Source organism: Plectropomus leopardus, chromosome 3 (genome assembly GCF_026936395.1).
Source record: "Plectropomus leopardus strain MGB_pleo_1.0 chromosome 3, ASM2693639v1, whole genome shotgun sequence".
NCBI lineage: Eukaryota > Metazoa > Chordata > Actinopteri > Perciformes > Serranidae > Plectropomus > Plectropomus leopardus.
The window spans coordinates 5,469,604-5,534,710 of NC_142178.1; the positions used below are offsets into that span (position 1 = coordinate 5,469,604).

Here is a 65,107-nt window from a genome sequence, read left to right on the forward strand (position 1 = left end):
GAAATTCTGAAATGCAGCATCCAGGGCGTTATTGCTGGCATTTCGTATGCCAACATCCTAGGTCGTCACATGTCCCGCTTTGCACTGGACTTTCATGTCTACATATTACGCTTCTTTCTGCATCTGCTTTTTACATTTTGGGATGCCTCTACCATGATGTCTACACTAGCAGATAATGGGATTACCTGCTCATGGTTGTTTAGACAACAGAAGCACATGTCAAACCCACGCCGGAATGTCAACAAATGCACATGCTGGCACCAGTGGTTAGGATTAGGGGAAGGAGGCTCATGGTATGGTGTAGAAAAAAACATCACTCTCAGAAGCAAACACTGCACTCCTGCATGAAAGTCCAGGGTTTGTTGGACCCATCCATTATCACTCCAGCCCCCCCTATAGACGCTCCTCATGCTCCTTATATTGCGTTGTCATTGGCAGTGTTCCAACCTGAAGCCAGTCTGTGGTGTATAATGCGCACACGTCAGGCTTCATCTGGCAACGTTCTGAAGTGATGCTACCCGTCCACATATCAGGCTGACGCAGCAAGTGCCATCCGACCATCCAGCGGCGTATAATAACACTTGGGCCGATTCCGTCTAGTCGTGTTCTTGGCTGATGATGCCAACTAGGGGCATAGAAGGGAGACTCAATAGGTGTCTTTTGACATCAGGATCGTATGCAGAAGCACTGACAAAGCGGCGATATTTGGTGACTTCCGAATGAGAACAGGCTGGCCCACTGCCACCATAGACACAAAGAGTATAGAAAGGGATCAACAGAGAGAGAGAGAGACCACTTTCTTTCTCTCTCTTCCATCTGTTTTTTCATTATTGCTGTGCGTTAAAAGGGTTCATTTTCGGGAGTTTTTTTTAGGTGATGTGAGGGTTTAAGGGCAGAAGGATGTTGTATGCTGTAAAGTGTTCTGAGGCAAACCTTGTTTTGTGATAATAGGCTTAAGAAATAAAATTGACTTGACTTCGTAGACTTAGCTCAAACTGTAAAACTAGGCAGTGCTGATCAAATATAAACTAAGATTATGTTCCTGTATTGCCTATTTTTTCCCACCTAAAATGTCCACAGAAACACATTTTAGTGCACTGTTTAGCTGTAATACAAGGGTTTGTGAACAGGAAGTGGGCACCATACTGTTTTCTGTACTGTAAAAAAAAGAGGCTAAAAAATTTGAGATCAAACTGTAAAACTAAGCAGTGCTGATCAAATGTGAACCAAGATTCTGTTACTATGTTGCCTATTTCTTGCCTACAATGTTTTCAGAAACATATTTTATTTATCTTATTGTTTATCTGTAACTCCAAATGGTTCATTACCAGCCAGCATTTATATTGTTTCCTTTGTAAAAACTGCAAAGCTTGCTTTACATCACCCACCAGCGTAAGCGTTTATTGGTAGTTGCAGGTTTTCTACCTCCTGAGCAAAAGCAAATGCCACAACCCTTTTTTCACTGGTCGTGTAGCACCACTTTCAAAAGTAGTTGCATCTCTCTACTGTGTAGACCATCTAGTTTTATGAAAAAACCATCTTTCAGCAGTGAAATACTTCTTAATGATCTGATTTAACTGTCAGGTCTTAATGCCTTCACAAGTCTGCATGACTGACAAAGTTCGTTCATCCACGAAAACCTGTCTAAAAATGTAAAAAAAATTGTGTCACATTGTTGTGACTTGAAAACTTTAGTTTACCATTCTGCCTACAGTATGAACATGTTGAGAATAAAATCTTGTTCAAATTGATCCACAGGCCACTTCACACTCATACTGCTGCTCATTTTTTTTTATATATTTCTCTTTAATTCACATATAGCCAGAGGGTTTATAGAGCACAGACAGGGGAAAAAACACCGGCAAAATATTACAGTAGGCTACATGACTTATCTTTCTCATCATATATTCTGCACCCATAGACTGTTTTGTCTTTAGTTGCTTTAAAAGCCTCTCTTCTTTACGGTGTGTGACTGTGGGTCCTCTGGGACTTACAGTAATTTGACAATTAAGAGACAAACATAAAGTTTTTAGTTGTCAGTCCAGATAGACAATTTGGAGCTTTGCATACCAAAGATAGCCTGCGGCAAAATTCTGACAGCTTTCTGCCTGACTGCTGCTACAACTGAAGTCTCCAAACCACCCGGCAATGCAGAATAAATATGTCCACTTTAATTACGGTTCTCAAAGTTCATCTCATAGTATGTGGTTTGTTTTTGTTCACTTCTAAATATTCCTATCCAATTAATCATATGCCTGCAATATGTAACATAAGCTTTACTCTAACCATTAGAAAGTTTGCAAAATAGCCAAATGTGCTACTTTGGGTGCTATAGAATTGGAAGGCTGAACATTTTTAGATACCTCAAATACATGTCAACAAGTCTCTGCATTGCTATGTGAAGGTCATCGTAAAGTACATTACTCATATGGGTACATATATAGCAACAATCTATTGGGATTCCAGTCAAAGACAGAATATAACACCCCAAAAAAAATTATGAACTTTCCTTTCCTGATTACCAGCTCTCTAACCATTATATATCGCAGTCATTCAACCCTCATGTCTTGACATAGCCGAACTCATGAATGTGGTTATTTCATTCTGCCAATGAAAGGAAGCAAAGCGGAAGTACTTATACCAGCTTTTCATGTTTGTATGCATGTTTCTTTGGAGAAATCATATTGAAAAAAATCATGTGTTCCTTTCGAAAGGCAGATCCTATTTCTACTTCCCCGTGCTGCCATCACTTCACATTACAGCTCTGAGAAGCTTGAAGAACTAAGACACTGGGAATGTTTTCAACCCAGGCAGAAGAAAGTGCTGAAAGAACAAGTAATAATAATAATAATACTGCAATGGGTATTCAGAACATCTGGGGTGAAAGGGAGCTAAAGCATCTAGAAATGCACATTTTTTTAACAAAAATATCAGCTGTTCCTTCAAAACTTGTATTAGTAGATATTACATTTAAAAAATGGAATATTTTATGCTTTGACTTAAAAGTGGTCAGTTGAGGCTTGTCTAACTTGAGGTTATTCCAGGTTTGTGCTGCATGATAATAAAACGCTGCTTCACCATGTTTAGTTCTGACTCTTTGGACAGTCAGTAGGCCAGCCTCTGATGTCCTGAGGGTCCTGGAAGGTTCATGTCTAAGCCTTTCAAGCCTTTGCTTTGACATTATTCTTCTGACTCTGGCAATGTTTTTTTAAAATGTAGTGGGCAGGCGAAGTTACTAATTTGATGTGGCTGTGGAAATTTAAATCTGAGTCCGGGATAACCCCGAGGTTTCTTGCTTGAGTCTGAGTTACAAGAGGGAGGGATTCAAGGTGAGTCTTCAAGGTGTCTTTCAAAATGTCTTTCTTTCCGTGGCCCAAAGACAATGTTGTCGGTCTTATCTCTGTTCATTTGGAGAAAACTTTGATGCTTACAATTTCTGATTGGCTCAATACAGTGACATGGACATTCTCCATAATCACCTGTTGAAAGTGATTTGTGTATTTGCATGTCATCTGCATAATAATGGTAGGCTTGTTTTACATGATTTGGCCTAATGTGGCCAATGTGCAAGGAGATTTGCATGCCAGCGATGCTCGGCTTACCCAAAGCTGCTAAGACAGCCCATTCTCATTCCAAACTTGTAAAGAAGCGCTGCTTTGTCAACGCTTTTGGTGGTACTCTGGGGGTCCATAAAAGGAGATTGTACTATCCTGTTGCGGAAAAGTTCTTTTATCCAGTCAGCCTGGTCTGTCAGAGGCTTCAGAGAGTGTAATTTAATTCCAGTTCACATCAGAGAACTAAACACTTTTCACTTATATATCTTATATCTATATCTATATCTCATATATCGTAACCAGTTAAAACTAAAACTTTTAAGCCGCATGCCCTATTTCTTTGTTTTTTTGTTTTGTTGTATTTTAGGCAGCCTTGTGTAACACTTTGGCCAAGGGACTACTGATGAAAAATATTTAATACCTTGTGTATTCATGAGTTTGCACTGTCCCTTCTTAAATAAACTAAACCTAAACCTAAGAGTGCAAAGCTAAAAGACACCTTTTGCATACTCATGAAACACAGCTAGACGGTGTCAGTTGAGAACACTGTCGGACAGAAACCCTCGTGCTGCCATTTTACGCCCGTGGACAGCTGAATGGCACCTGCCATGCACATGGGTGGTGTCACTTGACAACGTGGCAGGATGGAACTTGTTGCATGTGCATAAAATGCGGCAGGATGGCGTCAGGGTGACACGCTGCCAGTAATGACGTAATATAAGGAGTGTGAGGGCGTCCTTTGGGTGGGTGGGACGAACAAACCCAGACTTTGATGCAGGAGTCCAATGTTTGCTTCCTGTTTGAATGTGATGTTTTCTGTCTACACCTTACCATGGGCCTCCTTTCTCTCATCTTAACCATCTGTGACTTTGTCACCCAAACCTAACCGCCAGCATTTGCATCTGTTGATGTCCCAGCTTAGGTTGCCATTTGCTCTTGTTGCCTAAACTTAACCACATGCCACGTCATCCCACAATGTGCATTTGTTGACATTATGTGTATTGTGCCATACCGTAAAGAGCAGAAGTATGACTTACACGCAATATTTAGATACAGATGTCCACTGCTAAAAGCTGCATTATGTGATGGCTTAGGGTGAGAACATGTTGGCTGAAAAAAATTTTAAGAATCCACAAACATCAGTCAGTTCTGAGTAGTGTAAGGGCCCATTACTACTCCATACTTTTTAGTTGTTTGTGCATTTGAATGGACGGATGGTAAAAGAACAGCCTAAAAAAGGAGCTCCAGTGTTTTGAACCTGGTCCCTATTTACCCATGTTTTTGAGTCCAGGTGACTAATGGAAACATTGAATACTGCTATTGCATGCAACCCATTTATTGTAGCCAAACATCATTAAGATAATAAAAGGTGGGTTCTTTAAATGTTAAACACATATTTTGTGCTACAGTGTCATGGTCACATGAAAAGCACAGATTAAAATAAAAAATGTATGGTTAATAAATGTGTGTATTATATTTCTAGCTTTGAAGGGTCTGACATTAGAACACTGTAAAATGAAAAGTAACGGGAGACTTCTGTCTCCTGCCCAACACAACACAAACACATTCATGCAGCAAGAAGCACGAACTGCAGGAAAAGATGCTGGAAATATGTTGTTGAGTGTTCAGTGTTTGTTGTGAGAAAAATGTATTCTGTGTGTAAGAAAGTGAGAACAGTGAACCGAGTGTACACGTGCACACTTATGTAAAAGACTAACTGCTGAAAATTGCTTGACATTTCTCTCTGCGTGATTAATGAATCCTTTGCCTTATTTTTGCGTTTGTTGGGTGGCTTATGGGATGCGGCGGAGATATCAATATGCCAAAATAAAGTCTTTGCAACTTTATGTCTCTTAATGTAGTTTTCAAGAGTTAATGCCTCGGGGAATGTTTTTGTGTTTTTCTGTGTCTCTTTGTCTCTAAACATATGTTGTTCTTATTGTTGTTACTTTGCTGTCCTTTGTGAATGATTGACACAATAAAAGTGCTATCTTCAGTGAGATAAAATATATTACTGTGAATAATAAAAAAAATAAATAAAAAGAAAGTTGGCTTTGAACATTGACTTTTATTACATTTTTTTCCTCTGGAAATATCAAAAGGTACTGAACAATAACTGCTTTGATTCTTAACATATGATGCCGAAGGAGGTGGGGCAGTGGGGGGCATTTTAACCAACAACCTTCAAAAAGAATAAAGAATGGATGCACATGCAATAAAATTAATAGATCTGATTTTATGATACTGCAGCTTGACCTGTCCCCTGATAGAAAAAGCAGAGCTGCAATCACAGTACATAGAATTGTTACTTTGGAAGAACTGCAGTGTAGGAGCTTTTCTTTCGTGACACAAGGCGTCCTCCTCTCTTTATGGTGTCACACTTTGCCTCAGAGAGCCTTACAGCACAGGACACCCTTTAGTCTTCAAGCCCTCACAAGTGGATAAGGGGGTAAAAAATGGTAAATTTTGGGATTGACAGATTGACATGATAAATTTACAGTAATGCATATGACAAAACCATACAGAGAGAGGGAAGCAACAACAAAGCAACAGCATAATAATTATAATGACAATAATAAAACAATAGAAGTAGAAATATGAATATTAGTAGTTTATACAGTATGTTACATGTATTTATCAGAAATATCAGCTGCTCTGATGTCAGCATAAAGAATTACAGTCAATCAATCAGTCAATCTATCTATCTGTCTATCTATCTATCTATCTATCTATCTATCTATCTATCAGACTTTATTTGTAAAGCACTGTTATAGCCCCCCCCACCCCCAACCCCCAACACACACACACCACACACACAAACATTCAGATACACACATGCATAAATAACGAGACTTTGTGATTAAATAAAGCGCTGAAGCATTTAAACCAAAAATCGCAGAACTGAGGAAGCGCTACCATAAAGGGCAGAATAAACCTATGAAGAAAATAAATAAAATAATATTAAATAAATAAAAATTTTAAGACAATGATAAAGTAAGATAAAATTAAATAAATAAATAAACAACAGGTAAATAAAGAATAAAGATAGATAAAATGATGATGATGATAATAATAATAAAAGATAAATAACTAAAATACTCAAGCTGTAGATAAGAGGCAAGATAACAGCACAAAGTAAAAAAAAGTTAATATGTTAAAAACAATAAAATTCTTTATGAAATATTAAAACTATGGAACAGATTGAAATGTATTAAAAAATAAATAATTCAACTATAAAATAAAATAAAGTAAAATAAAATAAAATGAAATAGAATAAAAGTTTATATATAAAACTATAAACACTATAAAACAGTGCCTTATGCTACAATGCAATGTATCAAACTAGTATGTAAGTTACAAACATAAGACCATTAATATATATATGATAGTATGTGTATGTAACAATTATAATCCAGCCCGCTCTCATTCCACCGTCGTCAAGTGCTATGAAGGTATCACTGTCAATATTCGCACCATAGTGAACCCACAGTAAGAAAAAAAAGGGATTCAAATGTGAAGAGCTAAATAAATAATGCCTTGATGGTAAGATGTGATCAGTAATGTTACAGATTTAAGAAAAAAGAAAAGAAAAGAACAGAGCCAATTTAACAGTATGCAAATACCACGGATGCATCATAGTAAATACCTATATATTTAATATAAAATAATTGCGAATTGTTGTTGTAGCGTCCTCGTTGTCCAATGAGATTGTTTATCCCGCCCGCCATGTATCTGTTAGGTTACGTTGGCGAGGTCAAAGAGCAGAGAATCAGGTTTGGTTGAATCTGAGAGGAAAATCGAAAATGTGTACCAAAGAGCACTGCTAAAACAGTAGAGGTTCCGGTAAAGTTAATATTGTGTTAATTTGTCTTTTATGTTGACAGTGTAAACCATAGTGTGGAAAAAACTCCTGTCACAGCGCGTGCACCGAGGACTGAAGCCTTTTCCGACGCGAATCTAATGTGTTTACAGGTGAGTTGAATCTGCCGCTAGCCGTGATGCTAATTTTCGCATATTTACATATGCTAAAACATTAGCCTCTAAGGTCCCGGCAGCGTCAGTGCTAAATTAGGGCCATTTTCGGTTATGCTAGAGCTGTTAGCATACATTTTAATAGGTTTAAGAAATACTGCCAGTAAGCATTATTATAGTTTTGTTGGTATAGTAAGAATACAGACATTTATTTTGTTTACATGTACATTTTTATGTGCCTCTATACCTTATATATACCGTATAGACGTTTATTTACTTCTATACTAGTTACTTTGTTTGGATACTGAAATTCTGATTTATGACAATGAGTTGAACTGCAAATGTTATACAACATAAGTTTTTCAAAATCAAGCTTTGTACATCATAAACATCAAATAGTTATTAATTTTCAGAATTTTAACCTTTAAATGCCAGGTTTTTATCATGATGCCACTATGTTTTTCGATGAAAAATTAAAAAAAAAACCAAACATACAAAAATGAATTATTTTCAATGTTCTACAGGTAAAGTAGATTTTTTTGATGATCACAGTCTGGGGTATGTTAATGATTTGCAGCAACATGGATTGTGACAGTGCACCTAATGGAAATAGTATGTATTTTCTCCGTATGCCAAATACGGTAAAGATGAGGTCATTAGGTGTAAAATAGTGAAAATGATAAATTCGAAAGCAGAAGCCCAGAATGTCACCCAAAAATAATACAATGCATATTTTAATGCTGTGATGGCTGTGGGGGTTATGAATGTAACAATTTAGTTTGACAGTGTATTTTAGATTGATTGTAGGAGCTGAGATGGAAATTCCAAGATTAAACAAAAATGCACAATCTTGCCAAAATGTATGCCATATGCATGAAAACAGCCAAAATTATGAAAAATAAAAATAAAGAATGAAAAGCTCAAAAACTACACCGGCCAGTCCCTAAGGGTTAAAGGTGTGTTGAATTTACAAAATGTATGCGGTTTGTGTTTATATTATGTACCTTGACTGCAGTTTAGTATTTACTACAAGTTTAGCTCCCTAAGGTCATTATTTTGTTGGATATGAGTGAAATTCTGATTTTTTAAACTAAGTTGAACTACAGATGTTACACAACTGAAGTTGTGAAATGGAGCACTGAGATAATTTGATTATGCTGTATTCTCTAGCTCATTTAATTACCATGAATGTGACAATCTGACCTCTTTTATAGGTCAAAATCTTTTGGGGAGTCCCTTTAAAACAGGAAATCTCAGAGCCAATGTTGTTACGGGTGGTGTTTAGAGGCTCAAGTGCAAGACAACAAGACACGGCAACAAGCGGAGTTTTACGAGTGTTTATTACAGAATAGACTTTACAAAACCAAAATCACACACGACCAGCACAAGGTAATACCTAGCTAGGAGGGTGGAAATGAAAACGAAAACTGAATTGTCGAATAAGTTCAACCAGAACACGAATAACACAATTACAAGCTTAATACTGACTGATGAAAAACTGAATGAAGCTCAGACACGACAGCGCGTCTGAATTAAGAGCCTCAACACAGGCAGAATGGTCAAAGACCAGAAACACAATTTACCTACCACTAATTCATTGCACACAGAATTACCAACTGAAGGGCTACACGCCAAAAACACACCAAATAAATGCTAGCAACGAAGCTAACCTCTTTAACAAACACTTATCTGAGTACCAGCGGAGAATAGGGAACAAAGGTAGGGGTTGGGCAGGTGGGAAACTGGTGGTGACGAGGATAGGGATCCGGCTGATCGACGTGGCGGAAAGCAACAGTGGAAGCTGATCCAAGGGATGTCCTCGGATCCAGGGAGAGCTGGTGGAAGCTGCGGTGGTGATCCTGGGGAGCCTCTTTGCTTGGCTGGAGTTTTGGCTGCTACGGCGTGTCGAGGTACGGTGGAGAATCCAAAGCTGAAGAGACAGAACACAGGTTTAGTTGCTGGAATTCAGATAAGGAGCTAGAAGTGAACAAACGAACGATGACTGACTAGAGACTGTTCACAGTCTGGCACTGAGAGAAGGTCTGGCTCTGCATAAAAAGCATGCAGGATCACTGCAGCCGCTGCTCAGTCACAGGTGTGTCTGCTCAGGCTGATTAGGATCAGCTTCACCTGTGCGCATTCCACGTCACCACCAGTGCTCACGCCCACCGAGAGAAAAGGGAGAGAAGGGAGGGGGAAGGAGAGAGGGAGCACAGCCACTACCTGGAGCCACCAGTAGCGGCCGTGACAAATGTAGAAGATTCCAGGGATTTGGAGATGATTTCGGAGAGAACTATTTAACATTACTCGATGGCCTGTTGCCGCTTTGAAGAGGCTGTTAAGTGAACACCACATCGAGCACGGTAGGACTGAACTTTACACACGTGGGTGGAAAGCAGTGGTCAAGGACAGCTCTAACAGGTTGTGCTGAGTTTTTGTTTGTGGACTGAGGCAGTATGTGACTCAATACTAGACCACTTTTAAGCAGCTGGAGAGCTTTGTATTTAACTTCTTTCAATTTGCACAGCATGACTTTTCTTTCTTTAGTTCTTTCTTTTAATTTTTTACCAATTCCACAAAACGGCTGAGGATTTTTTTCATTTTGTTCATAGAGTGCAGCATTCGTAGCCTCCCCCTTTTCTGTTTGTCACCCCACTTTTTTGCCTTTCGTGGGTAGCTTGGAGCGGGTGGAGCGCATGGCCTCCTCCTTGCTATTAGTGACAGGAGAGACATTTGAGACTACTTTTCACAGCCAGAGGATGAGGCTTCAGCAGCAGTCTGGCAGTGGTTTGGTGCTGAGCATGAGGCAACAAGGGTAGGAGGCTGAACAGATTGTCCAAGTCCCTAATGGATGGTTTTAAACCATGGCCATGTTGCTGTTATTGCCTCACTACTGTGCCAGTGCTGGTGGAGGGACTCTTCAACTCCTATTGACACCATGTATAACGCAACATTATTGACATTGTAGGAAATAGTATAATAATGGCAACTGATATATTAGAATCAGAATCAAAGAAAAGTAAGTAAATAGAGTAAGATATAAGATAAAAATGTAGAAGCAATATAAAATATAAAAATAGAATATAAAGAACAAAAAATGTATGTACAAAAGGTGCAGTGGAGGCATTGTACAGTTGTGCAGAAGTTAAAGTTGCAGTGCACATATCTTCAGTTTAAATGAACCCACACTGTGCTTTGTAACCTGAGAAAGTCAAGTCCAGTGTGCGTTAATGTAATGCATAAAAACATATTTAGCCCATAAAAAGTGATGTACAAAAACAACATAATGTCTTCAATCACACCACAGTACCCAGCCATATGATTTGCTTTATGTTGTATTTGGTTTTTAAATTGTCCCATTTTTGGGGGGCCTGTATACCAGTCACCTGCCCTCCAGCCCCATTTTTGTCATGATGATGCCAAATTGATGTGAAAAAAAATGTACAATCTTGTACAATCCTTATTTTGAGTAATAATAAATTAATTTGGTGAGCCACAGGTTGCATTCATGTGATGCTGGAAGGTCATAGTTTCTGAGTTAGGAAGTTGTTGTTTCGACTTTGTTGTGTTCGTGTGCTTTGAGATTGTAAAGTTGAAACAACATGAAAGCTACAAATTAGATGGGTTGCATTTAAACACTACGAGCGTTTAAATAATAAGTTGATAGTAGGTTTCAGTTTCAGTTTTATTATTATTATTTATTAACATTACTTATGTTGTATTATTTTCTTTGTTATGTTTGATCTATTAGATCTTTTATTTTTATTTTATATTTTTATATTAACTCTAGGTCACTCCTAGGCTTTTTACAAACAGAATATGAATCGTTATTTTGTCACACAGAGTCATGTCACTGGAATGTGACCTTTGCCATTACTTTAAAAAGCCTGATGTTAGAAAGCATTTTCAGGAATTTGTGCAGTGGAAATGAGGCTTTAGACATGATTTTTGTTTTCTCAGCAGCAGTAATACAGTTGAGTAGTGATGGGCCTTTCACATTTTGAAAAGATGTTGGTGTGTGGTTTGATTTAAAATGTAGACATGCTGGTAGGATTAAATGAATGGCAAGCCACTTTTATTAGCAGTCTCAGACTGAGAGTTTTTGAATAGAGGATTTGACCTTGTGTTTTAAGGCCAGACAAGGTAAGACAAGTAGGTAGGCTACAATATTTCTTTTCAACAGCACCTCACTAACTTTCATAATTCGAGTGACTTTTATGGAGGTGTGTTGTTGACTATAAAACACCAGATACTCATTGTATAGCATACAATCTTACATCATACATTTATTTTATTAGATTGTTTCTAATTTATTTCAGGCTGTGGCCTAGGAGAGTTGGCAATTCGATACCTGGCTCTTCTGGTCTGCATTTCAAAGTATCTTTGGGCAAGATATTGAATCCCCTCTGAGTTCTTAATGGGCTAAAAGAATTACAACCCTCTTGAGTTTAAGCTTGAACCTAGCCCGTCTCACATCATCACAAAAAAAACAACCTGAGCACGACAATGCCCTACCCCCAAAATACCACTAGCCGGCTTCTAACCGAGCCACACTGCACGAGCCACATGCATCTCCAGTGGAAAATTGATCACCTTGGTGGATCACTGACTCTCCACACTTATTTCCATGTCAGATAAGCTCTCGGAGCCTGGCTGCTTCCTGTCTTTCGCTCACTCTTTCTCTCACTCTCTCTCTCTCTCTCAATTCAAATGCTTTATCGGCATGAATGTTTGTAAAACAATATTTCCAAAGCCTCAGATACAATTAACGGATGATGCAAATAAATACAAGAAAAAAATAGATGCATAAGAGCAAGAACATTTTGTTTTGTGTTTGTGTGTGTGTGTGTGTGTGTGTGTGTGTGTGTGTGTGTGTGTGTGTGTGTGGTATGTCTATTGTATGTTACAATTGATGAGTAAGCCTCCTATTCAGTAGTGAGACACACACTCACATCGCTCTTTATTTCTTGGTGTAAACATACTGTGGGTTATACAACCGTAGGCTGTAACTGTAATTAAAAGGGATAAAAGTTTATCATGTTTGGAGAGAAACAGGAGTTATGTTACTTCAGCAAACCATTTTGTTCATTTTCGTCTGACGGATTAAACTGCAGAGGCGAACAGTAGAGGCCGTGCTGAGTTAAACCGTCCTTGGGGTCTTGGCCTAATCTTTTCCAGGAGCCTCGTTCCTTGATGCAATTCCCCAGTGTCCCAGCAGCAGGTCTGGTCAGGCACAGTCACCCAATTAAGCAAACCCAACCAACTTCAGCATAAAATTTTCAACAGTTGAATACATCTGTGAGTCCAAACGCAGCCAAAGACATCTATGACAACATCTAAATAAGAGAGTTCTGGCCATGCTAGCAGTGTGGCTCTGTGGGGAGGGAAATGTTTGTCCAGACTGAAATATCTCAACAAGTTTTACATGGATTGCCAAGACATTTGGTACAGACATTGATGTTAATCAGACAACAATGACTCATACTGACTTAAATGATCCCCTGACTATTTCTTAAATGAGAATATGAGGTGGATGCTTTTCTTTAGAGAATTACTATCTATCTACTACTGTCAAAGTACAATTATGAGGTACTTTATATGAGTTACTTTATCCTTCTATTCTACTAGCTTTTGGTGACCAATATTGTACTTTTTACTCCATTACATGTATTTGATACTTATAATTTCTGCACATTGATGAATTACATCAGTAAAAGTGAAGTTCACAATGTCCTGATTGCAAACTTTGTTCAAAATATTTTGGGAATTAACTAAAAACTATTAATATTTGGATCATTTAGAGTGTGACAAACCCCAAAATCACTCTCTCCATGTCTTTCAAAGTCTCTGTGGTGGCCGTTACATACTTTCAAAACGGCAGACACCCATAACTTTTCTTTAGTTGGATACCATATGGTAAATCAAAATGGCTTTTGTAATTAGTGACAGATTGCATATTTTTTTAAGCCCAGAAAACAAATGGATTGGACAGATTGTGTATACTACTGTCTCCCCTAAAAATGACACATTTTGAAATACATTTGTGGCACTCATATCGCTGTCTATCAATTATAACAACTATAAATTAATTAACACAATATTTTTCCAGGAATATTTTGTGCCAAAAAGAGACTGGCCATTTGGTGCTGCAGCCAATATTAGATTCTTATCCTACTCTCTTTTCTGCCATTAAAGAGCAAGCATTCATAAATGATGGTGAGGCTACAAATTTTCGGGGCAGCTGTGGCTCAGAAGGTAGGACACCCACACCCCTCATTGGTGTGTGAGTGTGCGTGTGAATGTTTATTACTTCTGATGAGCGGGTGGTACATAGAATAGTTGCTTCAGCCACCACTGTATGAATGTGGTGTGAAAGGGTGAATGCTGACTTGTTTTGTTAAGTGCTTTGAGTTGTTGATTTACAATGGACATCAGTTTTTGTGGTGTAGCATAGTATGTTGTCCTGCTAAGGGGATTGCTGCCATCAGGGAGTGCCATCTCCATGGAGGGGGGCGTACTTGGTCTGCAACAGTGTTTGGGTGGGCGGTGCATTACAAGTGGCATCCACATGAATGCCAGGACCCACGGTGTCCTGGCAGAACATTGCATTGTAACGAGATGATCAGTGTTGTTCACCTCATATGCCTGGTTTCAATATTTTGGCTGATTGTTGTATATTAAGTTACCATTAATTAAATTATGTGAATTCCCTCAATAAACCTGAGTATGTAATGCACAACATCTTCACAAAAATAAATCCCATTTTACACCATCGGTCAGTTTTTTTTTCTCCAAAATCAACGAAAGAGAAAGCAAGGCAGAAAGGCAAACAAGAATTAAATTTTTTTTTTATTACTAAGAAAACTTTTTTTAAAAGGACACATTTTTTTTTTAGATTAGTTGGAAATCAAATGCAGTAATTGTGATGGAAAAAGGGGAAAGCTATTACAGAACAGAACATTTTCTGTCTATTTTCTTCATGAGAGGAGATGCCCTGCACCTTTCCGCAAATTGAGCCCTTCCTGTAACACTTAAAAGTTTCCACCTCCACAAAAGAGAGAAGAGAACTTCCCTGAACTGCTCTCACATTAGAGCTGCAGGTGAATCACTGAGACTTACATGACCTGATACCAATTTGACCACGCTGTCCCTGATCGACTTTGGACCTTGAGCCAAAATGGAAATGTGGATAATGCTGGATAGTTGGTGTAAGAGCTCGTGAACTGATAAAGGTCAGTCTGACCAGTGGTGCCAACACAATGGCATTTACATAACATCAGTGCACCAGCAGTTGCATGAAAGACAGGATGATGGGACAGAGGCACACAGCACTCTAAGCATGAGTCAACCTTCATTTGATTGTGTAAGCACCGACCTGCAGTACATTTGGCCATTATGAAAATGCCACATCCAAGTTTCTTATCTTTGTGATGATGGAAAAGAGACTTGCAGCCGCACACACTTTTATCAAATTACCCGCGTTTTCGCCTTGCATCCAGCCAAGCACAGCTGCCAGGGGTTGTTTGTGCTTCTCTGGTGGTGGATGAGTGCTTTTACCTTTGTGTCACACAGGTGCTTCTAATTCTGAAATAATTGTGACAAAATTATAGTGTTGACACGTCTGTCTGAGAAGAACAGCCACTTACAGTGAATGAAAAAATATCAGCGCACAGAGAACTTTACTCGCTGTAGTTTGAATAATTTTTGAGTCAATGGGACCTGCCATTTCCTTTTACTGACATTAAAGGTGGAGGCAGTGATCCTGGAAAAAGGTGGTTGATTTTTTAACTGAACCCAAAGAAAAGTCATGTGTTAAATTTTACTGCCCCTTTTGCTCTGTCACTAACACAAGCTTTCATTTGGCTGGAATACTTTTGTGTAGGTTGGTCTGAAGCTGAGCCTGTTTTTGTTTCCCATTTACAGTTTCAGGACTGTATATGAACACCAGATGTTTTTTTTCAACACACACACACACAGAGAGAGAGAGAGTGGACAACTCACAGGCTATGGATGGATATTTGAATTTGAATTGTATGGAATGATTTAATTAATTAATTAATTAATTGGCAAAAACTACAGTAATTATATATATAATAATTATATATAATTTAGTAATTATATATGATACTTTTCATCGTGGTAACACATCTACTTTTGGCTGGTAATGTGAGACTGGCAAGCTGCAACCTCTGGTGCTAAAAGTGAAGCCAAGCGAATAGCCACTTGAGGCTGGTTCCAAAAGAAAGTCAATTCCCTAAGTGCTCCAGAGACATTTTTTGGTTGGCTGACATGGAAGTTAGTGTCAACCTGGTACCCTTGTCAAAAAGCAAATTGGATGTTTCCATTGGATTTCCCTCTGTGGCAAACAAATGTTCATGATACTTACACATTTTGTAAGAGTGTAACAGCAAACTAATCTTCTAATATGAACACCACTTTTATGATTTTTTTAAGCATATATGCAATTGCCAAAAGTAAAAAGCTAACGCTAGGCTATAGATGAACTGCATCATGGTGACATGACTTAACATCGCCACCACAACGAGGCTATGAGGCTGTGAGGCTGCGAGGCTGCGAGGATGCGAGGCTGCGAGGCTGCGAGGATGTGAGGCTGCGAGGATGCGAGGATGCGAGGCTGCGAGGCTGCAAGGCTGCGAGGATGTGAGGCTGTGAGGCTGCGTTCAGCCCGATGGCATTCTGTGTCCTCATCTGTCCTTGTTAGCAATGTCATGCCCTCATAGCCACTTGTTAGTAACCCCCTTTATTAAGACATAAAAACTTCAAAATTCACGAGTGGGGTATTTACAGATGTATTTTTCATCACAGAACAAAACATGAAAGTCTTTAAAACTTGTGTTAATCAGAAACCTTTTTTCAGTCACCAAAAACACATTAAAAAAACAATTGCATTCAAGAAGAGGAAACCAGGACTGCTAAAATGCTAACTCATTTTTTGCTAAGTCTCCAATATCTAGATCTACTCCAGGTGGTAGGAGAGGATCAGTTCATCTGGATTCTTCTCATATAATGTATCTCCAATGTAGCTCCTTTGTTTTTATCCAGTGATCCATGATGTATGTGTGCAACCAACCCATCTGTTGAATTCTGCACACTGCATAAAGGTAAAGCACTTTGCACCATACACTTAATATCATGTACTTTATGCCACACAGTTTACATTGCTACTGTTAATACACAAGGGTCCTCTGTATGAGGGACTACAGATGTACGTAAATTTGTTTTAATTTGTATTTTAAACTGAGATTCATTAATGTGCTGTCTCACTTTTAAATTAACATTAAAATAAATAAATACATTTCCAGGTTTTAGGACTCATTACAGGGCCACTCTATACATACCCATGTTAAAATGCCAAACTTTACAGCAGAAATAAACAAAATGCAGCCTGGTACACAAAACCAGTTTTGGTCTTTATAGCTACTTTTCCCATTATTGATAACTGAACAAGGAGTAAATTTTAATATAACTCACGTGTTTAAATGTTATTAATTCTCCAATTAATATATTATATAAGGGCGTGGTCACTTTGAGTGACAGATGAGTGGCATCTTTAGACTAGTCATTACCACAGCAACACTGTTAGTCAGGTAACATGAACATGGCATAACTCCAGAGTCAGAGTATAGGTGTAACGCCATTGGTAACTATTTCAGTGTTGTCATTTGATGAAAGTTAATTGTATTTTTTTTGATTGCCTAAAATCTGTTTGTACTAAAAGACCCTCTAAGGAGTCGAATGTTCAGTTTTTCCTGTGAGTACATTTTGTTTAAATGATTTTAAGCCCATTTTTTGCTGGGAAAAAAAGGCACTAGCAATAGCATTATTACAGTTAACTATAGCTTTTAAATGCTGTTTCTACCCTTGCGCCCAAATATGTTCAGTTATGTCTTTAATAATCCAAGACAGCCCAAATATGTTCAGTTATGTTTTCAATAATCCAAGACAGCCAAAATGCGAAACTCTAGGCTTCAGAACAGGAGTCGTCAAGCCAATGGGTGACCTCATGGTGGTTACTTACAGTAACAATCTATGGAGGCTGGTGCTGTCAGTGCACTGAAATCATGACAGGAAAATATAATTCATTTTCTCTCAAAATATCCTTGAAGCTTCTGACAAACTGTCAAAATCAAGCCATCAAGAGTGAAACTTGATGCCCCAAGCTACCTTGTGCACTCTACTCAAACAGTAAAAAATAGCCATGGCTGCTTGTGACTGATAATGTCTGGTCACATAACGCCCCCCTGAGCGGGCCCTAGTAACTTTATGTTACTATTCCTTGGGCCTATATAATTCTGGCGCTTTCAAGGCCAAACATGTTCTCTGTTATGCTGGGTTGTCATAGGTCAACCTTTGGAAGCAGGAATTGAGTTAAAAAAAATGTCACTAGTTGAATAGCTGTGTTAACCTGTGTTTTTTCTGTACTATGTCATCCCACATTCATGTTCCTTTCATTTGAACTTTGATGACTGCTTTGACAGAGGAATTCAACATTCATTCTTTTAAGGCACATGAACAGAAGTTGGTGTGTTGGCATACATGAAAAAAAAACATTAGAGGAAGAATGAGGAACTGGCTGTGATCATGTCAGGAGTAGAAAGGGAAAGGGAAGTATGTTTAAAGGCCCCTAAAGGGTGTTTTCTTTATCAGCATCATCACCCCCACATTGGTGTAAGAGTGACTGTGTGTGAAAACACTGACCCTGAGAAAACAGCTGAAAACGGTCTTGTTAAAATGGATTTAAAAAAAAAAAGACATCAAAAGAAAAAAACCACAGAGGACCAGGAACAAACTTCAGCAACTGACGGGGGTTCCCCTCCGAATGTTGCTGCTACTGCTCTGACCAAGCTCAGACTGACTGGTCTGGCATTTCTGGCAAATACCAGATTGGCCGGCCCATCCCATTGTGGGCTGCAGGCTGTCACCAGAAAATTGTCGAGAGAAAAATTAACAGAAAGAAAGATCTGCTGGCAGCGGCCCACATGATGCTGGGATAGCCCATCTGATTAGGGGGTTACACAGCCCCAAACATGCAAAAAGTTACCTGTGTAAGGCAGTTGTAGTGGTACCGGCTGTGGTCACCTCCCCCCACAGCTACATATGGATTGGTCCATCATGAAATGTCAGAGGTCAAGCAGGAGCAGTCAAGCTGGAAGTAAATAAAATCTACCACCCCGCTGGTGAGAGGCTATCTGTACTACCTTGATCACCAATACTGAGCCTTCTCCGTCCAGTACTTCTCCCTGGTAGGTTGGCAACTATTGTGGTGGCGGTGACTCTTCACACCATTTGCACAGTGCACTACATGGACAGCAGTTGACATTAATACCATATTACTCTTTACATGTGATCAAAAATTGTGTGTGTGATGTAATAAATAAGTTTCTTACTGTTGACTTTTGCCCGCCATGTTTATGCATTTATGACATGAAATTGTCAATTCGTGTTTTATTAAAATAACATTGTTATCAACGTTAGTATACTTACGTTGCATGCTTTATAGTTCAAAGTTCGCTTGCTTGCTACAACTAATAGAGGTGTATGCTAAAAAATGCAACTACTAAAAGTAAATGATAGCTACAAGGAACAAAATAGCGAAATAAATGATTTTTACCGTAAAATGTTTTCACTGTTTCCATGCTTTCCGCCATTTGCAATGCCCTGAAATGTCATGTAAACGTCATGCAAACGTCATGCAAACGTCACAACTTGGCAACTTGGGTATCATAGAAATTTCCTACTTTACCACTCGTAATTCCGACTTTGGAAGGCTGTTCTTGTGCTCATAGCTCCTAAATATGATATTGCCGATGCCCATTGTTCTGTCATGCTATGTTAAATTGTTAGCCTTATTGCAAGGGGGGGATTGTTGATTTACCAAAAGATGAAGGAAGAAATGTTAGTTATTAGTCATAATCAATTTATGTTGATTTGACCCTCTGTACTTCAAGGTGACATTTGATGCACCGTCGAAGCTAAAAACAAAAGCAGTCTTGCTCATACATTTTGTGCGTGATTTTGGTATTCCTTCTCTTAATCCAACTTATTCTTTAGGGCTAACAGATATCATATTTTCAGTTGGTCTTATAGTGCATAATAGCTTCTTAAAAGTTTACATGTACAAACTGTGAAAATGTACGTCGTATGTAATGCATGTAATGAATGCATACAAAATACATTTGAAGTGGGGTGTATTACCAAGATATGTGCATACATATAGGCCATATCCAAGACACATAAGATGATCATGTCATACAAATGCTGAATTAAGGCACTGGCACCTTTTTGGTCGAATTCAGGCATTGAGCGCCTTATGAAACTAAGAGTAAAGATGCCAATTTCTGTCAAAGTTATGTTGTCTGTGGGCAGTTCTTGAACTCATACACAAATTGGGATTCAGCAACATTTGCATCAGACTCTGATGGCAGTTGGTGGGTCGGCCAGTCATTGTCAATCAAATCTGATCAAACCACATCCACACAGTCCTTATGATGCAGGTTATTTCAGCCCCATTTGAGAATCCTAGGTCTGCTTAAAGGTAAAACCTTAAAGGCTTGAAATGTTCAGTTTTCAAGAAGATGGCATGAAAACACTGATTAAGTTAAACTCTCTTTTTAACTTTAATTGTGGCATATTTAATCATGAATATTTAATATAGAGAAATAGCTGTCCCTGAAGATTTCAAGGATATAACCGCTCATTACCTAGAATGTGTCATTACAGGTGTTTTCATATTTGTGTGGGGAACAACAGTGGAACCAAGGGAAGGAAGGTCAGATTTTTTTGTGCTTTTCAAGCTTTACTGTAGTGTTTTTACAATTTTCCACATTTCTACAGAAAAACATTCAGCAGCAATAAAACGTTTAATAGAATAACTATTAATTTGAACTGAAGCTCTTCGCTTTTGTTCATTAGACCAAAAAAAGCCATTTGAACTCGTTTTCCCCAAAGTTCTCCATTTCTCACACCTATGTGTGCAAAGCTTTCTCTAATGTCACTGTGGCCTGTGACCTGCGATATCACTAGGGCTGCACCTTACGATTATTTTTTCGATTAATCAAATAATCTATCGATTATCTTTTTATTGATCTAACTATTATTTTTTTATTACTGGATTAATACAACTACCAATTTACCAAAAATAACATTTTAAAAAGCTGCACGACATCATTCCCCAACAAAAAAATAGCCCAGTCTTAACTGGTAATCTGTGTTTTACAGTCTGATATAAAGTCTCTCCAAAATGAAATTAATGCAAGAGCTTGTTCCACTCAAGGAATGTAGTGCAATCTACATTTAACAATCCAACAGCAAAAAAAATAAAAAATAATCGAGCCACCGTTTCTCTAGATGTGCTGCAGCTGACACGCAGCTCAGACTCGCCTGACAAGCACTGCTCAGGGCTGAGGTGTGCATGCTCTAACTTGATAACATGAGTGCCGAAACAAAAAACATCGCGCCCGGTGCTGCTCACACTCCCATGATGCGCGCCGTGTGAAATGGGGCGACATGTCGATGCACGTTAAGTGAATCGGCGTATTTACAGAATCGATTGCGTCAACGTGTCGCCCCAGCCCTAGGTATCACAGCTAACAAAAAAAAAAAAAAAAAGAAAAGAATCTCGTGCGTCGGGTGGCTCAGTGGATAGAGCAGGCGCCCCATTGATGAAGGCGGTGTCCTTGCTGCAGCGGCCGCGGGTTCCATTCCAGCTCGCGGCCCTTTGCTGCATGTCGTTCCCTCTCTCTCCCCCTTTCACGCTATCAGTCTACTGTCCTGTCTAATAAAAAGGCAAACATACCCAAAAAATAATCTTAAAAAAAATAATCTTTCCTCTCTTCTCGTTCTATCCCTTCAGGGATCAGGAAGGGTCATTGCTGCAAGGAGGACCTGCCTGTCCCTCCTCTGCTTCTTCTCACCTCTGCTGCTTCATGCACTTTAACAGCTCTCAAGATGTGTGGATGGCTCAAAAGGTGCCACACACCAAATCCTCTAAATAGAAGAATAGATCAGACAAGTTAGTGCCAAGCAGACTCAAGTTTTGCAGCCTAAGGGCGCTTTCACACCAGAGCTGTTTGGTCCGCCTTAAACGGACAAGAGTTTGTTTCCTTGGATGGTCTGGTTCGTATTGGCTGGTTTGAAAGCTCAAACAAACTCTGGTGCAGACCAAACAAGCGACCTCTGGACTGCCTGAAAACGGGGGTCTCGGTTTGCTTCCAAGTGAACTCTGGTTCTTTTGTGATGTGAATGAAAACGAATAAACCACAGGACTTTATAATAGGAGAAATGCGATTTTAGCAGGATTTCTAAAGCTGAACCAATAATAAATCCATCTGCTGATCATGAAATATTTCCGCGATCTCATAGTTGATCCTGACAACAGTCAGCCCCACCGCTACGGGCACGCGCAGCATTACAGCAGCGGTGGTTGTTACTATCAGTTATCGTTATTATCATTATTAACAGTCAGATGCCCCTGCTAAGAGAAGTTTTAAGTTATAAGTTAAGCTTATTAAAACAATAGGACAGGAATGTCTAACTGGCCTCTCTGTCATCAGTGTCACTGCAGAACTCACTCAGAAGCCGTCATATAAATGACCTGATTAACGATCTCTCAGCAGGTGATGCAGACGTGTGTCTCTGTAGAGCATCCAGCAGCTGCTAAAAAATGCCTGTTTTATAGATATCTGTAGTGGAACATATATGCAGAGTTTATAGAGTTCTGTGATTTGTCTTCTATAATGTGTGATCATAACAACGAAGCAATTATGATCGCGCGCCCACAGCGGCCCTGATAACGCGATCGACGTGCAGTCTAAAAATAGCTGCCTAATAATACTCACTATCAGTTTCACCATTTCTTTACGAGCTCTTTGCGACACGTGCTGCATGGACTATTGTTAGTCACATCATTTGAATTCCCCACGTGGGTCCTGATGAGACAGGATGACAAACGCAAAAACTTTCCAATCAACAGTCACCTGTCAGTCAGCACAACCTCATATTTACTCCTCTTGGTTTGTTTGACAAAGTGCAGTGTGAAAGCGAAACCAAACCAAACCGCCCAATCCTGATGTGAAAGCACCACAACTTTCCAAGGAGAATAAAGCAGAGTTAGCGCCAAACTGCTAACTCTCAAAGAGTGGTTGGCCCCGGCTTTCATGTACTGTCAGACATTGCACAATAAAGCAACTTTCCCTCCTCTCACGGACCGATAATATAACATCTGGGCACAGCGTTAGTACGATTCTACAGGCTAAGCAAGACTGAACTTTTGTCAGCTGTGATTTGATGCTATTCAGTGAGTTATTGCTGCCATCTTGTTGTAGTAAGGTTACTGTGTAGTTGGATTTAAGAAAACTAAGCTGATGTTCGTTTGCTAATGCTTAACACAGTCTTATACAGTCTTACTAACCTTGGCACCTTTTTACAACATAGATCTTATGCAAAATACACATACACTCTTATTTGACTTTTAGCATAACTGAACTCAAAGAGGGAACTCAAAGTTCCTTTGTTCTGACAGACTACATGTGGTCAGGCAGAACCTCCTTCCATCTGAGCCCATGTTTAGCCTTTGTAGTTTTTTTTTGTAGTTATCTCTGTCGTCAATCATTTTGTCTTTGTGTTCTCTCTCTCACACACACACACACACACACACACACACACACACACATTCATTTACATCCACACTTAGTTACAAGTTAGGATACCTTGTTGTGTGTTTATTTATCTTGCTTTCTTTTGAATAAATGTTTTTTATTGCTGAGTCCGGAGGCAATATGTTTTTGGGTATGGACTGATGGACAATAGCATCCCTACTTCCTGCATCCCCGCTAAGTGTATGAATGATGATAAACATGAACATATAGCGTAAAGATTATTACAACAGTGTATGCATTTTTCAGTGCTAAATTCACTAATAAAACTTTATAATAAAAATAACATTTGTGATACTTTAATAGTCATACTAAAATTCTGTCCTGCACTACAAAACTTTCAGCCCCCATAGCATCAGTGCTATGTGCACAAACAGTCAACATACACCTCTAAACAAGCACAGGACTTTCACCCAGGAGACAGGTAATCAGGACCAACAAACAACAACACTGACTGCAGCGTTTGAGGTAAAGCCAGGTGTTTTTAGTGAGAAGCATGTCATATGCTGGCTCCATAAATTGTCACTCAGTCATCAAAACTTTGAGCACTCCTACTGTATTTGCTTTGGGCTCTGCTAGTAAAGATTTTCAAGACACTTAATTTCACCCCTTGCCTGCTTCTGAAAACCTGCATACAGTCAGCTGCTCAAATAGCCTAATCTTTTTCAATCTCAACAAGCATGATGTAGCTTGCCGGGGTCCAGACCTTTGAATCTGCTGGCTCAACTGAGTTTGAGTTGACTGATTATGAAGGAGGATGGAAACGGAGTGTAACCAGTTGAAAATTCTGTCTGATATCAGGCAACAATGGAGCTAGATGACGGACAAATCTGAATCTGAATTCTGAATCTGCTCCAACATAACTTTTGTAATAAGCAAAGTATGGATCTCAGTTTAGGTTAATTTTGCTTTCGACTAGCGCTTTTAGTGGGGGTCGAGCTCGGTCGGGCTCGGGCTAAGTATTTTCTGTGATGGCGTCAGATGGGCAGTTCCTTGAACACTCTGCACTGTTGCACTCTTCATATGCATCTTTACTATGTCGGTCCTAATTTGTCCCTGAGATGTGAGTAACGTTATGCGGTTTCATATATATGCAAGTGACAACCACTACTGAGAAAGTTAATATAATAACAGAGTTATACACTTCAAAGATGTGTGAACACAGCCTAAAATACACTGCTCATTCATGCCACCCTTTCAGCACAAACGAATCATCAGGAACACAAATGGAGTTTCTGCTCTGTTATTAGAGGCTGTGACAAGACAAGGACGAGTAGAATAATTACTGTTCTGTTCATGATTTCAACACATTGACTGTACCAAATCAATTGAAAGTGTAGGAGATAAAGACGCATTATTAGAGAATGTGCTTGTCAGGTCCAAGTGTCAACACAACAGTCAATACAGTGCAAAACCATCAGTTCTCCACTATAAAGTGGGTAAGTGATTGACATGTAGTGTAATTAACAGCTGCACAAAACAGAAACGGAGCAGTTGAGTCTTTATTTGGCTTTCAACTTGTACACTGTTTGCATAGAGCAAAGTTGTCAAAGTAGTAGTACTCTTCTTGTCTCAACACTGGTTACAGTTCTAGCATGACTTAAATGTAAGACATGAACAAAATCCACACTGCTCATTCTGTGCAAACATGATAACAAAGCTCAGCTATGAGGCGTCCAAAGTCTTTTTACTGTAGAGTGACATTGTCTTTGTGTGTCTGAATGTGTCCAAGCTGAGCTGCGGTGGGAGAGATGTGTACTTGGATAACCTCCTACTCACAATCCAGTAATTGCTTAACTTTTTTTTTAAGTCATGACATGTTTTTTTTTTTTTTTGCCATATTTTATTCAGGAAAATGCAACAGAATAGTGTACAACACAAGAGCATCGAACATAGGCATTCTCCGCATTTTTCCCCATTTTTCTATCCCGGCTCCGTGCCTCATGGTCCTTCTGTCCACCCTCCCACAAACCCCCTCTACAAGGGACAACCTAGTTGTTGGTGTGGAAAGCAGGAAAATAATAATAGTACCAAAAGTAAATAAATAAGCACATAAATAAAAATACATTTTAAATAAGTAAATAGGAGAAAGTAACTTAGTAAGTAAAACAGAATGTACATACACAAATAGACATAAAATACAAGTGCAGTATAAAAAGTAGAATAGACTTAGAGTTTTAAAAAGAATAATGATAATAATAATAATAATCATAATAATAATAACAATAAATAAAAAATAAATAAATGAATGAATGAATGAATGAATGAATAAATAAATAAATAAAAAAACAAAAACAAAGAAAAGCTAAATGAGCAAATATATAAATGACTATAGAGGCCAGGACTACTGGTACACCACCTATTATGGCTTCCACCTCCATACAGGTGCATGAGATGAAGGTGGGGGACAGGACAGGATGGGACGGGCGGCAAACAGGCAGCAGTTCATCAAATAGTTGGCAAGACAACAGACAGGATTGGAGCATAACATTACTGAAAAAGTCATGACACGTTTTAATGGTGTTTTCTGCACCTGGGTTAGAGTACTGACACAGCATTTATATTGGGCTATTTACCCCCATCCCTAAGTCATTATGGATCCTACTGCGTGCTGTGATTGGGTAGTAAGGGAGAGCTGCGTTAAACGTAATGCCTTACAATTGAAACACGCACATTTTCTCTTGCTATGTAAATACCATCATGAAATCATCATATCAGTATTTGGCCAGCCACATTGGATATTTACACCCCAGGTGCAAATAGCATTGTTGATTACAGACACGTGCGTGCTAGTAGCATCTGCTTTTATTTGTAGCACCTCTCATGCCCACTTCCACCTACACAACACTCATACTGCTATAATAATATGTATGTGTATGTGTAATTTTCGGGTAACAATGACAATGTATATTTGATTTCATTCTCATAATAGTTTGCATGGCTATGAGGATTTATTCCTAATTGTTGTGCAACCAAAAAAACAATGTAAAGTCACAATGACATCTTGCAACTGGGGGGGGTTAAGTCAGATTTTGGTCACTTGTGCCTGCTGTGTGAATGAAGCTTAAACAGATGTGTAGTTGAGATCATACTGACGGTTGAGTTTTAAGGTGGGCATGGTCTGAACAAGGGGGAAAGAAGTATTGAAGGGGACATTGTCCCCCCTGCCACTTTATACTTCTGGCCCAACTTCACTTTAAGTCACGGATGGCTGGAGTGATCCCATTGCAAGGTGGTCTGATTTGATTTATTTTTTAACACATGACAGTGGCTGATGTTGTTACATTGTGAATCTGTGTGTGTGCCATCATGACAAAATGTGGGCCTTGTGACACCTATTGTTTAGTGGCAACTACCACAGAATGTGTTTTGAGTATTTTGCTAGGTGTTTGCTTGTCTGTCTGCGTGTGGAAAGATTTCCTTTTTTTAACGTGACAACATTGCAACTGTGCAAGATACAGTAATCTTCAAATTTGACACAAATGTTTGAGTGGGCTTAAGGATGAAGTGATTAGATTTTGGTGGTCAAACATCGAAGTTACGGTGACATTGCATTTGACCCATTCTTGTCAAAGTGATATCTCAAGAACACCTTTAGGGAATTTCTTCAAATGTGGCACAAAAGTTCACTTGAACTCAAAGGTCAAGGTCGCCTTGACCTTGCATCTGTTTCATGGTTGTGAAGGCAGTATCTGAAGATGGCCTTGAGGGAATTTCCTCACCTTTGGCACAAGTCCACTTGCACTCAAGAATGAACTAATTAGAATCTGATGGTCAAAGGTCAAGGCCATGGTGACCTCATAAAACAGATTTTTGGCCATAACTCAAGAATTCATGCACTATAGTTTCACACACATGTGCAATAGGATATAATGATGAAGTTCTGACATTTTATATCCAAGAGATCAAAGGTCAACTCTGACATAATAATGTTCTGCAAAAACAGTTCTCTGGCCATCACTCAACATCATACATCAGGAACAGAAGGGGAGACATTTAGTCAGATACCGAATTGGTGACACTAATCTTTGGTGTCTATCTTGAAACTGTGCTGATTGTAGAGATCTTCTGTGCTGCCAGGGAAAGATGTGTGTGAAGTGTCCATGTTTTCACAGACATTGATGTAAACTATAACTGCATCTAGACTGGTGTGTGTGGAGGCATACAGATGCATGGCGGTAATTCTAGTCTACCCAGGTAAATGATTAAAAATGACTATGCTGTTGAGTATTTATTTATTTATTTGTTTATTTATGAGTGATAGTTCCTGTAACTTTCTGGTTTGTCTCCTGTAACTGCATTTGAGTTCACATGGCTGCTGTGCATGACCGCAGAAAAAAGCACATGTTGTAGCACAGAGGGGAAAACACACAGGATTTTCCAACAGGACATCATAAGTATAAATGCGGCAGAAGCTATCAGTGAGTAAATCTATCTTAACACTGAGGATAAAGTTTTCTCAGGTTATACAAAGTAACGGACCAATATCCAAATTCAATAAAGCAAACATCTCTCATTTAAGCATGAGCAAAGGCTCATTTACATATGTGGCCAACTTTGAAGCTGCCTTTCTTCACTTCAGTTTTTTTATCTCACTGTTTTCTTGCCGAACATTATTGATGGATCACACAGGTTCTGTATGCTCAACCTGTCACATGCCTGTGTCATTTCTTTGATTGGGTAGCTGACAGTTACACTGTGGGAACCTTTGATGTGCCAGACTTGACAGTAGTTCGATGGATAAAATTCTTTTTATATGACTTTCCTTTGCCATGAGAGCGTGCTCCATGTTGAACCTTACAATGGCCTCTAAGCTGTTCTAGAACCACTGCAAACCACAGCCTCTCATGGTCTATCACTTATATGCATTTTTAATCATGTTTCTATCGGTGCAGCTTTATTCAGTCTTTTTAATATTTGTTGTTTAGATGTATTTGTTTAACATGTTTAAGCATGTTAAACAAATACACCGGTTAGAAATTTGACATCCAAATCTCATTTTTGATCACAAATGGCAGCCAATCAGAAAGCAGCAATTTGGCAGGGATGAATAGGAACAGGAGTATATATAATCCTTACAAAATGTTCCTGTGTAAAATAAAAGCAGTTTGAAATCTGAAGCTACAGGAAGAAAAGTAGAAAGATATGTGTCCCACACATAAGAAGTGGGACATTAGTTAATTTAGAGCATTAAACACTTAAAGTCCGTGTAAAGTGAATTCACAGATTTGTTTCAAAACACATAAATATAAATGTTTGACACTGATTGTTGAAAACATGTTAGGAAGACCCTTTACTGTATAGTACTGAATTGTGGAGTTAAACGGTTGACTGTTTTTTCACCGCTTTCCTGTTTTCACCCAGCATTTTCAGATCATGGTTTTGAGACCTTCTTTTACATACTTGCCAAACTCAGAGCACATTTTAATTTTCGATTTACACTGACTTTAATTTCCTGCACTCTGGTGAATGAAATGCCTTTTTCACCACTGAAATATAATGTAGTAAGTCCCTAAAGCACTTTTTGTTAAATATATCAACACACTTATAAGCAGGGTTGGAAATGAACTTCTTTTTTTCACCTGCCACTGTAGCTGATAGATTCCAGAATGAATGAGCCAAACAATAGATTGCCTTTTGTTTTTTGTTTTTTGTTTTTTTTCTGGTGAGTGAAGCAAATCTAGTAGCCACTTGCATATTTTACCAGCATTTGGCTGGTGGCTGGTGCTAATTTCCATTCCGATCATTTTCCCTTCAGTCTTCCTTTGTGTGTTTTTTTGATGATGTAACCTCTTTAAATGTGCATGTTGCACCTACAGTATGCACGTCAATGACACAGTCATTCATTATAATTAATTTATCAATCCCTCATGTGTATTACACAATCTTTCTGCTCACATTTAAAATAATCTGCAAATTCAAAACACATCCCACATATCGGAGATCTCTGAAATGTTGAGAATAAGTTATTATATTTTGGAAAAAAAAAAGCTGTGTCCTGTAGTCTGCTGTGCTATTACTCTGCGCTCTAATTTCTCTTCAGATGTCTGACAGACACAGAGTCCTGCACCGTTCTCTCTCTGTCTATAAAGCTTTGCTGCTTGTGGTTTTCTAACATTTCACTCACTGAAGTAGGAGAGCTTTCTACTTTATTCAGGTTAAGAGAAACATAGCCGTTCGAAAGAAAACAAAAACTGCACGCAAGCCTTGTCTTAAGCAGGGACAACACTGTCTGGAAAAAAGCTTAAGATGATGGTGGTGAAAGTCTAATGCAAAGGCTTTTTTAGATAGTCCACATAGGTCTGTGTCATGCACGCGCACTCTGTCCATCTCTCCCTCTCTCTAATCACCCCCCTACACTACATCTACACTACTCTCATAAATGGCCTACACAGACTCTGAATGACAGAAACCCGTCGTAGTGATGGAGAACTTAAATCCCTGCATATAGTTGTCCGTGTGGAAAAGGTAGGCTTTAAGAGTCGGGGCCATTGAGGAGGTCTAAATCGGGAGAGGGCCGTGAAAAATGGGAGTCTTCTGGGAAAATCAGGAAGGTTGGCAAGTATGATCACAGGCCAAGCAACTGTCCTGTTTTGAATGGTCACTGCACTACAAATGACTTAAGTGGGTAAAGGAAGAAGGCAAGTTAAGAAAATCCAACCCACTCTCATTACGAACTTGTCAAATACCACTGTTTTTGCAGAGATATGTGTTTTAATAATGTGATATGGGTTTTTTTCTATACCCTACCATGTGCCTCTTTTGCCTCTCTGGAAAGTGATAATCTTCCCTTAACAGCTCAAACAACACACTCTTATCAGTCTCAGAAGAGCATGTTTACATTGTACCACCAATTTTACCACCTGATGGATCTCTCATCATACATCCTACAGTGTAGTAAATAGTTTTAGATTGTCACTTTAGTCTCCTGTGCTGCACACATAATACCTGCCGTACCTTTAAAGGGCCCTGTATTTCAAACCTCTCTCGCCTTCTCTACTTTCTCAATGAAGCCATCAATAATCCATTTTCAAGAGAGAGTCCTTGCCTCGAGTCCTGATCAAGAAAAAGAGAAAGTGAGATGATTGTCTTGATAAAGCTGATAGATTTAAAGACAGAAGTCACACTGAATCGAACATAGTCTTCATCTTACATTGATTGGCTGTTTTCCTCATCTTGTTCTTGACTCATAAGTTTCATTTTGAACCACTCACTTCTCATCATTGTCCCTCATCTCTTTCCCTCGCCTGAGGCTACAGAGGAGTCTTCTTCCTTTAAAAGGCAAGAAAAAAAGTTTAGACAGATCGCTTCACAAGACATCTCTACATCATAAATTTGAGAGGAACCAAGAGAGAGGTTTAGACCAAAATATTCCTCTTCTAAATGCAGACAGATCTGAAAATCACAACATAAAGTATAATAAGACATATACAAACAGATTATTGGATGTAACGGACATATCAATTGCAACTCATCCAGCTTTTCTTAATTCACCTGCCTCAAAGAGCTCCTCTTGTCCTTGTGTTCCCGACCACCTTACACAGTCTAATTATATATTCAAAATAATGTTACCAAAAAAAATTGCAGGTCATTTTCAATTTTTATTTTATTTTTTTGCGGGTATTTTTTTTGCGTGTTGTACAAATTTCTTGCTAATATTTTGGCCTGTTCTCATTAAGTTGCTCATTGCCTTGTCCCACATGTTTTAGAAAGAAATCCAAACCAATTTGCTCAGGTTTCAAATAGTTGAGCGGAATACTGTATGTACAAATTTAGGTGTGTTACTTTCTGTAGGAGAATGTATGGTTTATGAGAACAGCCTGCACATTCACACACTGGGGGCTTAGGCTACTGTACGAGCTGCCGCCTTCTACTCAGTTTGTAAACAATCACACACACTTACACAGCCATCGCAAGCAGTGTAGTATCTTGCCCAAGCATACTTTGACATGTGGAAGGGAGGAGGGATCAAACTGCCAACCTTCCAATTAGAAGACAACCTGCTCTACCTCCGAAGCCATAGCTGGCGCAATTACTGACCAAATACCACTTTTTTCCTAGAAAGCTGAGAAAATGCATTTTTGTGAAAGGGAGTCTGTCAAGCAAAACAGTGATTTGAATGTTATAATTTTGCCTTCAATGACATAAAAGACATCTGAAAATTGTATTACAAATGTGTGTAAATATGCAAAGTACAGCACAATGCAACAAATTATGGCCCCAGTTCAGAGAGAGAAAACCCACAAAATAGAACCGGATTCCTATTCCATTATTCCTAGCTGCCGTATTTGGGCGACCGGGCCTGCTTTGAACACTGTCATTTTTTCAAAGTAAACTCTTTGGACCCCGCAGGACACTCAGTCAAGAGCATGAGATCCATGAGAGTTTCTTCCAGCGTCCAATGGCGAAACTGGCCAGTTGACCTTCTCCGTTTTTTGGGGGGGCATTTTATAATCACCTCCGTACAGATCACTCTGCTCTCTGATCCCGGCTACTCCACTTCATGTTTTGACCTACCATCTTTTGTACTACAACTACGAATCCTAGCAGCCCCAGAATTACACACAGGCCGTGGCTGAGTGGATAAAGCAGGCCCCCCATGAATAAAGGCAGTGTCCATTGCCGCAGCGGCCTCCCGCTCAAGGCCCTTTGCTGCGTGTCGTCCCCACTCTCTCTCCCCCTTTCACGCTGTTGATCTGTCCTGTCTAATAAAAGGCTAAAATGCCAAAAAAAAAATCTTTAAAAAAAAAAAAAAAAAATTACACACAGGGACTGGAGAGCGCCCCTTTGTGCCAGCCGCCGAAAACACACTTTGTCGTATATACGTCAATGGCTCTCAATGAGTTAATTATTTTTTTTCAAAAACAGATTATCATTGAGCTTCGAAATAATATTAAATTATTAATAATAAATAACTGCAACATCAAATATGAAACAATTCGAAAACCAAATGTTGACAGCTTTTACAACATAATAGAGAAATGCTGGCTTGCTGTTTTTCTACACGTGACGCACACGTTTGTCAGCAGAAAGAGACAGTGAGGATGGTGTTTTGATGATTATATTGACTCAATACAACTTTTTACTGCAGTTTAAAAGTCGCCCTCCGGGGCCAGAGATGAGGAAATACAAAGACGTCTGTTTTACTCCAACTTCCCTGCTTCCCTTTCAAAACAAAACCCCTCTGACAGCGTCTCTGGAATCACGTCAGTTGCTGATACAAGGCATTTTATTTTGAACATTTACAGGACCGTGTTGTCGGCTGTGCAGGAGTTTGCACGACTTCATAAATGAGAGGAATTTGTGCATATAAATGTGGAAATGCAGTACTAATATCTGTGGGCCGTGACGCAGCAGCAACATTGCAACAACGCTGCATGTGTGAACACCACAAACATGAAACATGCTGCAGTTCCACAAGGCTAAAGTCATGTACTTCTGTTGCGCGCTGTGTGAAACGGGCTGCTTTCGTTTTAGATGCTGCGTCATAACCATCGTGCTCCTGTGCCACGCCGTGTCACTTTTGCATATTTTGCAGTGAACACACTTATTTGTTTTGCATAAGGTGAAGTGCTCCCAAACTTTTGAAGGTTTCATGCGAAACGTTCTCTCTGCCTCCGCCATGCCTCTTTAAAACACCAGCTTCTCCAGTCTGTATCTGACATAAACAGTCCTGCAACACAGCGAGTGATGTAATAATTTAATTATTATTATTATGTGTTTAATTATTATTAAACACATTTAATAATCGATTATTATCGATTTTATTGATTTATTGTTGCAGTCCTACTTAGATGTGGTGGAGAAATGAGGAAAGTGGCATAAAGTGAAATACATGAATGAAAAAACTCACATTTGTAGTGAAGTACAGTGCTTGAGCAAATGTACTTAGTTTCCACCACTGCAAATACAGCGGCTCGTTTCTTGTATTTCTTCTTCTAGTCTGCCCTACCCCCACCCCTGTGCCATCGTTGTCACCTTTTTCAGCCTGATGAGTTTGCACCCCTGCTAACTTCCAACCTGCACATAGAAGCAGAGAAAAATCATCTTGCAGCAGCACATGCAAGCCTCCTCCAACTACAACACCATGACTATTGAGGTTCCAAAGCCTGATGTGTACGACAAGATCAATGAAATGAAGTGAGCATAGCTCTCCGTGGTGATAAAGCGGACATCTGCAGGCACACATCTTGTGAGTCATACATGCATACTGTGAACACTGGCATAGTGTTTGTGTGGGAGGCAAACATCACAAGCTTGTACTGTAGGTTATTGTAATTAACCCCTTCACTTGTCATCCACAGTGGAAAGTAGATGGTCTTGATAATTCAAGCTGAATGTCTCCTTGAGAAAAGTATTTTGTTGATGCTGTTCTTGCAGCATGAGGTATAAAGTGGACCATGTCAAAGTAATTGTTTTAGGGCTGCACCTAACGATGATTTTTTTTATCGATTAATCTATCGATTGTTTTTCGCTTAATTGCTTAATCTATAGATTTTTTTTATTGATCTAACTATTTTTTTGTTACTTGATAAATATAACAACGAATATATCGAAAATGACATTTTAAAACTTTTATATAACATTTATATTTCAAACTTTTTTCAAATCCTGACAGAGTATACACTGCAGGGCATTTTTCCCCAACAAAAAATAGCCCAGTCTTCACTGGTGGTATGACTGAGGTTGTAATGTATGTTATTGTTGTATTATTTTGTTGTAGAATGGCTGTGTTGGATGTGTGTGTGTGAGTGTGTGTGTGTGTGTGTGTGTGTGTGTTGCTACTTTGTGTGCCTGCGTGTGTAATGATTAAGGTGCGTCATTGCTCAGAGCTGATTGGTGGCTCGAGCTCCCGCTTCGACAGGTGATAGGCTGTGATGGAGGTCTTCCCTTATTTAAGGAGCACGATGACATCGCTGCAGCGCAGGGGGAACCCCATCTCTCCCCTCTCCCAACAGGTCACACCACGCTTCCCTTTGTTTGAGAGTTTGTGTTTATTTGGGTTTATTTTGGGTAATGTAAGGGTTAAACTTCAGTTTAGTTAACTTCCTGTTCTGGTTCTGTTAAGTTTTTTTAGGGCTTACATGGATGGCATGACCCCATTAACTAGAACGGTGCCATGTACAAAGAGGCTATTAGAGAAGGTAAATAAGAACCTCAAGTGGGCCAGCATGAAAATCAAGCCAAGTAAGTCTCGAAGTCTCATTATGTAGAGGGAAATTAAATGATAGGAAATTTATCGTAGATGCTGAGGAAATTCCAACAGTCAGGGAAAAGTCAGTGAAAAGCCTTGGTAGGTGGCACAATGTGGACTGATGTGCTAGGGAAGGTAGCATCAGCACAGTCACTACCTGGAGTCTGTATAAATGGACCCTTGGGTCTGTCTACAGCGGATCTCCGTTTAACCCTCCACAAAGAGGAGGTTGAGACAGAAAACAAGAGGCTCGAGGTGCAGGCCATGCATCTCTTTCCAGGAGCTCTTGAGTTTGAAGAGGAACCCCTACTGTCTCCACCCCTGTGTCTCTTAATCAAAGTACTGTCACGACTTCTGGGTTTGAGTTAAGGAAACATATCAATTTAGTTCCTCCGTTTCATGAATCTGATGTTGATTCCTATTTTAGAGCTTTCGAGCGCTTAGGAAGTGTGCGCAAGTTTGCCGGGTGAGCAGAGTCTTGACTACGAAACATTAAAGAAAACTGTGCTGCAAGTGTATGAACTTGTCCCTAAAGCCTATAGGCAAAAATCTGGGAATGGTGATAAAACTGCCAATCAAAGTTATGTTTTAGTTTGCACGTAAAAAGAGTATGCTATTTGATAAGTGGTGCCAGGTGTGTAATGCTGAATCCTTTGAGGATGTGAGAGAATTAATATTACAGGAGGAGTTTAAGATATGTCTGCCAGAGCGAATCATCGCCTATTTAAATTAACAAAAAGTTTCCTTATTCTTCAACACCTAGTGGTCAAACTACTACACCTGAGCGCAAAATCAGGTCACCGAAACCTGTGCGTAAAAGCCCACCTCCAGCAACATTGGTATTAAACATGTGTAAACCTGCTAAATGGCTGTATTCCCACTGCCACTGAACTTACCGCTGGAGAGCGAGTCGGCCTTTCTGTCAGCTGGCATGTGTCTATGCGTGTGTGTGTGTGTGTGTGTGTGTGTGTGTGTGTGTGCGAGTGCACGCTTGCTCATGTTGTCTTGTTGATGTTTCCATGTGACGTCTCGGACAGGCAGGAGAACAGGTAAACGGTAGACAGCAGGCGGAACAAAAGTCTTTGAAAACTTTTCAGTGGTTTCTTCTCTTTATTTATCTCTTACTTGTTAAGTCCCCTTTCAAACTTGGTGCAGATGTATCTGGATCAGTGTTTTAGCGCCAGAGGCAATAAAAACCTGTATCTACTGCAGAGGCATTTGACCCAGGTGGGAATGCCAATTCCACATTCCCATTGCATTAAAAAGCCAGATGTTAGCAGTCGATAGCAGGGTTTTTGTGCGGTGGGAATGAGGCTATAGATGGACATCAAAACAATTAGTTTTTGACACATGCCTAAATAAATGATGAGCAGATATATACAGACACACCAGTAACTTCCCAAGCAAGCACAAAAATATTTCACAATATGTGGCTGTGACTCTGCATCCAAAAAATGTGGCTAGAGTTTGGAGATGTTGGGGCACCCAGTAGCTCAGTTGGTAGAGGGGGCATCACATGTAAATCCTTGCTGTAGTGGCCGTGGGTTTGATTTCCGAATTGGCCCTCTCTCTCTCCCCCCCTTTGATGCTTCAACTGTCCTTGTCCATTAAAGGCTAAAAGCCCGAAAACATCATATTTAAAAAAAAAAAAAAAAGTTGTTTAAATGCATCTTAGATGAAGCTGATGTGGACAACAACGACAAAATCATGAGTTTGGCTGCTGAGTAATTAGTAGAGTCATGTAATTACTTTTTCAATGGGCAATTGAATGCAATTAACTTGTCCAACCTTGGTGACAGAAAAAAAAAGTGGGAGGGAGGGTGGTTTTACCATTCTCCTTTTTATATGTTGGTCAAAGATACATAAAGAAAAAATCATGACTGTAGAATCAGTCAATCTTGTTGGAAAATCTAGTAATAAAATGATTTTTCAAACTCTGTGTAAGCAAAACACAGGCATGCGATGACATACAACGAAACAGACCTGGGCACATTAATTACAACTTTGCAAGTGCCAAGGAAAATGGCAACCTGTGAGTCACAATAGCATAGTAATTGTTTTCTTGAAGCGTTGGTCCATTATGACAAGATGTGTCCAAATGTGGTCCTGCTCCACTGAGGGGAAAAATGTCAATAAAGGACTGGTAGTCATAAGTGCAGACCTGCTTTCTCTTGCTGGCAACAGATCGCCTCAGTCACTTTCAGCCAATGCTGAATTTTTTTTTTTTGTGAATTTATTGAACAAAAGTACCTGCTGTCCATGTTTTCAGCACAGCAAGAGAAATCATTAAAGCATGTTTGCCATAAGAGCAGGCTGTTAAGGTAATATTTCTGAGGGCCAATTATGGACATAAGTGGTTTTCTAGTCATGAAATTTTGACACTCACAGCCTGAAGCTGTAAAAAATGATGGATTTGAGGTAACCCAATGTGTGTTATTTTAGTTCCTGCTGAGAACCAACTTTTTGGGTTCTGAACCAATTTATTTTTTGTCAAAATGCTCCGAGGTTTGAAATTAGGTGCAGGAGTGGAAACAGAACCGCTTCCATGTTGTGGAAAAAAGGTCCAGTATTTATAATCATCAATTAAACTAATTAAACATACCACTACATAAGATCAATGCTCACTCAGTCAGTAATTTTCCTTTCACCTTAATTTTCCAGGTCCCCAGCACTAGCCACGCCCACCTCATCAAGACACCTCAGTTCACCTGTTACTTATTACTCTCAGTCAAATTATATCCCAGCCTCAAAATTGCTCATTGCCAGATGGTTCTTCGTTACTCATGCTAGACTCTCCAGCACCTTATTCTGGACTGATTTCCAGTTGTCGCCCCTGCCTTCCTCTATCCTGCCTGCTTCGTCTGATTCCTGGTAACCATGCTTTCTGTCCCCGTAAGTGATTGCTTTGTTGTCTGGAGGTATGGAGCTTGAACAGTAGGGCTGCAACAACAAATTGATGAAATCAATTATAATCGATTAACAAATGTGTTGGCAACGAATGAAATTGTCATGAGACTGTTTACGTCAGTGTTTTGAAGAGGCATGGCAGAGGCAGAGAAAACGATTCGTATGAAAACTTCAGAAGTTTGGGAGTACCTTTCGTTATGCAAAACAAGGAAGTGTGTTAGCTGCAAAATATGCAGAAGTGACACACTGGCATGACAGTTATGGCGCAGCATCTAAAATGAAAGCGAAAGTTGCGAAAAAAAGAAAATGTTATGCTCAGTTTTAACGTAAGGACACGTAATGGTATGTTGTAAAAGCTGTCAATATTTAGTTTATGAATTGTTTATATTAGATTTGTAGTTATTTATTATTTATAATTTGAAATTATTTTGACAGTTCATTGGGAGAAAAATGCTTATTTTATTATTGTTTCTATTTATTTTTTTTAAAATAAGATTAACTCATTGAGTGCCATTGACGTATATATATGTCAAAGTGTGTTTTCGGCGGCTGGCACAAGGGGGCGCTCTCATGCTCCCTGTGTGTAATTTTGGGGCTGCTGGGACTCGTAGTTGTAGTACAAAAGATGGTAGATCAAAACATGAAGTGGAGTAGCCAGGATCAAAGAGCAGAGGGATCTCTACGGAGGTGATTCGAAACTACAGCAACGAAGCTACATCAATTCATAAAATGCCCCCCAAAAAACGCAGAGGGTCAAGTGGCCAGTTTCGCCAGCGGACGCTGGTGGAAACTCTCATGGATCTCGCTGTTTTGCTTGACAGACTCCCTTTCACAAAAATGTATTTTTCTCAGCTTTCCAGAAAAAAATGGTCTTTTTGAAGAACTAAGCCTCTGTTCAACTTCAGATAAATGAAGAATGGAACAAGGTGCAAACAAACCTTTTTTTCCATGACAAAAAAAGAGAGTTTCTTCTTTCATTTGAGCTTTTCTGAGTCTTTGTACAAAATATTCAGTGGGTCTTGAAACATGACTCAAAATGGCCAGAAAAGCTGGCACAAGTCACTTCCCATTATATGATAGGGCTGGCACTCAATGATTTAATCGAAAAAATAATAGACCAATTAATTGTTTATCAAAGAAAATCATTAGTTGCAGCCCTATTGAACAGTGACAGTAAGTTTTTAGATTCAGATTTATTAGTCATTTTTCTAAACAAATTTAAAAAAAATGAAATTACAATTTGTCCTTGATCCTGTTACATCTTTGGAGTTAAAGGATGAGTTGATTAAAATCAGCAGCTACTATGAAAAATTTCATCCAGTTGCTTGGGCATGTTGCTGCTGATGTTATTATACAATTCCTGCAGTGCATTTTTTAAATTTGTATCGGTGTCTTGTGTCCTGTTGGCTCTGAATAAGGTCTGCCCATCAGTGCAATAGCTTGGTCCGGGATATTAGGGGTTAACCATGTCTCTGTGAAGATGTGTGCAGAGCAGTCACTGATCTCCCATTGCTGAGTGAGCCTCAATCACATCTTGCCCACTTTTTTCTCCTGTGACTGGACATTAGCAAGAAGAGGGCTTGTGGAAGAACAGCGCTCCGTTCAAGTCGGGTCAGCCTTGACCTGAATGAAGGCCTGCCTGTGTATATTACAGTAAATAGACAAGCTGTGTGTTAAATTAATTGAAAAAGAGGAAAAAATACCCTTTCTTTTTCAAAATTATGCTTTAGTAATGCATTCATTTGTGTGAAATGATAAATTATATGGTTAATTTTCTGCAAAACTATTTTTCTGTATTGGCATCTTTCGAACTACAGTCGAATACTGATAAGTCTGCTGTTACTTGATCACTATGGGGATTAACCAAAGGGGGAGCAACAGATGAAGGCAGGTTTTTTCACATAATTTTGCAAATGCTTCCTTCCTCCTGCTGTGTAGCATCCTTAAATAAGAGCACATCTCTCATGCTTTACTTGGTCTCATTTTTCTTAACAATCATGTCTCCTAGAGATGTATTGTCAGTCGGATTCTTATAACCACTGAAATGTGAAACAGTTTACTATATAAATGTAATATCTAGAAAACAAGTTTCCACTGCTCAACCCTTTGGTTGAGCACATTTTGCTACTCAACCTGATTGAGCTATCTCTACTTTTTGCTAAAAGAAAATGAATGAAAGAAGATGTCGCTGCGACTTTAAATAGTCTGCCTTTTCAGTTCATCTCCTATACAAAGTTAGTAAAAGAAAAATCAATAGTATGCATATATATATATATATATATATATATATTTTTTTTTTTTCTTAAGATATTTTAGGGCTTTCATTGCCATTATTTTATAGGACAGACATAGCGTGAAAGGGGGATAGAGAAAGGGGATGACATGCGGTAAAGGGCCGAGGCCGGACTCGAATCTGCGGTTGCTGCGGAGAAGACATAACCTCTGCACAGGGGACACCGCTCCACCAACTGAGCTACCAGGCACCCTGGTACACGTATTTTTTTGACATGTCATAGTTTCAGGTCTTACTGAAGAGACTGATGTAGCCTTAACAAAAAATATAAATCTAATCAAATAGATTTTTTTTAAAAAACCTCTGCTAAAGCGTTGAATTGGCCTTTAATGATAAAGGTAATGACGCTAGGATAATAAATAATTATTTTTATGAAATAAAAAAGGATGAATATTCACTGTTGTTGATATTTTTAATATTATTACCTTATATATTTGATGAAAAAATATATCAGTATGATTTTTTTCACCGGTGTACACGTGGAAATAATGGTAGTACTGGCAATACTAACTCACAGATTGATTTTTAATGCTTTACTAATATTTTACAAGCATTATAACAGTACATGATTTGTGATTTTGATTTTTTTTCTTCCTGTTTTACCATTACCACGGAGGGACATCTCAACCATTTGGTAGAGGACAATATTTTATTAAAAAAATTTCCAGAGCTCTTTTCTTCGTGAGGACTTTGAACATTGTGATAAATGTCTTATTCCTCTCCTTTGTTGCAGAGAAAAATACCTTTTACACCAAGAATATATATATATGTTTCCCCTTTCTGTCTGTCACAGCTCTGCAGTGACATACTTTTCAATCATTTCCTGTTCAAGTGCAGTTAGGTCAGGTCCAGGCTCCAGTTGTGACAAATTATATCACCTTGCTGCCCTGCCATTAATACAGACTGTCATTACTGACTAAAAGGTGTTACTGCTCAAGCAGGCAGATGATGTTCCACTCACTGAGCCATTACTCAAGTGCTGAATGAGTGAGATGAAAAAGAGTCTGCCTATACCTTTTAAGTATCAGATTTTTCTGATGGGTTAGAATATTTAATAAAATTGTTATAAGATAAATTTTGACAATAGTGCTTTTGTAGTAAGGATACCTAATTTGAGCACCAGATAGCATCATAAACAGTTAAAGAACATGCACTGGGCACTGACTAGAACTGTAAAGTGGTTCAAGTCAAATCATCAAATAGACGTATACCAGTACTCTGCCCTTTTGTTGTCCTCAGACCAGAAAACTTTGTCAGACTTTGTAATGTTTCTCCAGCCTGAAAAATGATTTAATTCAGTTGACCTTCTTCTGCTGAAACCAGATTGTGCTGCTTCCAGCCTGGCGCAAGTGTTTAAACCTTTGAACCTTGAGCTAAATGATGCAATTTTTTAAAAAAAAAAAACTTAAACTTAAAAAAACTTTCTAAAACATGGGGGAAAAGGCAACAAGTAACCTTGTAATAAGTATTTCACAAATTGCAGGAAATAAGTAGATTTAGACAACCAAAGCAAAATATCTAGGGGAAAATGAAAAAGAAAACTATATTTCATTATTGTCTTTATAACATTTTTAAAAATTGTTACAAAATTATTATAGTTTTTTAAGCACTTTTCCAGGTCATTTCTGTTTTAATTAGTTTTTTAACACTAATTTAATTTAATTTAATTAATTGAACTACTTCTACTATTCAAACCACTACTTCTACTACTACCATTACTCCAAAAAAATCTATATTTAGTCACATAGAAACTGAAAAGAGATTTTCCTAGAAATCTGCTGATACTCCTGAACTCCTGAGGACTGTGCATCCTATAGGCCTATCTCCTTGCTGAATGTAGACCTGAAGCTCCTCTCTAAAATACTTGCAACACGATTGGAAGGCTTATTATCTTGTCTTATTAATGACGATCAAACCGGATTCATTAAATGTCGCAATTGATATAATAATATACACAGATTATTAAACACAATCAAACAGCAGTCTCTGAGCAGTCTGGTGCTTCTTCTTGATGCCGAGAAGGCATTTGACCGTTTAGAACTGCTGTATTTGTTTTGTGCATTACAAAAATTTGATTTTAGTGAAAATTTTGTTAACTGGACAACGCTGCTGTACAACAACCCTCCCAGACTTTCGAAAATATCAGCTCAGTGCCCAATGGCTGACTGGGTACACAATAAAACTTCATCCCTTTGGTTTGATATAGAAAGCTCAATGTCCACATACCCCTTAAAAAACTGCTTTTTCTTAAAAAGTCTAGACTTTTAAAGTCAGCTTGTACCAACCTATTACAACCTCCACAGTCAAGGCACGGTATGTTGTTGGAAAACTGGAAGGTAGACCTACAACCATATCCGTTTTTACTCCAATATGCGACAATCCTGACTTCCCACATTGAATAATAGACAATAATTTTCGTTGCTGGGCAAAAAAAGGAATATCTCATCTATATAAATTGCTAGAAGGCTTCATCTTAATGTCTTTTACTCATCTAAGGGGGAAATACAGTTTTCAACAACTGGATTTTTCCAGTACTTACAGGTAAGGGATTTTATTAGGAAGGACACCACAATACTTGAGTGTCAAAATATTTCAAAATGTGTGAGGCAGCTGTTCTTAAAACATAGCAGCTCTATCAGCTCAACATAACACAACAAACACTTCATATTTAAAAGGCATATGAGAAAAAGAACTCAGTGCTAAAATTGCAGTTGACTGTTGGAATGATGCATGGAGAAGTGCAAAGACATTAAGTGTATGTAATAGAGTGAGAGCCATCCAGCTTATGATTTTACACAGAGCCCACATCTCTCCATCCCAGCATCGTAAATATAACCCCAACGCATCCCCACAATGTTCCAAGTGCAAAACAGAAACAGGTAGTCTCGTGCGCTGCCTGTGGTCCTCCAGAAAAATTCAGCAATTCTGGCAGATCATAGAGCTAGAAATTAATATGATCCTGTGTGCCAACACAAATGGTGGTCCTTTGTCATTACTTCTTGGTATATCTAACACTCTTATAACTGACAAACATAAAAGTAAACTTTATAAAATATTAAACTTTTGTGCCAGAAAGTGTATACTTCTGAACTGGATTATAGATAAAGCTCCATCTAAAATACAATGGCAGAGAGTCACACTCGAATATGTCTCACTAGACTATCTAACCTGTAGACTACACTGCAAAGATGATATCTTTCACAAAATACAGGAACCCTTTGTGGTGTATATTGGTTTGAATGTTTCCACTACCCTCAGGCTTTGTATCGTAGATTTGAGAACTTTCTCTTTTTTTTCTCCTTTCTATTATTATTATTATTATTATTATTCGTGTTTTTTTAATTAATATCTTATTTTTTATTCTTATTCTTTATATGTACGTTTCTCACTTATTTATTTATTTATACGTTGTCTACTTATCTTTTCCCCCTTTTTTATTTTTTTATTTAGTTTTTTTCTCTTCTCCACTTCCTTTAAAGACATGCACCCACATATACTTGTACAATGTGAATCCTGTACTTATTACCTGCATAAACTTGAATGTGTAAGTGAGTCAAGTATTTGTACATTGTTGTTTTTCTTTCTTTCTTTCTTTCTTTCTTTCTTTCTTTCTTTATTTATTTATTTATTCATTTATTTTATTTATATAACTGTTAAAAACTCAATAAATATATATATAAAAGAAGAAATCTGCTGATACTACTTGGTTCTTTCTCGTGATTTTGCAAACATTTTCTAACATTTTCAAGGCAAAAATGTTATCTGTGTGTTCAAAAGAACCTCCTATCACTGGTGAATCTTTTATTTTGATACTTGGACCCAAGGTTTGGGCAGAAAAAGGAGGAGTTTGAGAGCTAATATTTCAATAAAATTTGACTGGCTCCTCTGACCTGCTGTCTGCCCCTCATCCCTTCACTCCCACAGGTTGGCCATTAATTACCATGGCAACAGTCAATGGCACACAAACATGTTGGTTTCACAAATCACAAAGACATGTTGGACATGTCTCTCTGTCTCTCTTTGTCTTTCTCTTTCTCTGTCTGTCTCTGTCTCTCTTTGTCTCTGTGTCTGTCTCTCTCTCTGTCGGTCTCTGTCTCTCTCAGTGTCTGTTTCTCTCTTTCTGTCTCTCACTCTTCAGCTACAGAAACCATTAAAATGTCAAAATGTTTATGCCTCTCAAGTACTGTATTAATAGATGTTCTGCTACTTCTTCTACTTCCGCGACTACAACTAATACTACTGCTACTACTATTGCTACTAATACGTCTAGTACTACTCCTCCTGTACTTTTTGATCAACTACTAAATAGTTAATAATAATAGAACAAATAGTTTTTTTTACCTTGCCACCTTCAAAGTGAAATCTCTGAAATGTGAAATATTCTGTCTCTGAGTCATGACTGTTTTCTGGTTTCTAATGGAGACACATTTTTGAAGGCTTTCAAAGCTTTTAAACAGCCTGAACCTATGAATTGAGCAAAATACTGTCTGTAATACATCGAAATTGAGGCGAATGTCTGCTCAAGTATCTGAGCAAAATCCTAAACACTGTATCTTCCAGCTTAAAAGCCACTGCTCGAGCCTATAACTGAGCATGCTTGATTTCTCTGTAATTAATGGTCACGGCAATTACACTGTGTAGGACGGTAGCTTAGAAACAGACAAGTAGCCTTAGTAGTATCAGATCTAAAATTCAGTATTGTATATGTCAGAAACATTTGAAAGGTAAAACAGAAAATGATGAAAACAAATCAGTTTTTGTCTTAAGTCATTTTTTAACAAAATCATGTTAAAGTATTGGTGAATAAAATAACACAAACAAGAGTAGTGAAACATTTGAGAACCAGGCATAAAAGCATTATTACCATGTCTAAAAACATGAGGTGTTGCCTGGAGATGGAAACATTTCAGTGGCAAATATGAAAGAAATCTTTCATTGTAAAGGCCAAGGTACTGGATGATACACAGTCTGTTATTTGGTGCATTTTGGGGACAAAGAAAATGTAGTTCAGTTCCGTACATGTTACTGTCTGGGGTCAGACAAGGAACGTGAGGCTGTACTCCTTTTACTGAGATGTTCCTTCAGCCTGAAAATCTCATTACAAAAAATATTTCATTATGAGACATCTGCATTTGGTGGCAGTCAAAAGCAGCGCTAGTCCTTTCTATCATACACCTGCCACCCTTATTGAAGATATGAAATATAATGATAGCCTAAATGGAAGATGAAGGGAAGCTCACGATCTGGTGGACAAAAGAAAACCTGGCATCATTAAGTTACACAACACCAATTGATTAGTTGCCAGCTAGCAAAAATAAAGTGTGATTCACAGTTAGATCGGGTTGGGACAGTTTTTAAATGTAATTAAAGAAACAAAAGGCTGTCTGTACAATTCTATTGATCCAGCACAGGGTTTTCAGTCCTCAGTGAACACTAAAAAATTATGCACAGCACAGGAGGAAATCGCCTCTTTGGGCCATAAATGCAAGTAAGTGGATACCTGGCATGAAATAAACAAATAGGAGACTTTTCTTTAGACTTTGTTGAGCTCAGTGTTGTCACTGAGTCAGTCAGTGAATGAAAGACAAAGTGTTGTAAAAAAAAAAAAACCCCAGCAGAAACCATAGTAGTTTTCCTTTGTTTATAACAGATTCATTTATTATGTTAACATTTCTTAGGTGCATATACAAATGGAGACTCTTACATGCAACATGTGACTGCAAACAAAAAAAAAAACAATTAAAAAAAAGCTACAATAATATCGTGACAAATTCTAAATAATACAGATGATCTTGCAGACATAGATCAATTTTTAGAGTAACTAAACCCCCAAACCACTTTTTTTCAGTTGAAAATCAATGTGTTTATTGATGTGTTGTTGGTAGATTCAGTCTTGTCATTGTGGGGTTTTTTTTGTGCAGTGTGAAATACTCACACTCAAACCGCTCTGCACACACTACTTTCAATGAGACTTTGTTTTCTACTGGCATCAGTCCTAATCATAAATATCAAATATTCATTAATTTCAGAATCTTAACCCTTTGAATGTCTGTCTTTTTGTCATGATGCCAATTTGTTTTTAGATTTTTTTTAAAAAAAAGATTTTTTTTGTTAAATAAACTACATGCCAAGTACATTTTTTTATTATCACAGCCTGGGATATATCAGTTATTTGCAGTAACATTGATTGTGATAGTGCACTTTGTGGAAATATCATGTATTTTCTCCGTATGCCAATTATGACAAAAATGACATAATCAGGTAGACAATAGCAAAAAAAAAAGAAAAAAAAAAGAATACAACATTGATATTGAACATAGATATTCTAGTAATACAGTGCGTGATTTCTTGCTTTGATGGCTCTGGGATCAAAATTGTTTAAATTGTTTAAATTTGTTTAAATGGGTTTCAATGGCACATTTTTTTGCACTTTACAGTATATATGTAAAAAACACAACGAATCAAAAAACGTTTCCACAGAGTATATTAGACTCATTGTCGGAGCTGAGTTGGAAATACCAAAATTAAGCAAAAATACACAATTTTGCCACAGCCATAAAAGCATAAAAACATATACTGATAACATTTTATAACTTGCCGCTTCCTTGTTAAACGTTAATGCTACATCGTTGAATTTTTTTTTTAAAAGGAAGGAAATCAACTGTCCATGATACCAGCGCGTACCAGCGCCGTTCACTGGCGCTGCATGATCCACAGCCGTCGGTAAGGACGTCATAGGTTATCATCCAATCACATCGCTCTAAAAGTAAAAAACTGTAGTACACTACGTTTCTCTACTGCGCAGACTCACAAACACAGGAAGACACAGGTCGCGCTTCCCCACAGAGGAATTCAAGTCTTCTTAAAAAGGTAATGAAATACCAGCCATTTGGATCTCCTGGAGTCTTTTCAATGGTCACAAGCGTAGATAACCTTTCCATCGTTCTCCGTCTGTGTGTACAATATCAGAGCTCCGTTAGGACTGCTTTCATTCGCCCCACTTCTGTTGTTATGCTAACCGGCGACAGCTAGCTAATCTGGCTAACATTACCAAGTAATAGTTAGCTTGGCACCTTCCTCTGGAGCTAACGTCAGCTTTTGTTTAATTCGCCACCTCTGGCTCTCCTTCGCCCCGGTTCCCTCCGACCGATTTCATTCAGACAATCCTCGTTCCGAAAGGTTTTGGTACACACGGACACACGAAACTGATGAAGTAAAAACCACATGTAACTAACTTAGTTATTAGATATGATGCCTACAAGATGTTTAATTCTGCCCTCATTGAAAGTCGGAGGTGGTTAATGGTTATCCGTGGCTAACATCTGTCTCGTCTTTATAATTGCAAAGATATAATCTTGTCTAATCAAAAAGTCATTGGCTACGGAATAGACTATATCAGGGGGTTGGCCATTGCTGTTAACTCTCAAGCCTCATTTTACTTCACTTCAGTTTTAGTTACTTTACAAATTAAGATTTTCGCATAGAAAATACTAGAATACTTTCTAAACTATAATGTTATGTTACAAATTAATCAACCCATTCATACAAGTACAGTTTACAGGATTAGTAGATTCATCAATTAACCAGTTGACAGAGAATTATTTGGCAACTGCTTTGATAACTATTGGGGAAAAAAATCTATGTTTGGTACTTTTCATACAGTCCATTTTTCTGCTCACGTGTACTTATTTTATTAGAGTAACATAGTCAATGCTAGACTTTTACTTGTAACAGTGTTTTCACAGTGTGGTATTAGTACTTTAACCCAAGCAAAGGAACTGAATACATCCTACACCAATACAAATTGCTAAGGTTTTAGGGAAAATTGAGCCAATGTGTTTGAATGTTACCTACCTCTGAAATGAAACATTCATTGCTTTGGCAACCCCTAGTTTCTATCATTATTCTGAGGATGAATATAAATATGATAGTATCTTCTGTTTTGTTTTTCGCTCTCTGTGTGTGTGTGTGTGTGTGTGTGTGTGTGTGTGTGTGCGTGTGCTTGTTTTCTATGCATCAGCTCTTAGGAGCTCATCACCACCAGTAAAGCTGTATAAGCACCGGGTTGACGGGACCGAAGGAAGTGGCGCGTCGTACGGGGAGCTGCCTGCTGAAATCGCCATGAGTTACAAACCTATTGCTCCTGCGCCATCTGGCTCCAACCACACACCTCCAGGTAATGACACCACACAAAGCTTATCTTGGACATGCAATTACTGGCCAGTTGCATTTTCTGTGTTATAGATAGAAACCATTTCCCTCCATAGCCGTGGGATGTTGTTTTGCTCAGCACTGAAATTACGATTGTTTATTAATAGTAGTCTAGCCAATATTAGATAGCAGGAAACCATAGCAACATTACATAATCATCATCATGCTGTAATAACAGTTAAAGGATAACTTTGGTATTTACAACCTGGGCCCTATTTTCCTGTGTGTCTAAATGACTGATGTGAATGACAATTACCTTCATCAGGTATGTCAGATATACCTGATGAAGGTCTGTTAGACCAAAACATCATTTTATTAGTTCAATAAATATAACAGCAGTAAGTGGGACAGAGTGCTGGAGTTTCTCTCTTTGTTTATAAATACTACATAAGAGAGATAAAAGAGACACACAAGAAAGTAATCCCCTATTAGCCTGATGAACTGTCCCTGCTTCCTGCACATGGGAAGCTAAAGGAGAAACTGTGAAGAAGTTTTGTTTCTTCCTCATATGGAAGAAAGTAAAAGATGCTAATAATTACACAATGATTACTATGTTTATGTTTCATACCACACACCATATGCATTCCTTTAACTTTCACCGGCAAAAAAGAAATTTGGTGATGACGGTAATGGTAATGACTACTGGCAGTGTTAACTGCTTACAGTGGTATTAGTAGAAATTTTTTCTCAGTAACCCTATTTTTGTGTGCGCACTTCTGCACACTTTATGCATGTGACATGTTTTAGTGGTGCATACCGTAAAATGAGGCGCCCCGGAAAGCCACTGTGTAATTCGAACCCTTTGCATATGTGTGTGAAGCTGTTGAGCCCTGAAGAATTGACGCTCTGGGGGCAAGTCACAATGGCGTTGGCGTGGCTTATGAACGCGCATCTCCATTAAAAACAATATATATGTGCAAAAAACATGGCATGTGTCCCAGGTTTGTAGCGTAGCTGCCGGTTTCTGCCCCTAACATCATCCAGCAGGGTTAGATATTACATTTTAAGGCCTGCTTGAAGGTAAATCAGAATCATTTATATACCCTGCATGTCATCAATAGGCCACTGATTAACCAGTTGGCCACAAAGGAAAATAAGCGCAATTTCTGTAAAATAGAAACTATCATCATAAAACTTCACAGTTGAATTCTTTCATTATAGATGAGGATGAAAGGGTGTCAATTTTATAGTTACTTTATATTTCACCAATGCATGAGTAAATGAACCGTTTTAAATACTGTCTGTTAAGGCATTTTTAAATAATCAGTGTTTAAATATGTTATGCAGTTATAAGATGTGTGTTTACATCATCTCAGACAGCCAGGCTTTCATAATTTGTGTCCACGTGTGGTCTCAGGTAGTTCTAAATTTGTTCGCAGAGTTTGAACAAATTCAGGCAAGAAAATATTGATGAATCCCAGATTTCTACTTAGACGTTGCTGGTAGGTGTGGTTTAAGCGCAGAGTTGTACGTACACACGATTGGTAAATAAGACCCATTCTGAGCCTGCCTATGACAAAATAAATACTTTTAATTGTGATACAGTGACAGTGTTCAGTTGCACCATATACTTGCACTGTGGTGTGTAGCGCGACTGCTGCCCTCTCGCTCAATACAGGACCAGTTTCAGAAATTGTCGATCACATGAGTCTCTAACGCCTCCTTCAGACTGTGAGATTTGCAGTCTCATAAGTTCAGTGCAGCTCCACAGGATCTTAATAAACTTGCGTATGGCATAAAGTTGGATGTTTGCAGACTATGTGATAACATCACCTGCTGAATCACAGACTGAGACCAAAGTCCATCAACATCAGTATCCTATAGAATAAAATGTCATCAGTGATCAGTGAGAATCAGTCATCCATCTACGCCGCTGTAGTGATTGAGAGCAAAATGTAAACAAACAAATCGAGCCCTCACTATAGTGGCATTTATATGTGTTGGAGAAAGTCTGAAGAGGAGGAGGAGGAGAGTGTGGAAAAGAAGCCAACTTGGCATGCAAATTTTTCAGCGAAAACTCTTAAGTGAGTATTAGCATCTACTAGCATTTAGCAGTGTGGTGCTGACAAGTGCGTCATTTCATGCTGCATTTCTGTTGTTTGGTTAGTTGATGTAGCTCGTAACAGCAGTCGCACAGTGAGACGGTCATCCCAAATTTCTGACGCAACCAAAGATATCCCCATGTTCCTTTTTTCAGAGACAGCCCAAAATCACACAGTGTATACTAGGCTTTAGATACATACATTGGAAAATAGGGTCCAGGTTGAAAAAGAAGTTATCCTTTAAACTTAACAATGATTCAACCAACAGACTCCGCCTTAACTAAGTTTTCATGGTTTACAAGTGATAAAGCACTCAGAGTTATTGAGTGGAAAAATACTGAACTTGGCTCTAGTGTATCGGGGGCCCTTACAGTGAATTATTACTTAGACCTTGCTGAGAAAAAGTGTTTTAGAACATACGTTTCTTGTCATTATTTTTGTCTTTCAATTTCCAGCTGCTATGTGTTAAATCAGTTTTCCTCTCTCCAGGCTCCTCTGTGCCCTCTCCATCCCTGCCCTCGTCATCCAACTTTAGACCGGCTTTTAGTGACTTCGGCCCACCCTCTATGGGCTTTGTTCAGGTATGTCTGCATACTTTGGCTTTTGATAAGATCAAATGCATACATTCATGCATACATACAAGTGAACCAGGAATCAAACCATAAGCGCTCTTACTGATGTGTGTTTTGAGTGCCGGTGCAGGCCGCAGGGTAGAGCTTGTACTTGATTGAAGGGCTTCGTCAGCCTCTACATAAACTCTCTAAGGCTGCAGCACTATGATACCTGCAAAGTAAATGAATCTATAATGTCAAAAAACTCCATACTTGTTTTACTTGTTTGTGCAAATGTATTCCAAGCCCGGAGCAAGCTGAGCACACTCCAGGCTGTTATTTGAAATGTGATCATTAGTACGATTTGGCTCTAAATTTGAAACTTGAATTGAATTTTGATGTTATGAGGGACTTTTGTACTTGTGTACCCAATAACAAAAGCAAAAAGAAGAGACATTCACCAGTTGAACTGAAGGACAACATTCAGATATGCAACAATATGGAGGAGAGAGTCTGCTGAGAGTTCGTCTCTCTGTATTCATGGAGTACAGTAAATATTGACAGCTCAGGAAAGCTGTAACTGCAAGGCAGCTGCAGGCATGTTATCTACATGGGAGTGTTGAGATAGCAAAGGGCATGCAAATACATTTTTATAACTTTTTAAAAAATTATTTTACATTTTTGTAGGGTTATTGAAACAGTGAAATGGAGAAATTGACTTCATTACAGCTGTGAAAGTATTTTTATGTTGAAGAGCTTAGACAGGAGCAGTTTAGGGTATATCTGGTAGACAACTGAATGTCATCAGTGTTAAAATAATTATTTTAGTCACGTTGCAATTCTGCTTTGTGTAATTTTAATTTATTATTTTAATACCATAGATACCATGTGCTTTCTTCTATTTAACATCATGCTATAAAATATTAGCTAGAGTCTACATTTTCCTTTGTTCTTTGTCTTTACTTGTGATTGGGGTTGGGCGATATGGCTTTAAAATAATATTGCAATATTTTAAGACTATACCGCGATACGTCATTTCTCAATCTGTTTAGATGTCCTTTAAACGGATGTTAACTTCTATTTTTCAAAATTATTGAATGAACTGCAGTTACAATAAAGTAGCGATTCTCATATAACAAAGTTAAATACACTACTTTTGTTTAATATAATATTTCATAAAATACGGTTCCAAGGAAGTTTGATAAAGTACTTTTAGAATGAAATTTTAAGACGTATTATAATAATTAAATAAAGTTTTTGCTGTGGACTTAAAGATTCCAGTCAACAGTTGGATGTTAACGGTAACAGACACTTAAACAGATACAGCGGCACCTTTAACCGTGAGGATTCATTCACTGTGAGCAGGCAACAAACTTACAGCTCTCCAGTTCATATAGTAATAGTGTCTGCAGATCACAGTAGTGCTCCATTGGAGCCGGTGTGGAGCTCTGCAAAAGCCCTGCTTTTTGTTTGTGTCTGTGTGAGAGAGAGAGAGAACTGAAACGCCTGTGGCTTTTTAAAATGACCTGACAATTTATACTCGATGTTTGCGCACGTGGAATGAGCCAAGATACCTCGAGTATATTACATATATCGCCCATCCCTACTTGTAATGTGAATTTCCAGCTGTGACAAGTCTTGATAGATCTTTTTTTTTCTGCTCAAACAGCCCGTCAAAGTGTCTCAAGGGTCCACCTACAGTGAGCTTCTGTCAGTCATTGAGGAGATGAGCCGTGAGATCAGGCCCACATACGCCGGGAGCAAGAGCGCTATGGAGAGGCTAAAGAGAGGTATGTTTCACCTGACATACAATATGGTAGAGTGAGAGTAAGTCTGAGGGTAGGTCTGACACAGGATTTATTTTGTGTAGAATTAGATTGTTATTGTAAAATGTTTTTACTTCACGGTTGTAAAATATGAGTTAGTCATTTTAAACCTGGTGTTGAGTTTGTTGGGTATCAGTTTTCTATTCAGATTTCTGCTGTTGGGGTTTTATGTATTTATTAGAGCGGTTGAACGGGGAATTAGACACGCCTGGGATCTATCTGATCCCAAACAACGTGAAATATTTGGTTCAATAAAAATGCTTAAAGATAACCTTTTTTTCTGCATTTTTCAACCTGTACCCTTTACCAGTGTTTTTGTGTCTAAGTGATTGAAGGGAACAGCATTTTTTTGGTGAAAGTGCTGCAGCTGACAACAGTAAAACAAGCTGCAATATAATCCCTGCTGGCAGTCATGCACCATCCATTGAAAGTGCTTGTTTTGTCAACTGACAGGCTCCGATTGTTAGTCTGAGTGACTGAAAACATTCCAGACAGGATCCCTTCAGAGAAAGACCTTTTTTTGGCTAAAATTCTTTGAAAATTATAGTATTTGAGGGAAACACTGTTAACCTTATTAGTACTTTTAACAGATATATACAAATACTTGTATATATACCGCTGTGGAATATGTGGACAGCAAACAGTGAGGAAGTGAAGCCATTGTCAACACACACAACAGTTAACAGACTGTTACGTTAGAACACAGTTTCCAAGTGCAAGTGCTGTTTCATTGGCAGCTGGACTAGTTTCAGGTTCTTGAAGACATTTCGCCTCTCATTTAAGAAGCTTCTTCAGTTCTAACCAACTGGAGGGGAGTGAAGGCGTTAAAACCTGGTAGGTGTGTGCTACGGGTGTTCATGTAAGTGGGTGATAGGTAGTGTCGTAGGCCTCCTGCTCTGTTCAAAGATGGCCGTTCCAGTTTGACAAAGATGGCTTTGCCTCTTTCAAACCATCTGTCTTCTCTGGCTAGGATGTTTACATCACTGTCCTCGAAGGAATGTCCTTTCTCCTTCAGATGAAAGTGGACAGCAAAGTATTGACCTGAGGAATTGGCTCTCCTGTGATGTGCCATTCGCTTATGGAGGGGTTGTTTAGTTTCCCCTATGTACAAGTTTGCAATCCTGCCTGCACTGCACTGCATAAACCAAATTACTCTACTCATTTCTGGCTGTTTTGTCCTTGGGGTGGACAAGCTTCTGTCTCAGTGTGTTGCTGTGTTTGAAGTGAACCTGGATGTGGTGTTTATTGGAGATCATCCTGAGTTTCTCAGGACAATGTTGTTCAGTAATTCCCTCGCTTCCTCTCTGCGTGCTCTGGATCTTTTAGAGTTTTTGATCAAAGTCCAGTTGGGGTAGCCACAGGTTTTGAGTGCTCCGCTGATGTGCTTCTGTTCCTTCACCTTTCCGTCTGTTTTTGATGGCACAGTCTCAGCTTGATGGTTTTGGGTTCTGATAACCCACAACCTGTGCTCCAGCAGGTGGTGAGTCAAACAGCAAGTACAGGTCTGTGTGAGTGGGTGTTCTGTACACTTAGATGTTAGGCCTCTATCCTCTACAGTATGCACTGCACAGTCCAAACAGGGCAGACTGTCTCCTCTGACATCTTCCCGCATGAACTTGATGTTTTTGTCAACCGCAGTGAAGATGTCAGAGGAGATAGTTTGCCCTTTTTGGCCAGAGAAGACAGACGGATTGAAAGAGGCAAAGCCATCTTTGTCAAACTGGAACGACCATCTTTGAACAGAGCAGGAGGCCTACGACACTACCTATCACCCACTTATAATGCGGTCCTGAGTTCCCTTCCCAGAAGGATCAACACCCATTCACACTTGGACTCATCTACCCCAACGACTCACAGATCCGGTTTGGGTCCGGTTCGCTTTGGGACGCACATGTGGCCTTGATGACTCCGTAGCACACACCTACACAGGGTTTAACACCTGCACTCCCTTCCAGTTGGTAAGAACTGAAGAAGCTTCAGCAGTTGCCGATGAAACAGCACTTATCGATACCAAGACCTGGATGACTCAGAATCCTCATCAACACGTTAGAACGCAGTTCACAGTTTCTGGCGCAATGAGGAGGTGATTATTGTGCTGCTCCTTTTTTGCTGCATTTTTCAAATTCTAATGGATAGTAACGCAGATATGAAGCATTAAGAGACGGGCGTGAATGAAATAGAACCTCATGCATTAGAAAGCTCGGTTACAGCAGTGGCGTTAATTTAACAGGCAGACAGACGGCTCAGCCCAATGTTCCCTCTACCTGACCTGCAGTTTTCTTGGTTAGGGGCAGCCCTTTTGTTATCTAATAATTGCTGACTTGGACACATTAGCATTTTTTTAGATGAGGTAGACTCGGAAATTGCTGCCAATCATTTCAGCAGTTTATCTTATTAATGTCAAACTGTTGATTTGAATGCCTCCCTGCTCTCTGTGTCTATCTTGTCCAGGTATAATCCATGCCCGCGCACTGGTCAGGGAGTGTCTTGCAGAGACGGAGAGAAGCGCCCGCACATAACCTTTTCAACAGCTCCCTTCACTCCTCACTCTTTCCTTGTAGAAGCCTGTCCTCATCAACCATGGTCTGTTTTACAACCTTTTTTCCCCTTCCTCTCCCACCTTTCCTTCACTGCTTTTTATAGGTGCATTTTGTCCTTCTTGTCTCCACTGCTCCCTGCATTCTACCACACCAATTTTGTTAATCACAAACTTTCTGTGGACTCCGGGGTGTATGCAAAATGCATTTTTGTATCACTTTTCAAACAAGAGTGTGGGGAATTTCAGCCAGTTTTTAAATTAAGCTGTGGTTTAAAACCGTAGTAAAATAGACAGGAATGTTAAAAGTATTATTTGTTTAATAATGGAAATTGACCAAGAAAGTTGGGTTTTTTTAGTGATGAAATGTTCCCGCTGCTAAAGTTTCTATTCTGAACATAACTCTGCAACCACTGATTTTTTTTTAATCTTAGCATCTTGAATATACCCCATTTCTACCCACCCTTACTCTGTTTATCATATTTTGTAGTGCAAACACTCACTAGATGTTTCTCAATCCCAACAACGCTGTACATCTCAAGTCAGTTTGTTAGTATGAAAATTTTGTAAACCAGATTTTTGCAGTTCTGTATGTATATCTTAATTAAATAAAAGGAAAAAACCTTGAATGCCTGTTTTTTTTTTTTCTTTTTTGTGAAACACGATCCATAGGTTGTTTTTGAAATTGGAATTATTTTTATGAAACTGTGGCTGTCTGTTCTTCCCCCCTATACTTATGAACACATTGGGCCTCATGCAGCAACATTCTTAAAATTCTCATATATTTTCAATTTTCTGGTCAAGAAAATATGAGAGAAGTCAACTCCAGATTCATCTCATACTATACTATGTCTTTTTTGTGACCTACTATACAATAATTTTGTCTGATTTTTATGAGAACTTATACTGTGACTTCATCTGATGTTTTTTGACGTAGTATACTATGTCTGCATTTTCCTTTTTGCATTTTTATTACATACTGACTTGTCAAAAGAAATTGGCAAACTATACTATCAATTTTCCAAAAGAATGGACATACTATACTACACTATGTTTGACAGCATACTAAACTACAACAATCTTGTGACATTTTTGGACAATTTCATGTTTTTTAACTTCGTACATTTGATGATATACTATTTTGAAATTTGTGATAATTTTGACCACATACTATGACCTTTTTATGTCCATTTTGACATCATACTATCACTATATATATATATATATATATATATATATATATATAAAACATGCTATGATGTTGATTTTTTTTAATGATACACTGTACTTTCACCTCAAAATTGTGAACTACATACTATAATGACATTTTTTAGATATGTTTGAAGACATACTTTACTATTACAATTTTTAGTCTCATACTACATTGTTTTGATGATATTTTCAATGACATGCGATACTATGTTTTTAAACATTTTTGCTGATACTCTAGTATGATGTGTCACATTTCCAAAGCATACTATACTATACATTTTTTGTGATGTTTGATGACATACTAAACTATGAGGTTTTTGTGAAATTTTTAACAATGTACTATGTGTTTTTTTTAACCTCATACAATACTACAATGTTTCTGTGATATTTGTGATACAATACGGTGATGTTTTTGTCATGTTTTGACGATATACTATACTATGATGGGATTTTAACGCCATACTGTAGTATGTCATTGTGACATTTTTGACAAAATATTATACCATGAAGTTTATTTAAAAACATGCTATACTGTGACATTTTTCGTGACAATTTTAAAGACATGCTATACTATGATGTTTTTGTCACAATTTTTGTGAATTTGAAGATTTTGGTGACATGTTTGAAAACGTACTATACCATATGATTTTTAACTGCATACCATACTGCAGTATTATTGTGACGTTTTAAACGAAATACTTGCTGAGCTATCCGTGACATTTTTTAGGTTTTTGTGATGTCTATAATGGCATAATATACTACGACCTTTTTGAACCTTGTTTGGCAACATACTATACTATGATGTTTTTAACAAAAAACACATCATATACTATGGCATTTTTGAAACATTTTTGACGGCAAACTATATATATAATGACAGTCGAACTATCTACTACTAACTACTATTGTGACGTTTGTAATGACACAGTATGCTATGATGTTTTTGTGATATTTTTAAGGACAGACAGTACTATTGTTTTTTGTGATATTTTTGACAATATAGTATACTACACTGCATGACAAGCCAGATTATCGGACCCGTAAACACCCACAAATGTCCACAAATGCCCCTCATCCTGGCAGTTAATGTCCGTTTACTGTGGATAGTTCGCCTGTGCTGGAAATTGTCAGAAACGTGCCAGGAACATATTGAAAATAGTAAAGCTTAATTTAAAAAAACAAAAGAACAAAAAAAAAAAGCAACAGAGCCGAGTCGTTCTTATTACATGAGATGCTTGAAATGTGTCTTTGCTGCTTCAGGGTCGTATGCAGTCGGTGCCGGTCTGACTGAGGGTGGCCCAATAAATAGCCTTTTGTGGTGTGTTGCAACATATTTGGGTTTCCCTGCAGTCTCCTGAAGAATAGCACATAGTTCAGAGAGCTCCTGGCTTCTAAAGGATGGTGGCCTCACAATCCGCAGCTTCCCCGTCAGCTGCGCCGTCGTCTTCATCTGATATTATGTCTATTGTGATTCCTCTCCAAATATCCATTTCTTCTTTGGCCAATACAGCTCTCCTTGCTTCCAGCAGCTGAAAACACAAGTAGTAGAATTAGTACTGCTCTGTGGTGTTAACACAACACAGATATTGTGGCTGATAGACATTTTTGATCCCATTCAGCACAGTGCATTCAGCTTTTTTCCTTAAATCTTACCATCGCATCGGGTCATAGCGCCTGTGGCTTCCTCAGTTTTGGAAAAGTCGCACAGTTTCCTATAAAATACAAAAAACAACATCAAAGTCACTTTGGTCAACAAATATATCTGAGTTTGAGCAGCGGGCATAGTCAGTGTGGCACATTACACATTTATATTCTTGAATTTTAACATTTAATTAAATCTAAGAGTCGTGCAAAGCGATTCACTTAAAGTCCTTGTCAAGTGAATTCAGAGATTTGTTTTTTTTGTTTTTTGATTGTTGAAAACATGTCACAAAGACCCTTTACTGTATAGTACTTATTTGTGGAGTTAGACAGTTGACTGTTTTTTCACCATTTTCCTGTTTCAAATGTGGGTTTCCCTGGTGAATCAATGTGCAGAAATTGATGATGTAACCACTTTCACTGCGGAGCATCTGGATGTCTGAACAGGGCATATGTGATATCAGTGGAAAGCTTAGATCCTCCACTTTATGTGACTTTTTAAAGCATGTTGGTTGGAGGTTGGAGGTTCAAAAGTCAGACGGTAGATGGAATTCTTTATAAATATGACACCACATTGCTCGTCTCTTGTCCAGCTGCTCTCCATTACTTCTGTTTTTATCAGAGGCGGATTTAGTTTTTTGGGGGCCTGGTGCCCCAGCCAAACTGCCTTGCTTTGATTTCACTGCCTTGCTTTTGATTTGTGACTGTGGGCGCGAAATGTTGTCTTTCTGTGTCGGCCCTGCAATAGTCTGGCGACCTGTCCAGGGTGTGCCCCACCTTGTGCCCAATGACAGCTGGGATTGGCTCCAGCCCCCCCGTGACCCTTGCAAAGACAAGTGGTTAGGGACAATGGGGTGGGGTGGCGGCTATGTGATTTCTTCGGGCTGAACCACCAGACGCTCGCCAGCAAGCTCCCTCCCCAGATCTGGCTCCAGGGTGGGGTCCTGGTGACCCCATACTGGGCGGGGTACCCACATCCCTCATCTGATCCCCTCTTAGCCTGAACTGGGAATGTCTGGCGGAGGCTCCTGTCTGCGAGATCTTCAACTCATGCCTCCAGAGTAACTTTTTATGCATCCCAGGGGAGGTTGGGGACATGAAACCTGAGTAGTCCTTGTTCAAAACCTCCGTTGTCGAGGCAGCCGCTAGAAGCTGTGGTCAGAAGGTCATCGGTGCTTGTCGTGGCAGCAACTGAAGGATCCGCTGGTGGACACGAGCGGTAAAGGAGGCCGTCAAGCTGAGAGAAGGAGGCCTTCCGGGCTTTGTTGGTCCGGGGGGCTCCGGAAACAGCACGCAGGTACTGGTTGACCAGAAGGGCTGCAGTGGAGAAGGTCGCCAAAACAAAAACTCCTGGACTACGGATATTGTCGAACGTCGAAAGGAACACTTTGAGGAACTCCTGAACCCTGCCTTCACGTTCTCCGTGGAGGTGGCAGAGTCTGAAGACTTGGGGGAACCTTCATCCATATCCCTGGCAGAGGTTGCTGAGGTAGTCAAAAAGCTCCTCGGTGGCAAGGCGCCTAGTTTGGTTGAGATTCGCCCTGAGATGCTGAAGGCTCTGGACATTGTAGGGCTGTCTTGGCTGACACGCGTGTTTAGTGTCATGTGGAAGTCAGCTACGGTGCCTGTGGAGTGGCAGACCAGGGTGGTGGTTCCCATTTTCAAAAAGGGGGACTGGAGGGTGTGCTCCAATTATTGGGGTATCACACTACTCAGCCTCCCAGGGAAAGTCTACTCCAGGGTGTTGGAAAGGAGGCTCCGTCCGATTGTCAGACCTCGGATTCAGGAGGAACAATGCGGGTTCCGTCCGGGCTATGGAACAGTGGATCAGCTCTTCACCCTTGCTAGGCTGCTGGAGGGGTCGTGGGAGTTTGCTCATCCAGTCTACATGTGCTTTGTGGGCTTGGAGAGGGCCTACAACCACGTCCCTTGGGGAGTCCTGTGGGGGTTACTGCGGGAGTACAGGTTACCGGGTTTGCTTCTGCAAGCCATTTGGTTCCTGTATCACCAAAGTGAGAGCTGTGTCCCCATGCTTGCCGTGAAGTCAAACACGCTCCCAGTTGGTGTTGGCCTCCACCAGGGTTGTCCCTTGTCTCTGATCTTATTTGTGATTTTCATGGACAGGCTCTCAAAGCACAGCCAGGGCGAAGAAGGGGTCCGGTTTGGGGACATCAGAATTGCGTCTCTGCTTTTTGCAGACAATGTGGTTTTGTTGGCTACAGCATGCACTGGGGCAGTTTGCAGCCAAGTGTGAAGCGGTCGGGATGCGAGTCAGCAGTTCTCTGCCAGTGGTTCTCTGCCAGAAAACGGTGGACTGTTCCATCTGGGTGGGGAGTGAGTTGCTGCCCCAAGTGAAAGAGTTTAAGTATCTCTGGGCCTTGTTCAGAGATACTTTTCAGAGAATTTCCCTCGCCCGGCTGTGGGTCACGGGGGCCCCCACCTGGAGCCAGGCCTGGGGATGGGGCTCGATGGCGAGCACCTAGTGGCCGGGCCTTTACGCATGGGGCCCGGCTGGGCACAGCCCGAAGAGGCAACGTGGGACCTCCTGCCCATGGTCCGATCCTCGGCTGCAGAAGCTAGCTCTTGGGACGTGGAATGTCACCTCTCTGGTGGGGAAGGAGCCTGAGCTGGTGCGTGAAGTTGAGAAGTTCCAACTAGATATAGTCGGTCTCACCTCGACACACAGCATGGGCTCCAGAACCAGTCGTCTCAAGAGGGGGTTGGACTCTCTTCCACTCTGGAGTTGCCACTGCTGAGAGGCGGCGGGCAGGGGTGGCGATACTTATTGCCCCCCGGCTCGGTGCCTGTATGTTGGAGTTTACCCCGGTGAATGGGAAGGTAGCCTCCCTCCACCTTCGGGTGGGGGGACAGATCCTGACTGTTGTCTGTACCTATGGTCCAAAGAGCAGCTCAGAGTATCCACCCTTTTTGGAGTCCTTTGAGGGGATGCTGGAGAGTGCTTTTTCTGGGGACTTGCTCGTTTTGCTGGGGGACGTCAATGCTCACGTTGGTAGCAACAGTGAGACCTGGAGGGGCGTGATCAGGAGGAATGGCCCCCCCGATCTGAACCAGAGTGGTGTTTTGTTATTGGACTTCTGTGCTCGCCACAGATTGTCCATAACGAACACCATGTTCATGCATAAGGGTGTCCATATGCGCACTTGGCATCAGGACACCGTAGGCTGCAGTTCGATGATCGACTTTGTAGTCGTATCGTTGGACTTGCGGCCATATGTCTTGGACACTCAGGTGAAGAGAGGGGCGGAGCTGTCAACCGATCACCACCTGGTGGTGAGTTGGCTCCGATGGTGGGGGAGGACGCCGGTCATCTGGCAGAGTCTCCCGTCAGAAGGAGCTACAACTCCCACCTCCGGGAGAGCTTCAACCACGTCCAGGGGGAGGCGGGGGACATTGAGTCTGAGTGGGCCATTATCTGTGCCTCCATTGCTAAGGCGGCCAACCGGTGCTGTGGCTGTAAGGTGGTTGGTGCCTGTCTGGGCAGCAACACCCAAACCCGTTGGTGAACACTGGCGGTAATGGATGCCGTCAGGCTGAAGAAGGAGTCCTATCAGGCCTTCTTGGCCTGTGGGACTCTGGCGGCAGCAGACAGGTACCTACAGGCCAAGCGGAATGCAGCTACAGCGGTCGCTGAGGCGAAAACCTGGCCGTGGGAGGAGTTCGGTGAGGCCATGGAGAACGACTTCGGGACGGCTTCGAAGAAGTTCTGGACCACCATCCGGTGTCTCAGGAGGGGGAAGCAGTGCTCTGTCAAAACTGTGTCTGGTGGGGACGGGGCGCTGCTGACCTCGATTCGGGACATTGTGGATTGGTGGAAGGAATACTTCGAAGACCTCCTCAATCCCACCAACACGCCTTCCGGTGAGGAAGCAGGGCTGGGGGACACGGGGGTGGGCTCCTCCATTTCTGGGGCTGAGATTGCTGAGGTGGTCAAAAAGCTCCTCGGTGGCACGTCCCCTGGACTGGCAGACTGGGGTGGTGGTCCCTCTTTTAAGGGGGAACGGAGGGTGTGTTCCAACTACAGGGGGAGTCGAACCCCAGATTCAGGAGGAGCAATGCGGTTTTTGCCCCGGTCGTGGAACTGTGGACCAGCTCTGGACCCTTGGCAGGATCCTTGAGGGTGCATGGGAGTTTGCCAAACCAGTCCACATGTGCTTTGTGGACTTGGAGAAGGCATTCGACCGTGTTCCTCAGGGAGTCTTGTGGGGGGTTCTCCGGGAATATGGGGTTTCGGACCCCCTAATACCGGCTGTCCGTTCCCTGTATGACCGGTGCCAGAGCTTGGTCCACATTGCCGGCAGTAAGTCGAACTCGTTTCTGGTGAGGGTTGGACTCCGCCAGGGCTGCCCTTTGTCACCGATTCTGTTCATAACTTTTATGGACAGAATTTCTAGGTGCAGCCAGGGTGTTGAAGGGGTCTGGTTTGGTGACCTCAGGATTGGGTCTCTGCACTTTGCAGATGATGTGGTCCCTGTTGGCTTCATTGGCTTCATCAGGCCGTGACCTCCAGCTCTCACTGGATTGGTTTACAGCCGAGTGTGAAGCTGCCGGGATGAGAATTAGCACCTCCAAATCCGAGGCCTTGGTTCTCAGCCCGAAAAGGGTGGAGTGCCCCCTCCAGATCGGGGACGAGATCCTGCCCCAAGTGGAGGAATTTAAGTACCTAGGGGTCTTGTTCACAAGTGAGGGAAGGATGGAGCGGGAGATCGACAGGCGGATCGGTGCAGCATCTGCAGTAATGCGGACTCTGCACCGATCTGTCGTGGTGAAGAGGGAGCTGAGTCGAAAGGCAAAGCTTTCGATTTACCGGTCGATCTTCGTTCCTACCCTCACCTATGGTCACGAGCTTTCGGTAGTGACCGAAAGAACAAGATCACGGGTACAAGCGGCTGAAACGAGCTTCCTCCGTAGGGTGGCTGGGCTCTCTCTTAGAGATAGGGTGAGAAGCTCGGTCATCCGGGAGGGGCTCGGAGTAGAACCGCTGCTCCTCCAAATTGAAAAGAGCCAGATGAGGTGGCTTGGGCATCTAATTAGGATGCCTCCAGGACGCCTCCCTGGTGAGGTGTTCAGGGCACGTCCCACCAGTAGGAGGCCCCAGGGAAGACCTAGGACACGCTGGAGAGACTATGTCTCACAGCTGGCCTGGGAACACCTCAGGGTCCCCCGGTAAGAGCTGGACTAAGTGGCCGGGAGAGGGAAGTCTGGGCTTCCCTGCTTTGGCTGCTGCCCCCGCAACCCGACTCCGGATAAGCGGAAGAAAATGGATGGATGGATGGATGGATGGATGGGCCGTGTTCACGGGTGAGGGTAGAACGGAGGGTGAAATGGTAAAAACGGTTTGGTGCGGCATCCACAGTGATGCAGGAGTTGCATTGGACTGTCGTGGTGAAGATGGATTTACTAGTCCATCTATGTTCCAATCATCACCTTTGATCATGAGCTCTGGGTAGTGACCAAAAGAATGAGATTGCAGACACAAGCGGCCAAGATCAGCTTCCTCCGGCGGTTGGCTGGGCTCAGCCCTAGAGATAGGGTGAGGAGCTCGGACATCCAGGAGGAGCTTGGACATCCGGGAGGAGCTCCTCCACGTCGAAAGGGGCCAGTTAAGATAGTTTGGGCATCTGATTAGGATTCCTCCTGGGCGCCTCGCCCTGGGGTCCCCCAGGAGGAAATAGAAAGCATTGCTGGAGAGAGGGGCGCCTGGTGTGCTCTGCTTCGCCTGTTGCCCCAACGACCCAGCCTTGGATGAAAATGAATGGATGGATGGATACTATACTATGTTGTTTTTTATGTCGTTTTTTTTTTTATTTTTGGAAGACATACTATAATATGTATTTTTTTTTTTATTCTGGGACCTCATATTACATATTATACTATGTAGTTTTTCATGATTTTTGGACCGCATACCTTACTATGTTGTTTATTGTGATTTTTGGACTACCTACCGTACTATCTTGTTTTTTTTTAAATTTTGGATGACATACTATGATTTCTGAACGACATACGATATACTAAGCTGTCCATACCCCCCTCCCCCCCATACCTCGCTGACCTGCTCCACTCAAACACTCCGTACTGTTACCTCTGCTCATCGGATGACAACCTCCTCTACAACCCTATCAGGACAGAACCTCCGCTGTTCCACCCTCTGGAACTCACCCCCCAAACCCCTCCAAGACTGCACTGACCTCAACACTTAAAAAGCAGATTCAAAAAGGTGGGTCTTGAGGTGGGATTTGAATATTTGATTTATCCACGTCATGCTTGTCTGTTGCTCTTTTACTGATCTTGTTTTAATTGATTCTGTATGTTTTACTGACTAATTGACTTTTTGTCTGTTCACCAAGAGAAGAGTACTGTGAAAAGCAAGTTATTAATAAAATGTATTATAACTGTGTTTTTTGTGATTTTTGGACTACTAAATTATGTTGTTTTTTGGATAACACACTATACTATGTTGTTTTTTTTATGATTTTTTATGATTTTTGGACCACATACTACTATGTCATTATTTGTGCATTTTTTGTGCCTTTTGAACGACATAGTATACTATGAAGTTTTATGATTTTTGGACAAGGACTGGGGATTTAATTGTTTGATTTATACATACTATACTATGTCGTTTACAGACAGTTTTTTAACATGCTATATTATGATGTTTTTGTCTCGACATGCTGTTCTATGTTGTTGTCAGCCCTTTTTTAACATGTCATATTTTGACATTTTTCAACATAATATCCTATGTTGCTTTCAACATGCTACATAATGAGCTTTTTGGTCCTTTTTGGCCTTTCTTTCCCCATTGTATGATATGACGCATCACTACAAGCTATAATATGTCATTTTCAACCATTTTTATGACAAGTCAGAATTGCAGGTTTTACGATATACTATGCTGTTGAGTTTTATGCCATTTTTTTGCCATGCTTAATTATGATGTTTTATGGTCTTTGTTTCCATTTTGTATACTATGATGCATCTCTACAAGCTATGATATGTTATTTTCAGCCATTTTAATGACATGTCAAAATTTGACATTTTGGACACACTACTAATACTATGGCGTTTTCAGCCATTTGTTAAAAACATGTTAAAGTAAGACATTTTTGGCCTCACTGACCTTTTTTTCCATGTTGTTTACAATGATGAGTCTCTACAAGCTACAATATGTTGTTTTAAGACATTTTTATGACATGTCAAAATTCAAAAATTTTCAACATGCTATACTATGGTGTTTTCGGCCATTTTTTCGACATGCTAAATTAAGATTTTTTCAGCCTTTTTTAGTTGTTATTTCCAGTTTGTCTACTATGACGTGTCTCTACGAGCTATAATATGTTTTTTTCAGCTATATTCACGACATGTCAAAATTTGAAATTTTTCGAAATACTATACTATGGCATTTTCGGCCATTTTTTTAACATGCTAAATTAGGACATTTTTCTCCTCTTTTGGGCTTTTTTGGACTTTGTATAC

At 39.8% G+C, this 65,107-nt stretch overlaps 2 protein-coding genes and 1 long non-coding RNA gene across 4 annotated transcripts in view; 2 read left to right on the forward strand and 1 right to left on the reverse strand.

The window, feature by feature from the left end:
* The window catches only part of gpr83 (G protein-coupled receptor 83), a 16,881-nt gene extending 15,479 nt beyond the window's left edge, over nt 1–1,402 (forward strand). Inside the window, exon 4 of the mRNA XM_042485294.2 lies at nt 1–1,402. This exon is cut by the window's left edge and continues 3,015 nt beyond it. The gene's annotated coding sequence lies outside the window, so the exon portion shown is untranslated.
* Nucleotides 1,403–8,849: 7,447 nt separating this feature from the next.
* Nucleotides 8,850–9,862, reverse strand: LOC148189868 (uncharacterized). Its single transcript, XR_015776179.1, has 2 exons — nt 9,534–9,862; nt 8,850–9,456 (listed from the first exon to the last, which is right to left on the reverse strand). It is a non-coding gene; the product is annotated as an uncharacterized LOC148189868 (long non-coding RNA).
* Nucleotides 9,863–9,865: 3 nt separating this feature from the next.
* cdk2ap2 (cyclin dependent kinase 2 associated protein 2) lies at nt 9,866–55,389 on the forward strand. 2 transcript variants are annotated; one of them, XM_088075417.1, is made up of 5 exons: nt 9,866–9,889; nt 47,615–47,770; nt 50,337–50,428; nt 52,068–52,188; nt 54,676–55,389. In XM_088075417.1, exons 2-5 carry the CDS (start codon nt 47,716–47,718, stop codon nt 54,741–54,743), a joined length of 336 nt encoding a protein of 111 aa, XP_087931543.1. In that variant the 5' UTR covers nt 9,866–9,889; nt 47,615–47,715; the 3' UTR covers nt 54,744–55,389. The 2 variants fall into 2 exon arrangements, with proteins under 2 accessions (XP_087931543.1, XP_042341317.1); XM_042485383.2 differs by lacking the exon at nt 9,866–9,889 and adding an exon at nt 46,316–46,464.
* The last annotated feature ends 9,718 nt before the right edge of the window (nt 55,390–65,107 follow it).

Coding starts and splice junctions, on each gene's coding strand:
- cdk2ap2 (XM_088075417.1), top strand. CDS start 47,716: ATGAGTTACAAACCTATTGCTCCTGCGCCATCTGGCTCCAACCACACA. Junction 47,771..50,336: donor CTCCAACCACACACCTCCAG/GTAATGACACCA, acceptor TCCTCTCTCCAG/GCTCCTCTGTGCCCTCTCCA. Junction 50,429..52,067: donor CCTCTATGGGCTTTGTTCAG/GTATGTCTGCAT, acceptor CTGCTCAAACAG/CCCGTCAAAGTGTCTCAAGG.